Genomic DNA, 68,283 nt, shown 5'->3' on the forward strand with positions numbered 1-68,283 from the left:
ACGTTAGGTTTATGGCTATCCTACTTGACGTTAGGTTTATGGCTATCCTACTTGACGTTAGGTTTATGGCTATCCTACTTGACGTTAGGTTCATGGTTATCCTACTTGAATGCACTTGAACGTTAAAACACTAAAAACGACAACAAACAATACGGAAAACTCTTACTGGGAAATGCTTCCTGAAAGAACATATTATTGACACCCTCGGCGGATAGACAGTTTGGCACATTCATTGTTTTGCTCTCTTTAATGTTCATGTTTTATAAAATATTCAACAAAAATTCTGAATATGTTTGTAGACATAGAATTGTGGACATGTTTTATAACTCTAACTTTCTGGAAATGTTTGCTGACATAAAATGAAGGCAATCTTTATTAACTCTAACTCTGACAGGTATCATCCATTATTTACCAAACCTTTTGGAAATGTTTCATGACTTGGCATGATATGGAGGCCAACATAAAATGGAGGCCTTGTTTTATTACCAGCCAAATGGTACCATGGATAGCTGCTCTTTGTTTACAAAAAATGCATTTCAAACTCTCTAAATGTATTCACTATTCACATAATCTTCACCAAACTTTCTAGATATGTTTTTTATGTAATGGAAGTTAATTTCAATAACCATATAACACATATGGCATCCCGTTGGATCCACTTTTTAGACAGGGCGTCTATTTTATTCCTTTACTTTTTAAAATTTAGTGTACACTATACATATATCCATTGTTTGGACGTTTCATAATTCAGCAGTTATCACTAGTCTCGTACAATAAATAAGCTTCGTGTGTGCGTTCCCTCCTTTGTTGTGTTATAAGTGTATAGTGGCTGAATCCAATCCAGAATAGTTATATTTCTGATCATGAATTTATTTTTATGACCAGTATTTGTTTTAAACGCTTACAAAAATCTGACACTATCCAAATCGTATTCAATTGCAGACCTAGAAATAATGAAACGCACTGCATCTAATTTGTTAGCGGTTGAATTAAAAATATATACAATTTATCAAAAATGGCCGCATCTTATTATTATTTGACTTCTATCACTTAAATACTAGAACAACGATGGAATGTAGTTATTGCATTATACTGATGCCGGGTGGTGTACAGCGATTCGCCATTCCGCTCGATCTACCTTCCGTCCGCAAGAGATAAACCCAAAATGATGCGTTAAGTTTAATCATTGAAGCTTCCTGCAAAGCTTTGTACGTAATGTTGACATGAAAGAGGGAGTGCTTGTTGTATTATTTTCTGCGTCCCGGTGACAGCTTCTATAGTATATGAAGTCGAGTCGATATGCTTTTAGTGAACAGGGCGTTGTTTAAAAATGTTTGAATACTATCTGATCACTGGATGTCGACATGACCCATGAAAACATGGATATTATAGGTCTTCTGAAAGAATCCATTGCCTACTGTATGCATACAACAACGATTAATTAATCTTTTTTGCGAGCACTGACATAAATGCATGGTTATTAACAGATAACAGTAATGTGTGCAAACTTCATCTGACCGCACGCCCTTTTCATTGATATTTACCTATGTGTATGCGAACATAAATATAAAAAGTAGTTCTAAAATTCATATGAGTAAGGGGCGATTATCCGGGAGTTATTTAGTTCTGGGATTGTCGTTATGTTAATCAGGAAGTTTTTTTTTCTTCTTCACGATGTCCACACACTCAATTCTTGTTGAAATTTCAAATATATTGAATATATAAGTATACGTCACTTGTCAATAAACGGGTTTTCACATAGTATTTGAAAATGGTTTCGCGAGGTTGATATCATATAGGGTATTTTAATGGAGCAATACTTATACAGGTTCATTTGAAACCACTTTGATGAACAAACTATGTGTTAACTTATCCTAAATTTGGCATATTCATAAATATATGTGAAACGGGGCGTTGGCAATACAAATAATTGTCTGTCTTCGTATATGGCATAATTATATTCAGAATTTCACAACCAATTTCTAAACCGTATTTCACACCACTGTAAGGCAACAACTTAACAGCCATGAATCAATCTGGTGTAACCACATTGGAACGGTCAATTAAAATCAAGTCGGTTCAAACTGAAATTTCAGATTCAATTTCAAATGAAAAAGTACTTGTTAATTACACAATGGTTGGATGTATAACTGTCATTCAACAAACAAAGAAATGTAATGAAATTAGCTGACATTAAAACATTTGGATCATTGGAAGAATTTAGATGAAAGAATAGGATAAATACATTTTACTGTTAAACCCGTCAGTGGCCAACACATACAATTTACATTCACATTACGATAGAAAGTTCATGAGTCAATAACAAAAAACACAACTAAACATGGTCTGTAGTTGTCTTCTGGAGATTTTGTCTTTGTTGTGGTTAACATAATTAGGCTTGCCCAGCAGGTAGTTATAGTTCAAACAAACGCACAAAACTTGTAATGCGTCAGCCATGTGTTTTCTATGCGGTAAACAATGAATACAAAGTATTATAGATCACGAAAAGCCGGTTTTAGCAAAATAACAAAAGGTTAGTCACTGTGATGGTATCTGTAATTATCGGGTTATGGCCACTTAATGGAAATTCGCTAATTACATTTCCAAAAGCAGAACAGAGCCGATAAAATTAATAAGTATGGACGTTGATAATACATTTGCTGACGTAATTCTCATACACAAGAATCACGTTCTTCTCAAATTAAATATTAAAATCGTTTATTTTCTGTAATCTATCTAGGGGTAATGTAGGTACCTTTGATATCGTTGTGCATTCCACAGGGGCTTATCATGGGCGAAACTTTCCGCCAAACTTATTTTTAGCTTAGAAGGGACTTGCTTTAAACGACAAAGCATAACCGCGGAAAGTATCGTTCCGGGTTAGCCTGTACGAAGTGCACGGGCTAATCTTGGCAAACAATGTGCGCTCATGTGTTAAGCCCTCTTTTCACTCACAGGGCGCCGCTATATTGATCTACATGATATGTGATGGGAAGTGGTAGGTTTGCACTAGCCAATGGTCCCTAAATTTGGTGTTGTGAACACCAAGATCTCATGAGAAAATTGAAAGAACGAGGATGCAAAATCATGGCCATTATATTAGTTTGTAGCATTGAACTTTTCCTGAATGGTAAGTTAATGCGGAAAATATCGTTAAATGCTTGTTATGTCGTCTAAATTGTTAAAATGTTGAGGGTTTTAAAGTTATATAAGTCATCGGTGATTCTTCATATGATTTCTATGGACAATAGTATGCTAAAGTACATTCTTGTGAAAGTATACTTACTTGCAAAAATTATGCCAATTCATTACAAATGAATATGTTTACTATTTTTCATAAGACAAGCTGTTTTTTGGACCAAATTTCACCTTGAACTCTAAATCGTTAGGGAAAGAATATCGGACATTTAATTATTTCGTACACTTTTATATATGCGGGTAAACTTAACACGTTAAAATGGATGTCCAATCGCAAAAATCTTCGAAAACTCTTTCTTACATGTCTTTCTGTATACGTTACATCGGTAACGTTTTGAAAAATAAGGACAGTATGTATTTCCCCGAAAGCTCTCATCTAAAGAGAAGTGAAACACAAAATATCTGGATCACTATATATACGTGTGCATTGCCCAAGATTATATAGACTATTACGTCAATTCCTCGCCACAGAAGAGTGATACTTTCTAAAAAGAAAGGTCGGACAACTCGCTTTGAAGTCGCCAACAAATACATTCTCCATCTTCAAGTGCCAAATATGACTAACTCTACACTTCAACAATCGTTCAGCAATTTAAGGCCGTCTACGATTGGTCGGGCTTCTGTGAAGTCAGAATCTAGAAATGGTTGAATTGACCTGAATTTCTCCAATTGTTTTAGTTTGGAAGGCTATAATTCTGTTCGCAAAGCGCTGATGATGACTTCCAGTCTTATAAAAGATCTAGATCAACTTATGTAAAAAAAATACAATATACGTTCACATATGTGTAATGTATTTATGCATGACATGACTACATTGACAGGCATTTTCGCTAAAGCTATATTGCGAACGAGCATTCGTTAATATTCTTACTATTACGAATCTCTTCAAACCTTGTTTACATAGTTATCTTCGAAAATGTTTATGCTTCTCTAAACAAACCTTCATGATTGCCTACTTAGAATAATTTCTCATTTACATTATTATGAAGCGATAATGTATTCAAAGGGAATATACGTCGACGTACCAAATCAGATGTGTATCGTTTATTTAACATAACATAACATAACATAACATTTATTAGGCATAAAACAGCATATTGCAAATTTATAGCCTATACACGGTATGTGTTTGTGAGAAAGCAAAGACATGGTACATGTATTTGAGAAGTACAACACAAAACGATGAATACGAATAGTTAGGTAAAACAAAAGAGGAAAAAAAGACATGTCAAAATAATTCAAAGAATAGAATCAATAATAATACAATGATAATTGCTTTATCCAAATATATATACATTAGGCAAATCGAAACAATAATCATAGTTAATACGGTTAACTTATTACTACATCTGTTCTAATAAACATACTAAATTGAAGGCATATATTTTATATTACGTTACATTTGACCTTAGTTTTAGGGCAAACTAAACATATTTTGATAGGTTATTTAATACCTTTGTTGATTTTGATGACATTAGAATTTCGAATTTGTTCAATGTTGGCCAATGACGAAAACACGATTTTAGGTATTGTTGTCTAATTCCGTTATATAGGGGGCATTCTAATAAAAAGTGGAATTCGCTTTCTATAGCATTCATATTACAGTAAATACACTTCCTATTTTCTTTTGGTATGTTTTCATGACGATTTTTTTCTATCGCTAGATTATGTGCAGAGATTCTGAATTGTGTAAGTGATATTCTTAATTTATTGTTATTAATGCATTTTAAATATTTTTCCGTTTCAAAGTCATATTTGAAATATCGGTATGCAGCCAGTCTATTTGAGTTATTTATATTTGTGAACCAAGTCTGTTTATATATATCCAAAATTCGATTTGTTATAATTTTAAGGTCGTACTAGTTTGGGATATGCGTATTTTGTTGCATCCATATAGAAGCTAATCCTATGTGTTCGAGAAGTTCTTTAATCTGATAAGCCCAGTTCCTACCGGCATATGTATTATTACTTTCAGCATCGCTCTTAAGCAAATTACAAATAGATTTTGTCAGTAGGTTGTTGTTCGGATCAATGATTTTTAACCAGTATTTAACTAATGTCAATTGTCGTTTTACATACATTGGGTGTCTACATAATTCCCCGTAAAGTCCGTCTAGATTTGTGGATTTTCTGACTTTTAGTATCTGACGTAAGAATTTACAATGTATGCGTTCGATATCTTTTTCCTTCATGAAAGCCCCATATTTCGGCCGCGTAATTTAAATTGGACCCAACTAGACTGTCAAACAGTCTACATTTTTCGTCTATGTTTAATTCAAGTTAATTAAATACTGTAAACAAATTGTGTAATGCGAATTGTGAATGTTGAGCGATATGTTTTTGCGTACGGTTCCAGTCTCCGTTTTTGTAAAGATTCACCCCCAGATATTTAAATGAATTGACAATATATAATATTGTGTTATTTAATGAAAAATTATATCGTGTATGTCTACCTTTTTCAAAAATCATTATTTTGGTCTTTTTTGTATTAACTGTTAATTTTCACTCGCTGCAGTAATTTTTAAATCTTTAAGTAGCGATTGTAGTGCGTTAGGCGAGTGAGCGAATATGACCGCGTCATCAGCGAAAAGAAGTATGAATAATTTAGTATTCTCAAGAGTAAAAAGGTCATTCATATTATCATTAAAACTTGAAACAATATCATTTATGAAAAATAAAAATAATAACGTTGAGCTTTGGTCGCCTTGTTTTGCCCCAATATTCGACTCAAATAGTGATGTATATGTTCTTTCATCCCGGACACATGCTTTGACAGAGTTATACATGCTCCGTATGGCGTTTACGAACTTTTTGCTCATGTTTTCATTAATAAGTTTTTGGAATATAAGGGTTCGGTCTTATTTATCGAAACAATTTTCGAATCTACGAAGGCACAATATAGCTTTTTCCGTTGGCTAAGTGTTTTTTGTATAACAGATTGCAATATGAATATGCAGTCTACTGTAGACTTTCCTTTCTGAAAGCCGAATTGGTTTTGTATCAAGTTTTTATGTTTAGTTGACCAGTTTGTCAATCGATTTAGAAGTACTGTTGAATAAATCTTTGCCAGAATATTAATAAGGGTGATACCCCTATAGTTTTTTGCATCCTCTATATCCCCTCCCTTGAATATAGGTATAATAATTCCTTCACCCCAGGACTTTGGATATTCACCATTTTGATAAATTCTTTTAAAAAGTGCTAATATAAATGATGATAATTCCGTTATAGTATTTTTACATATTTCTGCGCATGTCTTGTCGATACCGCTGCTTTTGTTATTTTTTTGTTCGTGGATTGCAATTGTAACCTCTTCTAGCGAAATGACCTTATCTTAGTCTGGATCTGACCTTGAGGGATTATTTTCGCGCGTGCTATTTTCGGTATTACTCCAATTGTCAGAGTATAATTGTTTAAAGTGTTCGTAGAGTGCCGTTGTGTTTAAATTGGTTGGGTTGTTGTCTTTCTTTAAATACTGTATTTTAATTGTTTTCCAGAATTCTCGTGGCTTATGTTTACTAAGATTTGTGAGATTATTTTTTTCTGTATGCATGAACTTTTGCTTAAATCGGCGTTTAGTGCGTATATATTTATTTTTCGATTTGATAAATAATATTCGGTTATGTTCATTGGATAGGTCCTTTAGAAATGTATTCTTATGTTTATTAAATTCCGCTCTGGAAGTATAACATTCCTTGTTAAACCATGGTTTTTTATTGTAGTGAATTTTATTATTTTTTTATTATTTATTTCGTTTTTTTCAAACACCTCTATTGCACTCTGTTTTAAAATATTTATAAAGTCGTTTGCTTCCCTTGTCAATGTCGCGCTCGTTTAAAATGGACTGTTCGAGTGAACACAATTGCGCTTTGTATTGCGATAAGACATTCTTAAACGGGTCTATTTTTAAGTCGTCCCATTTTATGTTGTAATCATATGAGGCTTCGGATTTGCTGCCTTCCTCGTCGGCAGCGTGTCTTGACGCGAGACTAAAGAGTATGCCCGAATGGTCAGATAGCTCATTTGGTTGAAGTATTTTAAAGTTACTTACAAGAAAAATATCTTTTGGTTCTAAAAGTAGATAATCCACCAGGCTGCTACCCCTATGTGAGTGAAAAGTGAACTCTCCTACATTTAGGTCATCGTGTAATCGCCCGTTACCAATAATGAACGAAGTCGATTGGCAGAGCTCACTCAAGCGTTTACCATTTGTATCAATCACGTGGTCTTTGCTAGCACGTGGTGGGATGTAAACACGATTTGACAACTCTTCATCGTCAATGTACATGTCAAAATCTAGAACGTCGCATACATTTGAACATCTACTATTTAAATCTCCTGTGATAAAAACTTTGCCCAGATTTTTATATCGCTCAATGTTACATTCTAGTGTTTCGAAAAAATCTATATTATTTGTATTAAGGCTTGCATTTTTTTGAGGAATGTAGATATGGCCTATGTAAACATCAATGCCTATGTTGAAGAGGGATTTACAACATTTTATCCAAATAATACCTGCTTGATTTGTTTCTATTACTGTAATTTTGTTTTTTAAGTGATGTTTAAAATATACAGAAATACCTCCGCTATAACGTCCTCTACTTGTGTTCACACTCTTATTGCTATATAAATGATCACAAATAAATCCATCAATATCAGAGTTGATGCAGCTGTTGTTATGTAACCAAGTCTCTGATAGAAATAAAATATCACATCGCATTCAATGCCCATTGTCAAACCCTATAGAACAGACGTATGTGTATCATAATACCACAGCTTGCAGAGATCTAATTTGTCTCACCTTTGTAAAAGGTACATCAAAGCATTTATCAAATAGAGTGCGCAATCGCCAAAGCAAAGATAACCGTGTGTTACTTAGATGAAGTATCTTTCCTATGCATTATTCAATGTGTTTACCATTTCAATCTAGGTTGAATGCAAAGCTTCACAACGCAATGTCGTATTTCATCATACCCCATAATGAAAAAAGTGCGTCACGCGGACTCTAAATATGTTTTCTGAAAGCATCCTTTGTCCAATTTATGAATGCAAATACGATTAATTAACCGTTTCAGCGAGCTCTGGCATACACGCATGGACATTAACAGAATGCAGTAATATGTACAAACTTCATCTGAGCGCACGCCTTTTTCTTTGGTATTTTCTCTGTGTGTATGCATGTATATATACAAATATTAGTTAAAAAATAATGTAAGAACTGAAAAACAGCTCCATATATAAGGAATAGACGTTCGCTTTCTCTTATACTTGACTTTTAGTTTTTAACAGGCATATGCAAGCTTTATTAAAACAGTTGTTAGGTTACACAATTTAAACTTTTTGATAAACAAAATGACGGTAAAACAACACAAGGCTACCTTCTCTTAAAAAAGGTTTTACTGAATTACCATATTAAATAATTATTAATTTAAAACACATAGAAGCGATTATTTAGAAAGCGATTATGTATAAAAAAGGTTTCGTTGACGTTCCAAAAAGGATTTTGAGTTTGCATTTAGAAGACGCACTGGGCCCATTCTCAGACTTTAATGGTAAAGGCGGATGTGAACAAAGACAATACAGCTTACAGAGTGGTCATTCGTTATTTTACAAAATAAATGAGAAAACGCCAAAACGAAAGCGTGATTATTATGAACGAGTGCAGTCAGTTCGGCGAGTATTATCGGGACATTTGTATTTTCCGGACATTTTAAAATATAAGAATATCAATCGGATATTCCTTGTTGGTAAAGAAATCTAGATTTTAGCTATTCTGAGCACACAGTGCTCATAGTGAGCTTTTCGGATCGCCTTTTGTTGTTGTCGTACTTCGTCCGTCTTCAAAATTTACCTCGTTAACCCTACTATGGCAACATTGATTGTCTTATCTTCATGCATCTTGGTTAGCATAAATGCCCCAATGATATCTTTTACAATTTCGAAAATTGTTATGATTTGTTGGAAAACATGGCCGCAAGGGGACGGGGCAGTTTTCCTTATATGGCTCTGGTAAAACCTTCTAAGCACTCCAAAAGTTACATGTATTGTCCAATCTTCATGAAACGTAGTCACAACATTTGTTCGAAAGATATCTTGGATGATTTCGAAAATGATTCTGATCTGTTGAAAAACATGGTCTTATGTTGATAAACAAAACAAATGTGATTGTCGTCAAGGTGTTGGTGGTGGTGGGGAGAAGCTAAGGCACAACACTTTTTTAATTCGTCCTTTAGACAGTAATCGGCATGGATTGGCTGTCAGGTTAGTGTTATGGTTGGAACACACACTTATCACTTAAGTAACACGGGTTCTCATTAGCTTGTGAATTTGGTTGGAGGTAACCATACCTGACAGGTGGGGGTTTCCTCCACCACCCCCCCTCCGGAAACACAATACCAAATCACAATTCGAAATATTTCAGTTAAAACTCAATCAAACTACAGCTACAATTAAAAAAATCAACTTTCTTGAGTCGAGTTAGGTAATTAAGAAGAGTGCTGGGACACACTCCGGTCCACTCATAGGCCATATCCAGGCGCGATAGGGACATAACAAGTTCAAATTCACGCACTTACCCCGGGTCCACTCATAGGCCATTCTCAGGCGCGATAGGGACACAACAAGTTCAAAATACATGCACTCACCCCGGGTCCACTCATAGTCCATTCTCAGGCGCGATAGGGACAGAACATGTTCAAAATACACAAACTCGTCATAGATTGAACTTTTTATTAAAACAGACCAATTATTTAAGAGCCTTTTTAAGGGCGCTTCAATGTTTAATACATCAAGTTTCAGTATTTATGCTCAATGGCTTACTTTAATTTTATATAAAATCCTATCGGTATTTATATAAAAAAAATCGCCTTATCTTTTTTCCTCGAACAAATATAAACTGTAATAAAGTTACACTTTATGTTTTTTCCAATTTTTAAAACACTAAGTCTGAGAAACAGAACCTTCAACGTAATATGGACGGTGTTTTATGTAACCGATTTCGGATTAAGTGACGAGTGTTTGTATTAATTTTTTAACATGCAATGAACCCAGGATGCAAAAGTTCCGCTAATTGAATCGAACAATTACTAAAACCACTTTAAAGTAAAAACAAACTTAGTCCGGGAAAACAACTTTTAATTCCGGAATCTCGCCGTCTTTGATGTTACGTTACATTGTAGTCTAAATCAATGGAAACATGTCAGTCATTCTCGGAAAGGCAACTGTTTAACATGTTTAAACCCTCGTGTCACACTAACGCATTCAATTATTCACAAGTGCATTCAATTATTCACAATTGCTTTCACAACTCTGAAACCTTACGTATTGTGCATTACTAATATTATGATGAATGAAGGACAATTGTTATAATGTGTATCCTTCGAAGTCATAATATCAATGAACTATTGGCAATCTTTGGCACATGTGATATATATAGCCTTCCATTATTTCATCCGTGAACTGCCGTAAAATAATTCGGTGTAAATCCGAACGAAAATGAAATTATCTTCAACATAAAGGTTTGAACGAGATCGTTAATAATAAAATTACATTGATACTTGCAATGACCATTGCTTATCACGTTCTTATATAAATATCATACAGGCATTTTTTTCACAATCTATATATTTACTTCTTTTCGTAAATATATCATTTTGGAAAACATGTTTAGGTAAAGATATATTCAAACATTGGGTAATGTCTACCAATCGCCGAAATCTTTGATGGATAAATGATACTCTGAAGCGTCGTGTTGGTGAGTAATATTTCCGTTGACGCAACAATAGAAGTTTGCAAATTTGTCGATATTTAACGGTGTATATTTACCATCATCCATATAAATAAAGCTCTATTAAAAAGGACCAAGTTAGCTTGTTTCGACTTCTAAGCATGAGCGTTTTTTAATTGTTTTCTACGAATACTGTGACCAATTCATTTAACACTGTTTTGTATGCCACAAACAGTTCATAGTCAAATACATTTATGTTTTATTGCCATTTACACCATTAAGACCAACACCTAAGTGCATTGGCATGTTCAGTATTTGTATTATATATGAAAAGGCCACAACAAATTGATCGGACATTCGTCGGATTGCCGCTGCTTAAAATAGTACAATGGCATCGGTATGTTTCACACACATGTGTACATGGCATATAAAGTTGTTGACATATTTGTCGTCAAAGAACACTTATTTGTTGCATTTCAGCATTCAAATTTTTGATTTAAGCAGACTTTTACAAAGGTTGTTGAAAAAAACATTGGTCGGACTGAATTAAGAGGTAAGTTTCAATATCAAAACTTTGATTTCGTACAACATAAGCCTTTAATTCATACATACAAGTAGACTTTTCTACGCCTCACGCTCGCCACTAACCAAATCGACAATGGAATTAAACTTGTTTAATGTTTTATATCACTAGACTATTAATGCAATATCTATATGAGAGCATCATATTATGTTAATTCATAAAACAGATTTTTAAAGCATGGTTGTATTGAATCCATGAATATGTTTAGCTGGGCGGATATGCCTTTTGAGATACGAAGAATATAAAGTACGATTTTCTTTTTTGTGTCGATAGGCACTTTAATATAAATAGTTCATATAGCTTTTACATACGCGACGCACATTTAATTAAGCACAAACGAAGCGGATTTTTGTAATAAATCATTATTTAAAATGCATGTGTTAATTAAAAATAATATCCTCGTAGCCAAACTATTTGCAATTGACCTTTAATTAAGAAATAAGAATGTTATATGCAAATGTTACTTAAGGCACATGCATGTATGGTAAAGGTAGATTATGCCTAGTATGTTATTGTCCTCATGAGTTTATTATAATTAGAGTTGAGTTGTGTTCAGTTCAGTACTTTTTCGAACACTGCATTTTAAAAATGTCAGACTGAAATGCATTACATTCTGAAAATAATAACAGCATTAATAGCAATACGCTTTAATTAAACACAAAACCTTTGGATTACTTTAGCCGAATTTCTTTAGATATATCTACATGATAAATACTTGTGAAAATTCGCGTGTGGGCAGCCACAAAAACATGTATATATATTTTCTATTATACACCATGATTGCATCACAAAAAACGAACTAACATAAATTGGTAGTATGTTGCAGTATGCAGGGGTATATTTTGCTAAACCATGTAAAATGTAATATTATTAGGCGAGACTACCAGATAGATGTTTGACAAAAACTCACGTAAAAATGCATGCTTACGCCATGCGTTTCAAAGCTGTAAAACGAATGAAAAAGTATTAAAGATCAGAACAATTCAGGTTTAGAACATTGCGCACACAAACATAGACACTGTTATTGTAGCTGTAATTATCACGTTATGGCCTCTAAATGGAACAAAGCTAATTACATTTCCCAAAGCAGAACAGAACCGATGCAATTAATAACTATTTACGTTGATTATAACTTTAGGGTGGCGTAATCCTCTTAGTCAAGAATAACGTGTTTCGCAAATTCAATTTTAACATCGTTTATTTGCTGTTATCAGTCGCGCGGGAATGTAGGGATCTCTTAATCGTTGTTATATAACCATACAGTACTAAACAATTGTAGTCGTAACACTGGGGTGTGCTCAATTGCTTTAAGGCTCGAATGCGTCTTTACGACTTCATTCAGAGTTGGGCGTTTGTGTTTTTCATTGATTTTGTAATAATGGTAATGTGGTAATTATTGGCAAGTATGACCACACATTGATTCATTTGCGGAGAGATGTACGGGATTTCCGATCAATTCTACAGAGATAAGCATATTGGACGCAATAAATTGGCATAATTTGCAAATATCTGATACAACTGTAAATTGCAAATCAAAGTGAGAAGTACTCTGCGAATAAATGAATAACGTTCGTACAAGTCCGCGCATTTTATAGGGAACAGATTCTGAGGAATATCGGCATTCGGAATACGCATCGAAGCATTCCGACTGGTCATTAAATATGATTCTGTAGTAGATGGTGATGCAGCTATAAATAACGTTCGCGGTGATTGACTTGGAAGTGTTCAGTTAACCAGGCTGTGAGTTGACAACGGGATTTCATGACGGAATGTAACAACGAATTTGTGAGGTATATTACAGTAAATAAGTTTATGTTAAGGTTAGATACGAAATGACAAATGCTTTTAATATATTTATTTCAAATGGTTTATGACTATGCAAATACTATTATCTGTTAAAACAATTTCAACAAATAACGCAAGATAAAATGACATTTTTTAACAAGTGGTGTATTATTGCTGACATAAGTACAATTGTTATGTATACAGCGGTTTTGTAAGAAACTGAAGAACTACCATGAATGTGTAGAAATTAAAATATATATTACATATATATATATATATATATATTACACACTGTTTTTCTAAAAACACACGTAGAATAATAAACCTTGTTGTCTGGATACGTTTTTTAATCTAGCAGCAAATGATTGAAGACAACACTCGAAAGTCGTGCTGATAAATATCTCTGTAGTGTTGTTCATTCCTCAAGATTGAAAGATAGGGTATATATATATATATATATATATATATATATATATATATATATATATATATATATATATTCGATTAAATCCGATTGTAAGTGTGCATTTAATGTATTACAATCGACTGTGAATATAAAGTTAAACAATACAGACAAACGGTGGTTGTTCTTTAAACGGTTTTTAACTGTGAAACCCCCTATATAACATGCATTGTTGCAAACGTGTGATCCGCGTTATGTTAAATGGATGTGATGTCATATGCGACCATCGGAGCTGCAGATAAGCTGGTGCATTTGGGCTTTCTAATCAGGAGATGTTATTCCCGCTAATGACACCACGGCGCCTTGATTGGGTTAATAGCGGTCTGGTTATTTTATGACTAAACTGCGCATATGCGCAGGTAGGTGTGGATGTACGCTGGTCATATATGGCATACTACTCGTCTTAGCAGTATGGGTAATTCTCAGAATAAATATTGAAACCCAAATAACAAACAAACACGTACAAATTCAACTGTCCACGAATGGGTACCGAATGAAATTCCGTCTACCCGGAATATAATGGTGCGCGTGAATTTTTTATGTGTTTATTTCCGTGAAACAAACACTTGTGGGAACTTTGAGAACTTATATATAACCATTTACTGCAAAGCTATTTTGTGCCAGCATTTATGCAGATCATCCATTCGAGAAAATATCATGGTTGTTTTCGCAATAGATATGTATAAGATACCATAGTGACAATATGCAAAGAACAAATTGCTGCATGAGTACACGATGTATCATAAAGAAACCGAAATAGTTTAGTCAGTTAATGAGGCCACTGGACCATATAGGCTTCTTGTTGTCAACATTTGCCTTGTTAGATTTAGATGCTTAGGCATTACAGTGGTATTATGGTCAAGCTGTTATGCAAATGTGCGCTAAACATAGTCGCAGTAATCATTATGCCCAGTACGACATTTAATCCAGCCCATTATGCACACACCGGTCTAACTGGCCTGTGTACTAACGCGAAAGGAATTGTGGGTAGCACTTCTTTTACGAGTGAAAAGTGAAAGCGAAAGTATGTCAAGTAATCGTGCTTCTGATAATCGCTATCAGTCTTAATAGAGATTCAACTATTCACGTTGATTATAACTTTAGGGTGGCGTAATCCTCTTAGTCGAGAATGACTTGTTTCGCAAATTCAATTTAAACATCGTTTATTTGCTGTTATCAGTCGCGCGGGAATGTAGGAATCTCTTTATCGTTGTTTTATAACCATACAGTACTAAACAATTGTAGTCGTAACACTGGGTTGTGCTTCATTGCTTTAAGGCTCGAATGCGTCTTTACGACTTCATTCAGAGTTGGGCGTTTGTGTTTTTCATTGATTTTGTAATAATGGTAATGTGGTAATTATTGGCAAGTATGACCACACATTGATTCATTCGCGGAGAGATGTACGGGATTTCCGATCAATTCTACAGAGATTAGCATATTTGGCACAATAAATTGGCATTAGTTGCAAATATCTGATACAACTGTAAATTGCAAATCAAAGTGAGAAGTACTCTGCGAATAAATGATTAACGTTCATACAAGTCCGCGCATTTTATAGGGAACAGATTCTGAGGAATATCGGCATTCGGAATACGCATCGAAGCATTCCGACTGGCCAGTAAATATGTTTCTGTAGTAGATGGTGATGCAGCTATAAATTACGTTTGCGGTGATTGACTTGGAAGTGTTCAGTTAACCAGGCTGTGAGTTGACAACGGGATTTCATGACGGAATGTAACAACGAATTTGTGAGGTATTTAACAGTAAATAAGTTTATGTTAAGGTTAGATACGAAATGACACATGCTTTTAATATATTTATTTCAAATGATTTATGACTAAGCAAATACTATTATCTATTAATTCAATTTCAACAAATAACGCAAGATAAAATGACATTTTTTAACAAGAAGATGTATTATTGCTGACATAAGTACAATTGTTATGTATACAGTGTTTTTTTTAAGAAACTGTAGAACTACCACGAATGTGTAGAAAATTAAATTTATATTTAATATATATTACATATTTTTTTTCTAAAAAAAACTTAAATGAAATGCCGAAATGTGCGCTCTTTAAATAAAGATCATATGGTTGTTTAATTTGTGGTTTATATTTTATTCTAGAATAGCATACACTGTATTTGTGATAAAAGTTTGTGTAATGTAATACAAACATGAATATATGAATGAGTTTTGATGTATAATAGCGTCATGAACAATATTATCTGAAATCATTTTAATTTAAGAAGAAAACCATTAAAACAAGCACACACAATTCGTTTAGACATTTTGTATTTTTCAAGCCCTCTATATTAAAAGAAACTTGTTATATCATTTACGAGTGACTTAGTAAATGATAATGACTTCAAATGCATCTGCAATGAATCGTTTGATTTAAAATAATAATAAAATAATCCATACTTGTTGACAATAATGTTTCATTCAAAAACGTTTTACATGCTGAGGGAATGATATTTTGTTTATAAAACCATATAATTGTGCATTATCATTTTATAATAACTATGTTACCATTTAGCGTGATCTTTGCCACGTATAACTAAGATACTCTTTGTGAACACATGCTTTTTAAGAAATAGAGAATTGTACAATGAATGATACAAACGCTTCTTTTCCACATTTATAACGCGTTTTTTAAATCAAATTTGCGACACAATGTAATGCTTACTAATTTTAATTGATGAATACGAGATTAACTTATTAAAGGAAATTGTATCAAATAACAAAAACGCATCTTTTACAAATTTGCGATGGGATTTTATGCTTGTTCCACAAATTTTAATTGGGGAATAGTTTGTATCAGTTGCAATTGACAAATGGTCGAATTTTAAAACACGCCATCTATTGTTTTAATATTGCTTAAAGAGTACTTTTTTTTAAGGCGTTAACAAGTTGTTTTTCACTGATACGACCGACCCTTATTGTTTGTGCCGACCCATATTTGTTTAATTCCTGGTTGTGTTTCTGACCAGTTGTGTGAAAAGTGATCAAATACACAAAAATTACCTGGCAATTTGAAAAAAAGTTTGCTTCATTTTAACATTTATTTTATTTTATATTTAATAAATACACAAAGCTTATTAAAAAGAGTATTGACATATTTCCGCATTGTATTGCTTAAACGGGTTTAATTTGTGAAATCATAATATAGTTTTAAACGGGTTTAATTTGTGAAATCATAATATAGTTTTAAATGGGTTTAATTTGTGAAATCATAATATAGTTTTTAAACGGGTTTAATTTGTGAAATTATAATATAGTTTTAAACGGGTTAAATTTGTGGAATCATAATATAGTTTTAAACGGGTTTAATTTGTGAAATCATAATACAGTTAGCAACGGGTTTAATTTGTGAAATCATAATATAGTTTTAAACGGGTTTAATTTGTGAAATCATAATTTAGTTTTAGACGGGTTTAATTTTTGAAATCATAATATAGTTTTAAACGGGTTTAATTTGTGAAATCATAATATAGTTTTAAACGGGTTTAATTTATGAAATTATAATATAGTTTTAAACGGGTTTAATTTGTGAAATCATAATATAGTTTTAAACGGGTTTAATTTGTGAAATCATAATATAGTTTTAAACGGGTTTAATTTGTGAAATCATAATATAGTTTTAAACGGGTTTAATTTGTGAAATCATAATATAGTTTTAAACGGGTTTAATTTGTGAAATCATAATATAGTTTTAAACGGGTTTAATTTGTGAAATCATAATATAGTTTTAAACGGGTTTAATTTGTGAAATCATAATATAGTTTTAAACGGGTTTAATTTGTGAAATCATAATATAGTTTTAAACGGGTTTAATTTGTGAAATCATAATATAGTTTTAAACGGGTTTAATTTGTGAAATCATAATATAGTTTTAGAAATTAAAGGTTTATCTTAACAAAATATCTTTTAAGCGATGTTTGGTGAAACAAAAAGCAACTTTTTTGCTTCGCTTAATATACTAAATATACTTTATACCATTAATATAAAATGAAGATCATCCGATATGTTCGATGAAAGAAAAGAGCGTTCGTGTATTGTGCTATTGGCTTCAAATTAAGCAAATGACGAAAAGTAAGCTGATGTTTTTTTAGCGCGTGTTGTGGTATTGTTGACATATGTAGAAGTACGTTTACTTAGTATTATGTTCTACGATAGGGTTGAAAAACAAACATAATGGGTTGAAAGTTTTTCGTCATATAAGTTTTATTTGTATGTCTAATACTACTTCAAAATCATTTCGAAATATGCATGTGTGCACATTATCGTGCTATTTGTTTCATGTCTATGTCCAGCCTTACGGAGATTTGTGATGGCCTTTTTTCAAGTCGTTATGCTAATGCTCTCTTTTGAAATTTAATTCAGTTTTACTGACGACATTGTGAAAAGGTGTCGTAAGAAAACAGATTGTAGTATAATGTCACTAAGGTTGTCAAATAAGAAGATCACACGATTCATACATATTATACAAAAAACAGGGTTGTAATTCCGATTTGTTGAAATAGCTAGATTTGCGTATGCATGTATGAATGTATTCAACTCTAAGATTACTATCATTTTGATGCAAGTAAAACAGTAACGTTCAATGGAACATAAATTAGCGCAACTTATGTTTGATGTTTTATAAAAGTTGTATATTTACCATTTCCTTTCCGCATGGTTTAAACAGTTATTACACTCGAGGAGGTGTTTGTTCTAGACATACATTGGAGTGTTATTTTAAACAACATACGTTAATTGAGCCTTTTTAAATACGAAATTAGTGAGCATTTTTTCCCTATTAAAGCAGGCATGTATACTTAATAGGTAAAATAATAAAACGGTTAAGACACAAGTGTTACAAACTATAAACACGCAATATTATCTATTTCCTTTTTATTAGTAAGAGTTTACATGATAAAATAGAACACATTAATTTACAATATGCTTTACCAGTGTATAATTTCGAAAACATTTCATCAGTCTGTAATTCTAATATAGAATTTCAAATTAACGATCAGTTTTTCTTAGAAACACTTTTGATGGACATTAGAGGCTCTACACATATTCATTTAATAAAAAGAAATGCCAAATTAATATAAAACAGGAGTTAATTAAACAAATTGAAGTTATCGAGAATAATTTGAATCAGGATAATGAAATGTTATTGATAAATCTCCAAAATGAACTACAATTAATAAGAGAAGAAACAATTAAAGGAAATGTAATTCGTTCCAGAGCTAAATGGATAGAAAATGGAGAAAAACAAACATTTTTTTTGCAATTTAGAAAAGTACAATTATACTAACAAAACGATACCATTCTTAGAAACGCCCGATGGCAATATTATAAATGAACAATCAACAATTCTAAAAGAAGCAGAATTATTTTATAAGAACTTACACACTGATGCAACAGAAATAAAAGATATTGACATTGAAGGCTTTTTAGATAATGCTTATACTAATACGTTAAGTCCTGAACAATCTTTATTTTTGGAAGGTCTTCTTTTATTTCTAGAAGTTTCTAACACATTAAAAAATATGAAAAATGACAAAAGTCCCGGTTCTGAATGATTTACTTCTATTTTTCTCAAAGTATTTTGGGGGAAACTGGGTCATTTTGTAGTAAGAGCCTTGAACTGTTCGTTTACAAATGGAGAACTGTCTATTACACAAAACCAAGGAATTATCACGTGTATTCCGAAAAAAACCCAGACCAAATCATTAAAAAAAAATTGAATACCAATCACTTTGTTAAATATTGTTTATAAATTAGCATCTGGTACTATTGCTGCAAGACTAAAGACAGTTTTAGATCATCTGATAAACAAAGATCAAATATGGTTTGTAAAGGGTAGATTTATAGGAGAAAAATTCGTCTCGTATATGATATTATGAATTTTACTGAAAAACATAATATACCTGGGCTATTAATTATGATAGACTTTTATTTATAAAACGCTTACTTTGTTGAGTTTGGTCCCAGTTTCATTAAATGGATATCGCGTTTTTATCATAATACTTCTACTGCTGTGCAGTTGAATGGTTTTCTTTCCGAATTCTTTAACATAGGTCGTGGCTGTAAACAGGGGGATCCAATAAGTCCATACCTATTTATTTTATGTGCTGAAATTTTATCAATTAAATAAGAAATAACAGGAATATCAAAGGTATCTGTATCAATGGCATAGAATATAAAATTTCACAATTCGCATATGATACAACACTACTGCTAGATGGAAGTGAGGACACCGTTAATAAAACCATCGATATCCTTTATCACTTCTCTCAATTTTCAGGTTTGAAAATTAATTTCGAGAAAACCCATGTTATTTGGATAGGTTCCTTAAAATATAGCACCCTTTCGATAAAAACGAAATGGAAGTTGGATTGGGGAAACAATAATTTTAAACTACTGGGTATACAGTTCACAATGACTTGGTAAAAATGGTGTCGTTAAATTTTAATGATAAAATACAAAGCATTGCGAATTGCATCAAATTATGGAACAGAAGAGCGCTAACGCCAATTGGTAGAATAACAGTTGTCAAATCTCTTTTATTACCGCTGCTAACAAATTTATTTTCAACATTACCAACACCAAATCAATAAATATTATATAAAATAAATAGCATGTTTTACGAATTTGTTTGGCAAGGTCAGCCAAGAGTGAAAAGTAAGACTTTTACAAGAAATTATTGAACGAATTGATGAATCTAACGAAACCGACCTTATATTATTTTCTGATTTTTATAAAGCCTTCGACAGTCTTGATCATGAATTTATGTTTAAATGCCTGCGCCATTTCGGTTTTAGCGAACACACTTTACAGTGGGTTAAGTTATTCTATAAAGATGCAACATCGCGTGTTACAAATAATGGACATTTTTCGGAGTTTTTCTGTATAAAAAGAGGGGTGAGGCAAGGATGTCCTTTATCGCCGTGCCTTTTTATTATCTGCATTGAATTAATGTCAATAGACATAGAACTTAACACAGAAGTAAAAGGAATAAAAATTAATAATGTAGAACTAAAACAGTCACTTTTTGCTGATGACGCTTCTTTCATACTAAACGGTTCTCGTATATCGTTTGAAACATTAATAAAAGTCATAGAAGAATTTGCAGAAATATCCGGACTTACATTAAACAGACAGAAATGTTAAATACTTAAAATAGGGGCATTCAAAAATAACCCAATCGAGTTTTGCAAACAATTCATTTGGAACTCTAAACACGCCTCAACTTTAGGGATAGAATTTAGTAACGAACCAACAGAAATAATGTCATTAAATTTTCCTGAAAAAATTCATGCTTTTGAAACTTGTTTGAATAAATAGAAACAGTGGAAACTATCATTAATTGGAAAAATCACAGTTTTTAAAAAACTTTGCAATACCCAAGCTTGTATATCCATTAACAGTTTTACCAAATCCATCCCAAGAAATCATTTAAAAAATAAATACACTATGTTTCAAATTTCTGTGGGATGAAAAACCTGATAAAATTGCCAGAAAGCAGATCATACAAGATTATGCCGATGGTGGTTTAAAAATGTAAGACATTGACCTATTCTTAACATCCCTTAAAGCCAGTTGGGTGAAAAGATTTATATTTCAACCCGACTCAAAACTGATTAGAATATATACCAATATGCTAAACAACTATGGAGGAATGTTAATTTTCAAATCAAATTACCATGAAAAAGATGTTAGAGACCTTAACATCAAATCCGAATTCTTAAAAAACATCCTCTGTGGATGGCTCAGTGTCTCATTAAAAAAAAATGAAATCCCAATACAAAAGCCAATTATCTGGATTAATACCTTTATAAAAAACGAAAATAAAACTTTTTTTATTAAAACATGGTTCGAAAGAGGTATTCAATATATTGAACATATATATGATTTTAGAAAGAGAGAATTTTACAGTTTCCAAGATATAGTAATTCTTTATGAAATAGATAAAGCAGATTTTATAAAATACCATCAAATTGTCAAAAGCATACCCGTCGATTGGAAAAACAACCTAAAAGTAAACGATATCATTTATACCACCCCGGAATACATGCTTAACAAAATAACAGAACAAACAAAAGCTTGCAAACTAGTTTATAAATCTCTTTTACTAAAACACAAACCTGAAAAGTTCAAACAATTTGACAAATGGAAAGACACGCTTAATTATCCAGAAATTAATCCAAGAACTATCTTCAGTCAATCAGTTAAATTAACTATTGACACCAAACTTAGAAATTTCCAATATAAATATCTCATGCACATTTTACCAAACAACACTTACCTACATAAATGCAATCTCGTTCCGTCAACCTTATGCGATTTTTGTAATATGTACTCAGAAACGAATATTCATGTATTCTGGTAATGTCACCTCATTCAAAAATTTTGGATGGATATCAAAAACTTTATTGACAACAAATCAAACAGGTTAGAAAACATTGAACTAAATTTTGCAAAAATATCATTCTGTAATTTCACCATAGCTGACTCCAAAAATGCACACGTTATAAACTCCGTAATATTATTGGCTAAATACTTTATCTTTAAATGCAAACAGGAAAAAGCAACACCGCAAATAGATGCTTTTGTATCTTTTTTTAATAATCGAATTAAACTCGATGAATTAATAGCGACAACACAAAATAAATTACATATATTTTATACTCACTGGACATTTGTAACATAGGTACACCAACCCAAAAGCAACATACACTTTCCTTTTTTTAATTTTTAGTCTTTTTTTTCTATCCATATATTTATGTAACTTTGTGATTCTATTCCATGTTGGTGAAACTTAAAACATATTTATTCACACCAACCATAGTCTTCACTGATGCTTTGTATCATAATTATATCGAGAAAAATGTGAAACAAATATATAAAAAAATAAGTATTTCATACATTATATGTTCTGCAATTATGTAATAAAAATATTACAATGGAAATAAAAAAATGGAATAACAAAAAAAGAGTGAAAAGTCAAGTACTTATTAAAGATTATGACAATGGGGGTTTAAGAATGGTTAATGTCTTTTCGTATGATAAAAAGTAAAAAATTCTATGGTTAAACAGACTTATTACATGTTATAGTAGTACATGCTATGGATTCGCACTTAAAAATATACTTGTATTAGAAAAAATAGTTAACTTCGGAAAAAGTTATATTGAGTTATGTGTAAGACAGATGTTTAATCCTTTTTGGAAAGACGTATTAGAATCTTTTGCAGATTTTATCGACAATTTTCCAACAGACAATATCACGAAATTTCAAGAACTTTCATTATACTTTAACCATAAGTTGTCAATTGGACACGGACATTTTTATGTTCCTAGTTGGTATAATAACGAAATACGATTTGTTCAAGATATCATGAAATACAATGGAACATTTTTAACTAGAATGGAATTTGAACAAAAACTAGGCGCTAGTGTGAACTTTTTACAATTTAAAGGAATACTACAAGCAATTAAAAAATACTTGCTTAAACTTGATAAAATCTCAACAATAAATAATGATTATTGTTTCCCAATCATCCCGGGATATATTTAGCCTATATTATTGCACACCAAAAAACTCTCTTATATATAACACATTAATACACACCAATGAAATTCCAACAGGCCAAGTAAGTAAAATGGAACAGCATTTTCAGTATTGAAAGCTCAGAATGGAAAAGCCTTTATGCATGGGTATTTAAAACCACAAAAGATTCATGCAACCAATGGTTCCAAGTGAGACTGACTCACAACATACTAGCCACAAATAATTTGTAAAAAAAATAAAAATAAGTGACTCAGACAAATGTACTTTCTGTAAAACAGAAACAGAGACTCTTGTCCATTTATTTTGGAGTTGTAATGTCATAAAAATGTTTCTACATCACATCACATCTGCTATTAAAAACATTTATAACAATTTTAGTTTTGATTGTGAAACATTTATACTGGGATCAGTTGGTAACCATTCTGAAAAGTATAACGTTTTATGTCTCGAAATAAAACGCTTAATTTATAACTGTGGACGTAAAATGGTAACCCCTACAATTAATGGTCTCCGAAGTAGCTGCAAAATAGCATCTGCAGTTATACAAAACACGCATTTAGCCAATAGTTATAAAAGTTCGTGTGAATTGGTCGAATCTCTTTGTAATACTAATTTACCTTCATAATTATTAGTATGTTTGTGTTGTATTTTTTTATAGAATTGGCTTACATTATTGTATTATGACTGATTGTACTTTAATTCAATTTATTACTACTCCAGTGATGTTTGTATTTAACTGTTCAATGCATATTGGCGAATAAATAAATTTATGGAAAACAAAGTTTGTTTGCAGCGATTATTTAACAGTAAGCAAAGCATGGTACATATCCGAATTATGAACACATTCTCTTTCATCGGATATCAATGTGGCTAAAACTAATATATTGCATTACTGTACTCCTCATATGGTCAGCAATCTATGTTGTACTGGCCAGTCGATAAAATGTTTAACGCCCTACTGCTCAAGCATTTTACGATCATCGTGCGATGAAAATTACACAAAATTGTATAACTTCGACGGTGAATACAATGTTGCCTTTGCGTTGTTTTTTTTTTCGATGTATGCTGATCCACTAATATTAATATTGAGCTTAATCAGGAGCTGTCATAATATATTATTTCGATATTAAAGGCAAGACATGATTTACAGGACATAATACCGTTGCGTTAGGCTCTACGTGTACATAAATCCAAATATGATAACCCTATACGTGATTATTTTGAATAAGGAGTTGTTATTGACATAAAAAAGTATTGCCCAAAACTAGTAGAGCATATAGTTGAACGTATAACCGACCCCAGATAAAAAGTCACCCATATCGCGAACATTTACACATGCTGCATTTGAATTTTGAGTGCATATAATTGATATCAATAATATTAAAATAATATGACTGTGTTATAGCCGGTGACTGAATTCGGGGATTCGAAATGAGAATGATATTCTTGAAATGGTGAAAATTATTTTTAATAACATTAATTTGCCGACTTATTGTACGCATGCGAAAGTAAAAGACAATCTGAAGATAACCGTGTCATGCATTTATATCGAAACTGAAGTGATTAATTGCAAAGACGAATCAGATGATCAGATTTCATTAAATATGGTATGTTAAAAAAAGAGATATTGTGAAAAGATAATAATTAAAATGTTAATATTATTATTTATGGTTTCAAGTAAACCGTTTTAAAAAGTGTGATAAAGAAAACAGGTAGCACAACATGGTTCGACGGTGAATATGTGAGCGCCATGAAAACAACAAAAACCGATATGCTATTAATAAAACAAAACGATGATCAATTGAATGGGCTTATAATGTTTTAAAGTTAGTAAAATGAAATATGCACACGAAATACAATATGAAAGTGATCATATTTAAATGCCATGAATTTGATGCCAGAGATAGTAAATTGTGTGATATACAAGCGGGTTTTAGTTAAAACTACATCACGATAATTGTTTTGCGATGATATAGCTTAAATGTCTGGCGCAGACTGAAGTAGAATGCTCAACAATTTTATTTGTTAAACTGTTCGGTAAAAGTGTGGGACTTAAATTTAGTATACATACCACAGAAATAGTGTTTTTAACAATTGGATGAACATCATGATAGGCGGAAAAATCGATCAATTGTAATGACAAGTTAAATATCATTGTTTAAGATTGCTCAAGGTTATTTAAGCGTATTTATTCTTTTTTCGTTCTATAGGAAACAAGTTTAATAAATATTGTTTGATAATTACGTCTGTCCCGTGGTGTTATCTGGATCAGACATATTGGACAAAAAACGCTGAGTCATGTCTTTGAAACATTTAGTTGGCGCATTGTAATTTTTTTAATTGACTGTAAACTGCAGTTCTAGATTCATTAGTCAGCTACCGTATGCATGTTTTCTTAACAATTTAAAAAGAACTGGGAAAGGAAACTTTTCATAAATAGGCATATTTATAGGATCTGAAACGAGTTGTCTTGCCATACCATATTTTATTAAAGTTTCAAGTTCAGGAATTGTGTTAACGAATTTCCTGGACGAGTTTAATAAAATATGGTATGATATGACAACGAGTGTCAGATCTATTTTATCACATGCCCTTAAATGAGCAAATAAAATAAATATTTACGCAAACATAATGATATCCGGAATGCTGTTTACATTTCGTGACGTCATTTGACGTTGCAACGTCATTTCAGCAAAATAACAAAAGGCGATTGGTAAATAAACGAAAACAAAGCCAATGAAAACGCTTTAAAATCTTGTTTTACACATGTGTAATATAAAAAATATGAAATGGTTGTATTACATGGGGAACAGGGTATAGAATCTGATAAAAGGAAATGTTCTGATATGTTTTAATAGTGTGCGTTACTATGATACAAATCGTCGATATGCATCATGGGTTTCAAATTCAAGAATATATTTGGGCTGTGCGGATATGTTTTGTTTAAAGAAATTCGTTTCTTAGCAAAAATCCAGTTTTGGCGGAAAGTGTCGTCCCTTATTGGTTTGTGTGGACTGCACATGCTAATCTGGGACGGCACTTTCCGCATATGCATTAAACAACCTTTTGACAAAGCAAGGTCCATTGAAATTCAAACGAATTTGATATGTATTGAAGCGACATTGAGTGTTTGTCTCAGTATATTCAGACCTTATGGCCTTAGTACGAACAATACAATGTACTAGAGAGACTTGCTTCTCGTATTATATTTTGTTGTTTTATTCTAATTTGTGCTATAATTATATTGTTGAAAAACAATAACAACGGTTTATATATCTGGCAAATATTGGAAATAGTCATGCAATAGTTTCAAATTTATGTAATACAATTATATTTTATATTTTATGTTTTCCCTACTTAAAATACCTTTAAAACGACTGGTTTCACTATTGTTTATGTTCTGTTGATTGAATTCAAGTTTACTTTTTAATACCTTAATACCAGTTTGGGAAAATTAGTCAGAGAGTAGGATGCTCTCTAGGAATCAGAATAGCCTGATTTGAATCATCCCGCTCAGAGCCATGGAGTTTTCTGAAATAATTTATGAATGTACAATTATCATGTACATATGACTGTTATTACGCATATATTGCGCTGATATAATTATGTTCATAATTGCATTGATTTCAGAATTATGTAAACTATAACAGGCATTATATTGACTTTGTTAAGATCAAAAACTAACTTTTTGCCAATTATAATAGTATAGGTGTATTGTACATTAGTGTGCCTGACTCCTTTTACCACACACAAATTCTACTAATACTACTTAGCGTCAAATGTTATCGTCATATTAAAATATGTTTTCTAATGCACTATGATGTATGACAATTTCCTGTTGGAAGAACATGTTTCATCATAAGGTCAATTTAAACACGTTGTTAGCTAATAGTCTTCGTTGATATACTGAACGCTTAAATGGTTCTTGATTGACAAGCACCGCTTTATATAAATATTTACTTTCACACTTTTCACATTTAAATGGCGTTTTTGCATAAACATAATAATTTGAATGGAACATTTTCATTGTAACGCTATATGTCCTTCGCTAAATACTCTTCAATAATTGCTCTCCTTTTTATTTCAGAATGACAAACTTGACTCTGTCGACAGAAGTCATGACGGGGTACAACTGTTCGGCGCTTTACCGTCCGTCATCTAACGAATCATTGCTCTGTACAGACTCGACTCTGACGGCCGATGGTACTGGAGAATCCCTTGCATCTGCAGAGATGTACCTTGTCCCAATTATAGCAGGGTTTGGCATTGTAGGAAATACTCTGGCGTTTATTGTCTTCAGGCATAAGTCAATCCGAGAGAACTCCTCCAGTTTCTTTTTGGCGGTCAGAAGTTTGTCAGATATCGGTTTCCTAGTTACGCTTCTGATTATTTGGACGTCATCCGTGTTTGGACTTTATTTAAGCAGGATCCTTCTAGTTTGCAAGACGCTTATTTTTCTGTCTTATGTGTTCGGATGCTTGTCCGTTTGGCTGGTAGTATTGGTAACAGCGGAAAACTATATTCGAATATGCAAACCGGCTTTGGTCAAAATTGTTTGTAAAACTAGAAATGCTAAACTGATATGTCTGCTCTTAGTTATATCCATTTTAATCAGTTACAGTTTTCCGTTTTGGACTATGACCGATGATTGCACGCCATTACACATTCATTATGAATTCGTTACGGTAATGGTGTATATCGATTCAGTGTTTACGTTATTCCTGCCATCGATTGTCATATTAATTTTAATGGCGCAAATTGCAGTGTCCCTAATCAATTCTAATAATCGTCGTAGGCGATTGGGAAAATTTCCAATAGCCGGAAAAATGAACATTTTCACAAAAGTGACTCAAATGCTTTTTGCTGTGACCTTGGTATTTGTCATCCTGAATATTCCATCTCATGTGGTCCGACTTCGTCTGGTGATTGCGAGCTTTTTCAAGAACAGCCTTGCAATCAGGACATCAGACGCCATCGCACAGTCCATCGCAACTATGCTTTACTACGCCTCCATGGCCATAAATGTGATAATTTACTTAACGTTTGGGAGTCGCTTTCGTCAAGCCTTGGTTCGTATCATTCGAGGTGAGGAATTCCGCACTAATCGCCTGTGCCACGAACGAGAGAGAATGACACGCATGTCGATGTCGATGCAAACGATTCCCACACAGTGTTCAACAAATAACAATTTGCTCAATATTGAAACAAGTATGAAAAGAGCTCATAGTGCTGAAATCTAATAATTTGTGTAGAATTCAATGATTGCAATTTCTGCGATGTCATATCTGATTTTATTTTAACTCTCGAATTTACCAGCGCGAAAAATCTATCCAACTCATTTTACTTTCGTGTTATTGTATTACTACATTTTAGTATCAATTTTTAATAAATTTCAATTCTGAGTGTTATTCATAAATGCTCACATCGAAAGATTTGATAAGTTTTATTTTATTTAAACTTCTTAAATAAACTTATGAAAAAATCGTGTCTGCAGAATAACATATTTGAGTTTGCGACATCAAAACTTACTTTAAAATAATCTACGCTTGAAAAGGACATCGACTTCAAACGACGAAATTTACATCTTGTTTGAAAACTCCCACGTATTGTTTAACTATTGCAAATGTTAAATATAATATTTGTTTTGAATTATTAAAAATTTCACTATTAAAATGCAAACACTATTGTATATTTGCTATATACACCTACACCTAAGTAATAAGTTCAGTTAAACGCTTTATATGGCTGTAAGTATGTGTGGACTAATGCATAACAAATAACTGTCATTCATGTTTTAGCTTAGTGATCTCGATGAATGCTTTCACGAGTTGCTTTCTAGAATAGAAGAATTGGACTGGGAACCAAACACAAAACATGAGTTTTAGCATCATATTTAAAAAGAATCGTATTGAAATGTAAAAGCTCCGATACCAATTTACGTAATTGCGCACACAATGTGATAAAATATACTCTTAAAGACAGAACGTTGTCAATAATGAAAACGCAATTAGATGAATTACTGATTGCGTATTGGTTTAAATCAATTAATTCAACTGTTATCTTTATATCATTGTCTTTTTTTATATCTTTATTTTATATTGCTCATTGTCGATGGGTTAATAAGCGTAAGTTAACGTTTGACGTTTTTACTTTGATAATTATACTACTCATTGTTATTTGAAACCCACAAATCCGAACACATCAAAGGAGGAAACTAAATAAAAACTAAAAGACAAACAACATTGTTTTGCTATGGTGATCGTCTGCACACGTTTTGAATATTGCCAATGTCGGCAGTAGCCGCGTGCATATGAATATGTTCGCACTTAAGCAACGAAGCCTAAATCATTACTTGGAACTATAAGAGGATAAGTGCACCCACCCTTTGTGAACAAGTCAAACCTGTGGTTTTCATATTTTGGAACGTAGCCTTTGCCCAGTGGTTATACATATGAATTGGAAATAAGTATTGCACAGAGGGAGATAATTGGCTAGCTGCAACCCATTAAAGAAGCATGTCTTGGATTGTGTTACTCAAGAAGTCGTAGAGTTTATTGCATAACAATTTAAGAAACACGTATAAAGATGCTTTTGACATATTGACGAGTTGCTTTGTGCTAACTAGACAGAAGGTATTGATTATCTCATTCAAATTAAAACGTTTTCAGTAAAACTGGACAATTACAAGTCTTCGTTTTGCGGTGCGGTATTGAAGGACGCAATTACATAAATGTATTTACCTATTGCATTGATGTTAGATTTATGCTACTTCAATGCTGCTTTTCTTAATATAAACTTTTAACACTTTTCTTTTAAAATGTACGTTATATTGTTGAAAACGTAATTTTATGTACACAAAAAACGGATGTGTCATGTTGCTTCATGCAATATAACAAAACGAAATGTAAGGTAGGGAGAGGAATAGTGGCTGACCTTTTTAGTTAGCTTTTAAAAATCAATATAATTATGTTATGATTTTTTCAAATCAATGAATTTGTGATCGTATTATCTCAAAGACATTTGCATCATCAGTTATTAAAGAGAAAAAGTATGCAGCAATTAATTAAAATTGTGATTAAAAAAAAGAGTATATATAAATATATGATAGCACTTTTATAAAATCAAAGAGTATATATAAATATATGATAGTATTGAAAACTCAAAAACATAACCATGTAATAAAACCTCCGTTAGACCTCTTTATTGGACATATGACCTATTGCCTTTACATAACAGTACAGCGCTTAAAACGAACCGTAAAATATAAAATTAAAATATAGTAGCTGCCGCCTAACATATTAATCTTGTTCAAGCAAATGCGTACTTTTACGAGATGAATCCTTATCTCAAATAATTTCAATTCAATCTGAAACAACGGACTTTACAATAAAAACAAATTGAAAGTATTAGCATTTTTGTGATATATGTGTTCCCGTATCCTATAAGCACAATCATAGTACATGTATTCGTATAATTGTGAAAAAACATATCTAACATATTTCTAATCTTCATATAAAACCGCAGGTATGGTATCACCTCATGATCATAAATCTCCAATTAGATAAGAAGAAACAATTGTTTTAGCGATTTGTATAGAGTACGGCGAAAAGTACTTTTTGAAGCAAATGATTGCGTTCATTAGAATCTCAGAGCTGAATACGAACTAAGCACGATTATATATATATATATATATATATATATATATATATATATATATATATATATATATATATATATATATATATATATTGCAAGCTTGAGAAAAAGTATTTCAATGGTATATTATTAATATATGTGCACGAGGTCAATAATTAATGTAACAGACACAAGTTTTGTAAAATGATAAATTGGACATTTTATGTATGCCTGTTTGTTTGTAGTCTAACGTTTAGGCTGATGCCACTTCAAAAGGCTGGTGTCTTATTTGGGATTTTGGACAATCTTTGTACTGCACCATTTACAATATCAGACAGCCCACAGGCTGTTCTTGTGAGATATTGGTGACTTCACGAAAGCCGATGAGAGTCCCGGCGAGGATCCTTTGACAGGAAACAATAGAATACAAAGAATGCAAGGCCACAATTAAAATATTGTTGGTTTGCCCTTTACCGACCCTAAATTTTACAGGTGGGTAGGTAGGTAGGAAAATTATTTTATTTTATTTGAGAAATTATATTTTTAATACACTAATTGTCTATGAAAATTTAAAACACTTTTATTAAAGCACTTTTCACAGGCCTGTTGAAGTTTTTACAGGCCTCAAGTTTAAGTGTTTGACCGGTTAGTGCATAGTCTCAGCATGGAAAAGTAAATTCATAAAAGGGCAAACTGAACATTATTATAAAGCATTCTTTCTTCTTGAATGCTCTGAGCTTTTATGAGTACATACGTACAGCTCAGAGGGTCAATAGCTGGGAGTTGTATTATTGCAACTAACATAAGCATGAAAACTTGATTTGGGGAAATAAATTAAGGGTGTTAGTTTCAGTTTGTGGATATACTAACGCTTTAAACATATATACTTGAGTGTTGTCGATGTATTTAGCTAATAGACATTAATAAATTAAATAAGTTTATCTTTACATATCCATTTCACTAACATGCCATTACAGTAAACTGTTCACCGTGGCAAACATAATAAAGCAGAATATGCACATGGATCTGATTAAACACAGATCCACTTGCATATAAATCAAATCATGTTTGTCTTTTATTTTGCATTTTCGACAAAAAAAATCCTGTAACTGTTAGATGTATTTTTCTTTGCGAGTAGACTGCATTCCAATTTTCAAACACTGCATCACTTGTTCTGTGACATTCAGTTCATACATTTGCAAAAAAAAGAGAGTTTTATTTGTATCGTAAACCTATGCTCCATCGTAGAATGACACGCTCTTTTCATTAATCGATACTAATTATATGATGTCCGTCGTAAATTCGATAGTTATTTGTTCTCGCTGAGAATCGTTATTTCTTTTAATTGTCCGCCATCTTGGATCACGTTAACAACATGTGTACAACGAACGTAAACTCGTATATGTCCGACTACTTTCGCGAACCAATGGTTAAGTATGATGTCGTTCGGCCATTTTCACGGAACACCGCCGATCGCGATGCTGGTTATAGACGCTTGCATTACAGTCTATTCTGGGGCGTATGAAATTCCAACCATCGGAGCGACCTAGATCGGTCAGGGGCGATAATAATAGACAGGGATATAAATACGCGCATGAATAAATATTGCTTTCGGCTCTTTTATCATCGTCGAAAAAAACGAAAATAAAAAAATACGTTTTCAGAAATCGCAATAAAATTTTTTGGTTCGGGGGGAAAAAAGTGGGTCGGTCGGTAAAGGGCAAACAAACTCAAATTTAATTTAGGCCCAATGTTCTTATATTTAATCGATAAGCTCAAATCTATACGAAAGAAAGATAATACATTGAGCACAGATGCTTTTATGACATAGTTCAATGAAGTCAAAATTGTATATTTTTAACGAGTTCGTGTCAAATATAGATAAAGGTTTCTCTCAAATTCGTTATATAAAACAAGAACGTATTAAGGTCTCCATGGTCTTTAATTGCTGATTTTGTCTATTCTTGGCAACAAATATAGCGTTACATAACATATGTATGAGTACTTTCTACATTAAATTGCACACAAACTTAAAACTGTATGTCATATATTATTGATTTGGTCAACACTGATTAAATAGTAATAATACAAACCACGTCAGTCTTCTATATGTGTTTACATTCCATAAGCAGGAATGTATTCTTTTAATATTGCGATCACGTGTACATAAATCATGTATAACATCCGTTTATTGTTTTGAGAAAAACAGGAGATAAATTCTCGTCGTCATAATATTATTTAACAGTCCTTGATATTTTGAACTTACTATCTTTCAGATGCCATGTAAACCGAAAATACTCTATTTCAGTTTAAGGTTAACACAATACATTATCATTTTTCTACCTGTTTGCATTAAAGTATTACCGGTGTTTTTTCATATATAAGATATTCTGGGTGAAGAGAAAAACAATAAAGATAAGTTACAGATAAGTAACAAAACAGTAGTTTTTTAATGAATAAAAATATCCTCTCATTATAATTCACAAAAGACTAATTAACTGACATGTGTATCAATGCTGATAACCTTATTCGTTTACATTTTTTTTAATACATCTTTAAACATGGAGGTAATTAATAGTCATCTTGAATAATACATATTTTTACAATGTAATTAGACGCAGTGTGATAGCAATAGTTTAATACGGCATCACTTCTGCATTTCAACCATCCTAATGCAAATGTATTCGTTACTTAAAAGACTGGTGTATCTTTAAATTATTAGAAGATTCCAAAATGGTGTGTGCACGACTGAATTCACAAGTATGCATGCAAGGGATCATAGCATTGACCGACCGAGAATTGTGATAATCTAATAATTATATAATTTCATGTTATCATTATCGTATAATCACATTCTCTTTATAACAAAATCCTAGTTTTCTTTGAAACTATTTGCTTTAGCTCTATTGAAGCAAACGTTGTGGGCTCTGGATTCCGTTACAAAGCTAGTGATTTTGTGTACTTGCGGAACGCCACCACGACGAGGATGGATGAAACCTGGAATCCTCCGGTCGTTCTGAGGGAACTGCGCAACTGTAACCGTTTTTTATAATTTTCTGCTGTCTTTAAATGGCGTGATCATCATCATTATATTGTAAAGTAACGCGTCTCAGATTTAAACTGGCAAACATCGTTAACATTTAACTTTACCAAATTGAATTTCGGTACGTCTCTTTATTTTGTTTCCCTATAGTGAGAGGTTAAAGTTAGGAGCTTAAAGCCGCCACAATTTGGAAAATTACCGGAAGTAATCTGATATATAATTAAGCGGTTAATACATAAATAATTGAATATACATTTTAAACCAGGCGCAAAGCAATTTATGCTGAATCTCGCTTTTGCGGTTGTTAAAAATTTCACTACGCCTCAAGTGGAATGAGGTGCCAGTGATATTTGCATCGGTTATGTTGCAAACATATCAAATAATGAAATTAAGGCGCTCGGGACATGTTTGTTAATTTAAAATTCAACTTCACACAAGTTCATTATAAGCGGTGTAAATAATAAAGCATACAGCAATAAAGCAACCCTTTTAATAATGCTTAAAGATATGTGATCGCAAGTGTTAAGTAAAGCTTAACATGGAGCCAACTTCTCAAATCGTTCTCACATATTTGTAAGAATCACAGAGTTGCAATCAATCTAATGATCGTCCGCACATATTTGTAAGAATCACTGAGTTGCAATCAACCCAATGATCGTCCTCACATATTTGTAAGAATCACAGAGTTGCAATCAACATAATGATCGTCCTCACATATTTGTAAGAATCACAGAGTTGCAATCAACCTTATGATCGTCCTCACATATTTGTAAGAATCACAGAGTTGCAAAAAACCCAATGATCACCTCACATATTTGAAAGAATCACAGAGTTGCAATCAACCTAATGATCGTCCTCACATATTTGTAAGAATCACAGAGTTGCAATCAAGCTAATGATCGTCCTCACATATTTGTAAGAATCACAGAGTTGCAATCAACCTAATGATCGTCCTCACATGTTTGCAAGAATCACAGAGTTGCAATCAAATTAATGATCGTCCTAACATATTTGTAAGAATCACAGAGTTGAAATCATAGAGAATACTTGGTTAGTGTTGAATACAGAGAAGTTTATGTTGCGAGGCTTAGAACGCCGGAAGCGCGAGCCTCGGCGAGCGCTTTCGGTGTTCGAGCCGAGCAACATAAACTTCTCTGTATTCAACGCTAATCCTAGTATTCTATTTATCACATTTGAATTTTTCAACGTGGCATTTAACATAAATAGATCTAATAACATTAACAATAATTTTAATTCAGTCATAAAAGAGCTTAAAATCTAACAAATGTAGCCATGCGTAGTGATATACATGTATTTGTTTTGGTACGCAAAATAGTCTTTAAAAAAATCACATACAAACTGTAAAACAAGTAAAAATATCACCATATGCCTACATTCAATTTTACGCAGTATGCGAATTTTAACACATTACGACCGCGAAAAGATTTTACTTTACTATACTTCATTTTATTTTCGAAAGAAAATGATCAAAATCAAATATGGCGGCGATTGCTCCTGACAAAATGCTGTCGATGTCAACATACATGTACACCATTGACGACCTAGTTCTGGCTACCATAACTTTAAATGTCGCTTTTTATGATTTTTAACTGGCGCGACTTTGTACAGGTCTGTCAATACTAAATAAACTGTACGCTGAAGTTTCTTTAGCTATCGAAGACCTTGACAATTTTGACGAGTAAACAGACAATTGCAGCGACTGACACTTTATTTGACAAAATATACAGGGTAATACGTTTTCCGACTTCGGACGACGAATTTAAGGACGCGCTGAACGTGTTCTTTCATATAATGTTATGTGTGTGCCGTGTGTGATCCGATGCATCAATGGCGCCCATGTTAAAATCATTTCCCCGAGAACAGGGAACGACAAAAGTACAAACAAAAATCAAAACATGTAAGAACTAGTATCTTACCTTTAATTATCCTTTAAAATCCATCTAATAATCCATTTAACTCAATAATTGACGATTTTGCATCGAGGGTCTTTAATAATTATTTTAGCATAGTTAAATAAAGACCCGTATGTCATTCTATCACTTTATTCAAATGAGTTTATGAACTCGATAAACTTTCTTCTTCGTCACACGCTTCGTCATGTACTCTACATTACTGCTGTTCAAATGAACCGGAGCAGTTTATCTAATAATAGCCGTTGGTAAACTCGGTTGCAATTGCAGATTTCTGCATACAAACATACTTATGAGTAAACTTGCACAATGTTTTATTTATCTATGGTAAATGCCCTTATTGAACGAGAAAATAATTTAATATATAAATACACAAAGAATGGAAAACATTCCAGTACACAACAGATAAATGAATAGAAAATACCCGTGTACAAAATGGGACGTTCCCAATTCCAGTATGGTGCTATTTTTACCATCTTATACTTTACACGGCTCTATGCCTAACGTGAATAAAATAGGAAAGCAAACATAGCAGATTATTCCTGAACTGTGCGATATGTGTATGGCTTGTTGTACATTCTTAATATTTAAGTTAAATGTCAAAAGTATATGCTTTGGTAATAAACAATGCACATTACAAGAAATAAGGAAAATGTGATCAATTGACAATTCAGATATGTCGACATACAGTACATGTAGAAAACATGTGAAATAAGTCGCGTTATAATAAATCGTAAAAAAAATGGGGAAAATGACGCAATAAGTATGTCATTTTATGACGCCATCAATCAGCTGATTTATTATACGGATGGCGAAAAATCATGTCATATGACTAGATTTAAAGGTTAAAGGTCGTATAATTTTGAAGCTTAAGTTTTGTCGACTTTGTTTCTTATGAAAAATCATTCAGTGGTAAAGTAAATAAATAAAAAAAAATAACAAAACAAAAATCGTGTACTTTTATATTTTATTTCAACATTTCTTTTGGTGAATATGTCATATATATATTTTTCTGCAAACTATGCACATTTTCTTCTTATGGGTTACCTTAAATTTCGATCAATGAACCAAACAATATCGACTTAATTTTAGCGCATATCGCATGACGTCATTTAAAAAGTAGTCCGTGCACGCGACAGGTATATTCCACAGTGTTGAATACAAGCAAGTATATTCCACAACGTGTTATACCGTCAATGTCGCGGTGAAAATGGGATAAAACCTAATGATCGTCCTCACATATTTGTAAGAATCACAGAGTTGCAATCAACCTAATGATATTCCTCATTTATTTGTAAGAATCACATAGTTTCAATCAACCAAATGATCGTCCTCACATATTTGTAAGAATCACAGAGTTGCAATCAACCCAATGATCACATCACATATTTGTAAGAATCAAAGATTTTCAATCAACCTAATGATCGTCCTCACATATTTGTAAGAATCACAGAGTTGCAATCAACATGATGATCGTCCTCACATATTTGTAAGAATCACAGAGTTGCAATCAACCCAATGATCACCTCACATATTTGTAAGAATCACAGAGTTGCAATCAACCTAATGATTGTCCTCACATATTTGTAAGAATCACAGAGTTGCAATCAACCTAATGATCGTCCTCAGATATTTGTAAGAATCACAGAGTTGCACTCAACCTAATGATTGTCCTCACATAGTTGTAAGAATCACAGAGTTGCAATCAACTCAATGATCGTCCTCACAAATTTAAAAGAATCAAAGAGTTGCAATCAACCTAATGATCGTCCTCACATATTTGTAAGAATCACAGAGTTGCAATCAACCTCATGATCGTCCTCACATATTTGTAAGAATCACAGAGTTGCAATCAAGCTAATGATCGTCCTCACATATTTGTAAGAATCACAGAGTTGCAATCAACCTAATGTTCGTCCTCATATATTCGTAAGAATCACAGAGTTGCAATCAACCTAATGATCGTCCTTACATATTTGTAAGAATCACAGAGTTGCAATCAACCTAATGATCGTCCTCACATATTTGTAAGAATCACAGAGATGCAATCAACCTAATGATCGTCCTCACATATTTGTAACAATCACAGAGTTGCAATCAACCAAATGATCGTCCTCACATATTTGAAAGAATCACAGAGTTGCAATCAACCTTATGATCGTCCTCGCATATTTGTAAGAATCACAGAGTTGCAATCAACCTAATGATCGTCCTCACATATTCATAAGAATCACACAGTTGCAATCAACCTAATGATCGTCCTCACATATTTGTAAGAATCACAGAGTTGCAATCAACCTATTGATAGTCCTCACATATTTGTAAGAATCACAGAGTTGCAATCAACCTAATGATCGTCCTCACATATTTGTAAGAATCACAGAGTTGCAATCAACCTAATGATCGTCCTCACATATTTGTAAGAATCACAAAGTTACAATCAACCTAATGATCGTCCTCACATATTTGTAAGAATCAGAGAGTTGCAATCAACCTAATGATCGTCCTCACATATTTGTAAGAATCACAGAGTTGCAATCAACCTTATGATCGTCCTCACATATGTGTAATAATCACAGAGTTGCAATTAACCAAATGATCATCCTCAAATATTTGTAAGAATCACAGAGTTGCAATCAACCTTATGATTAAACGCATACTATTCCATAGTTTGACGGAATAACAAATATAAGAGTAACGTGTACAGGGTAATTCGTAGAGTTTGAAGCAAATATTGTCATAGCCTGATTGTGGTAGACCTAGGTATTCAATTCAAAATAAATTTTGACGGCGCCTTACAGACTTAGTTGAATACTTAGCAAAATACTCTAGCCAAAAACATGGTAAACATACAATAATAACATTGGAACAACTCTGCAATCTATCGGTAAATAGTGTGTGCCTTACCCATACAGTTGGGTACACGAATGCAAAATATCTGTATAAAGGCTTGCTCTTCAATATAGTGTTGATATTAAAAACACGTTTGCTTTATAAATTTTGAGTCTGAAGTGCCTGGAAAGTCTTTCAAATATTATATGTTTACAGAAATCACCTTTCTCGTTGTTCTATGTAATTGTTGTTTTTAATGAAGGGTAACACAATCGATACAAGCAACGAGTTTAAAAACGAGTTCAATACATACGGACCAGCGTATAATCAGGCGAAAAAGCAATTTGTCATTTAGACATTTTGTTTGCTACGATATAAAAATATCAACCTTTTTATTTATGATGCCCAAAGTGTGGTCAAGCAATGCATTAGTTTGATTATACTTCACTTTTATTTACAATGCTAAATTCCGATAGGCCATCGTGACCTAGAAATACTGTCAGACCCAGCTGGAAGAATGTACTGTCCAAAAATAGTGTCGCCCGCTACTATAGCAATCACGTGCGGAATGACGCCACTTTTGATGTTCGCGCACTTTTTATAAATGGAGACGACGTTATCTGAATTTCATTGTTGTGGTGAGGTCACGTTGGAAGAAAATAATTTGAAGTTAAAACTATGTTACTGTTAGACTTAGAAAACCCTTTAAGAGACATACGTGCTACTCTGTTTAATCATTATTTTTTATTTTCTGTGATCAGAAATTGACTGTGTTAACCAGTGTACTTTTATTACTGTTATAACAATATTAATGGTTGTTCATAGATAAAATTCAATACAATTATTCATGGTTCATATAAATTGTTCATGTTTGAATAGTTTTTTCGGTATAATACAATAAATATTACATGCATGACAGGGTGACAGGGCGAATCGCCTCGGTTGACAGTATTTCCTCAAGTTGACAAAGTTACTGTCAGCCATGAAATATTTATATAATGTTCTTCAATACATCGATCAACAGTTATGGTACGTTATACATGTACTAATACATATATTGAAGACCATGATATTCATTTGCAATAATGGTCCCAGTAATTTAAAACATTATGTACACAAAAAGTCTTATATTCATAGCTTGAAGCTTGAAGCTCGTAGCGTCTTTCATATTTACATGTTTATTTAATTTGGAAATTCAACATAGAAAATGTCTGTTTAGTTGCTTTGTCCATAACTTAAATGCAATTAACCAGTGTTATTTACAATAACAAAACATACGTGTAAAGTCTTATGACCGTCAGTGCAAAACAAGAGGAGTTAAAACCAAATTCGACACACACTAAGCCATAAATAGTTTAGGAGTAAAAAATGTATAATTTATAGGATGTTTATTGAAAATGATCAGCATTTGAACAAAATGAAAGTTTTAATTGAAACTTTAGAACTCAATGTTGTAGAAGCAACACAGAAAAACATATCAAACTTTGAGGCTAGATAAATTAAAATAAATAACAATCTCATCGAACAATAGACACCATTGCGTAGGCTTTGGGGAAGAGCAACAAAACATGTCAATAGTTACACATATCAATATAACCAATATTCTGTCTCATAACTAGGTATCTGTAAATTAGAGTGAAAGCAATAAATGTCTGTAAGTCTGAAAATATAATTCGAAAAACGCGAAATATTATTTACCAATCCATAAAAAATGTGTTAATTAAAAAAAGTATTGTTGTGTGCAAGGCTCATGGTTTTTTTTACGTGGCAATGTCAGTTATTTTATGTGTCTCAATATAAACTTGTCAAGCAACGTTTGAGTATAATACTACTACTAATCTATGTTATGTTAAAATGATATTATGTTGTTGCAGCATCAATATTCATCTAATATATTTTGAATATTAAAAACACGTGGCTATTGATATAGGCAGACAATAACGGTCAAGATTTATTAAATTTAAGCTTGACCAAAAACAGAAACTATTCATTGTTTAGTTGATGAGGGCATAGAAGATTTTACGTGTGAGCTTATAGGATTATTGTTTATCAAAAAACAACTTAAAAGTGCAGTTTAAATGATTTCTAGTAATTTGGATAAACAATACATCTTAAACAAAGCAGCCATAGATTCAGACGATACACTGCAAATATATATGCATTTGCTCGTTCCTGATACATGCAATGTTAACTGGATTCCTAACAAGTGGTTCTTTAGCGGAATACAGGACTTAATCCTAGCATTATGCAATGCTAATGTGATTCCTAACAAGTGATTCTTAAGCGGAATACAGAACTTAATCAAAGCATTACTGCGATGTCTGTGTCTTTTATGCCCATCTCATGATTGATAACTTGATGGCACTTGCACTATTTCGATTCTCATTATGTGATGTTCAAAGGTGAATGCGCAGATTGCATGGCATTGTCTTTATTTATGATGTATACTGTATCGTTAATGGATATATACCACAAACATTTTGTTGCAAATCGAAAACACCTTCCAACATCAATCTACAACCTTTACAAACCTTTCAGCTTAATGAAAATTCGACCAAAACTTAGGTCAATGATAACACGCTATGTTAAATACAGATGCTTTTAAGCTTTATAAAAAGACTTAGATTGTTGGCACGTATTGCGTTTTAATGTGATGCTGTAAATTGCTAAACTGTTTAGATGATTGACTTTTCCCGTAAAACCATTGATGATAAAACACCTGTCTGCTGCAATAAGTGACTTATCTGCTGCAATCAATGTTCAAGTCTACAGATTCCCCATCGGAGTTTACTTCATACATTTAGAATATTGCTAAAATGCAATTAAGTCCATGTGATATCTCGCCAATAATCTGCCGCTTACCTTTAGATAAATACACTGAAGAACCGTTTTAAAGGCTAAATGTGATACCGCTATGGGAACGATGTTAATCGATTGGAGTGAATCGCAACTAAGTTTATGTTAGTAAACATGTTTCATTAAACTCGTGCACATAAAGGAAACAATTAAAGGGTTGACTTTATGCGAAAGTAGTTTAGAACTGTCGGGTCAATGTTGTCAAGTTATAGTTCAAAAGATAATAACAAAAAATAGTATTTAAAATGACATACTGTACAATGAAAGTCCCCAGTGTTTAAATTTAAAGTGGGTATGCACGATTTTGTCAAATAGTTATGAAATTAAATAAAATCTATTATACATTTATTTCAATATAAATTTCAATATAAATAAAAATAAAAGTTAAGAAGAAAATACCTGTACAGTAGAATTCGCCAGCATGTGTATCATGCATGTACGATGTGAATCTAAACTTAGTTGTACGGATCATTTTATTTTACTGCAACGATATCTAGTCATACGAAACACGAACACTTACTCCAATCATAATAAAAAGACAATGGCTTCGGTAATTATAGCCAAATATGTACAAAATATCTTCTTCTCAATCGCCTCGGGGTGCTAATTTGTCTTTGCTGCATTTTACTAAATTCGTCTTCAATGTATAATTTTTCATGCAAATTTTGTGTTATTGTAACATATTTTTATCAATATATTACACTTTTTACACATATAAAAATCGTGCATTACTACTTAAAGTAAATATGTGAAGAACATTTGTTTAATAACTTTATCAGTTTTTATTTAGCTAGTGCATATGTTTAAAATAAGCTATAAATATCCAGAAACAACTAAATTTATGTACATCCCGGTTGAAAACAGGTCAGGGATTTTAATTTAATGTTCGATTTCCTTATTTGCATAAAAGCTCGCATACACTTATGAAATATGTCTGGCGAAATTATTTTCATGACGTCCCCGGTCGATGTTGTTTGAAATTTAATGAAAAAATTTCAACACATAATATTCAATGCATATATCGAAACTTAATTGAACCAGATGCAAGTTTCAAAAAGACATGTCATTTTATTCTCATGAAGATAAGGCAAACACTTTAATAGAGATTATCGGGTAATGAATGTTAAAAGCTGCATTTTAAGATAATTTCAATAACATATCAGTGTATACGAACTGTCAGCAAAACGAGTTTAGTGAAAAACAACATATTGTATCAACACATCTTAACCAAACCGTTAGGAATACACATATTCGTTTATGGATTTAATGCCTAAACACTCGGTGCCATTCGTTGTATATATTCTAAATATGTAATGTATATGTAAGAGCCATACTTTTCATTTTCCTTTACGTTTGTGATTTCTTATGAATGTGGCCTTTGTTATCTAATGCATGTTCATGTTTAACATTTAACGAATGTCGTCCAATCAACATATTAAAGATCAGACATATACACTGAAGCATTAAAATGAAAACCACAAAAATACGGTTTTGTGGCGGATAATAAAAAAGCCATGAATTTCACATCGCGCAAATTCAAATAACGATATTTGCTGAAATGGCAGCGACATACTTGGATCATAACCACGAAGACACGCCGAGCTAAAAACCTTAACAAACATAATATTTTGAGATCGTGATATGCCATTCCTGGTTCAAGTATTTTCAGATTGCATTTATTATGGGCAAATATTATGTGATTCCAAAAGACTCGATTCCTCTACCACCTACATACAATCAACAACTTTAGAATGCGTAAACAGACTCTTACGTAAATATTTTATTATTAATTGTTTTAAATAATACAACGCCTTTTGTTGTTTGATTTATTTGATCATAAGGGGAATACGGTGACATAGAAGCCTTTGGTTTTACTTTTGTTTTCTGTTACCAATCGAACCGTAGTGACGTATGATATCCATATGTAGTAGTTCTATTTGAATATTAGTGTTGTACCTCATTGTATTTAGGGAAGGGACACAAATGTTGTCGTTTGTATGCTATATGATAAGGGTACATTTAAAGGCTAAGCTTACACACATACGATCATAAATATTTTCAAAAGAAATGTACCAAAGAAATCGTTTGACAAAGGAACTTCATTACAATCGTTGATATTCACAACCCATACTTGTAGATACAGCATTTTAACAACCGCGAGACTTAAGATGGAAATTGGACCAATGATAATTTAACACAAATCTGATTATTGCTGCTAATTTAATAGAAATTGAAAACCAAAAATATATCACTTCGTCACTTTCAAAAATATAATTCTCAAAAACGTTCAACGTAAAATAGTAAAAATGAAATAAGGCACATATATCACAAAATCGAGTGACTAATACCTTGTATATGCCCCTATAACTCAATGACAACAACATGTACACATCTCTTTCTTAATGAAGCCACGTAGGTTAAAATAAATCAGTGCGGGTTGTTTCGCCACTCTTTTACAAGGGCCTGTCTGTCCTAATTCACGCAGCCTGAGACTTTTCTAACGCAATACTATTCAAGCTTAAATACCTCAAGTATGATTGAAGGTTTTGATTTAAAATTGTACATGTGATCATTGGACTTCATCCGAGTCTATCTCACGACACAGTCGTTCATCCTTGACGATCGTACGCTTAAGCACGTGGGGTAGGTGGCCTGAAACATGCTAATTGCGCGGTTGCGCTCCTGAGTATTTATACGAGCAATATTGTGTTTTGAATTAAAAAAATTGTTTTCCTGGTGTAAAAACCAACCTAAAACGATGCAATAAAAATATATCTTGAATTATATCGCGTTTTACCATGTTTAAGTACAAAAAAACGAAACCGTACCTTCGTGCAAAAGCGTCATATCGTCACGGTTGAATGATTTTATCGTGCGTTTGCATAAACTGTAGTCATCTGATCACAACTAACATTTTAAAGTTAAATTATTGACTCAATACGGAGATGTCAAGTTTGAAAGGTGTTGCGTTAGAAAAGTCTCCAAGTGTAGTCCCCGTAAAATAGTTAGTCTTGTTTTAACTTATACAACATTATTTCATTCACAATATACAATTGTACTCATGCACATGTGTTAAGAAACGTATATGTCACATTGGGTTAACAATGTTCGCACATGGTATTAAACGTACCGTACCGCAACTTTTGAGCAACTGCACAAGTAGTTCCTTTAAAGATTTTTAAAAATAACTTTTTCATTGATGTTTATAAATGTATTACGTTTATTAATAAATTAAAATTGCTTTCTTTAACAATACTTGCGTAAGACGGTAGTGGTGGCATCTTTGATGAGTTAAATTGCATATTATATTATTATTTTTTTATAATAAAAATACGACATTAACTCGACGCGTTTTCTTACTCAGAATGCAATTCTTGATAAAATTAATACTTATAAACACGTTTTTCTCTCGAACAATCTGTGTTTGTTATTGGTTGACAAAAATCACTTAAAGCCGTCCAAAGTCCCCACTGATTTGTATCGCGTTAGATAAATGTTTAAATTACGTTTTCGCTTATAGCCCCACTCCCCGAAGTTTGATAGTTAAATGGTCGCGAGTAAAACAAACAAATGCGCTAAAAATCAAAACGTCCCAAACTGTTTATTACCACTAAGGTACTGATTCCTTTATTTGTTTGTTGACAAGTTATTTATTACTGTCGAACTTTTGGCATATTGTTGTAACTAGTCGCCAGCGCAAGTTGGCAGTATATCGCACGCAAACCGTAAAATCGTACGAGTTTTTTCACGAAAAAAAGCATAATCAAAAGTGTTTCTCATCTAAACATTTTCCCGAAAATGTAATCGGTTGTCTGGTCGTTTCGGAAGGTTAACTGGTTAATCGGTTCAAGTCTTGCATCCCGAATCAATATATTACAAATTGATTTTATCTAGGCGTTGCTGCTTGAATATAAGGCAAACCGTCTTTCAATCAATATTGGTCATATTTAATACAACTAAGTTTACAACTAAAATAAATTAAAGTATTGGCACTGTTGAGTTTTGTGTTTTCCCATATCCAATAAACATATATTATTTGCCAACCGGTGAAATTAAATCTACATACAATTGTCTCATGTTCATATACAGAAGGTGTGGAATCATCTCAATGATCATAAATGCCCAATTAGATTTGAACACATTTTGTATAAGCGATTTGTTAAGAGCACAGCCAAAAGTACATTTTGAAGCATACTATATGATGTAACTCATTAGAAACTCAAAGCAAAATATTAAGAAGGGAAGTTTTAAACACGCTAAGATTTTGCCGAAGTAATATTCCGACGTTGTTTCAGAATTAAACATTTTGAAAGATTCAAACAGTGTTTCAATTTTATAAGCAATATTCCACGATGTCTGGCATTAACAGTAACATATTAAAGTGTGTTAACGTTATTATTTGGACAATTTTCTGTCTGCCATGTTGTATGTTTTCTTACGTCTAGGCTATTGACACTTTAAAAGGCTGGTGATTAATTAAAGAGTTTCGAGTATCTTTATACGTCACCATTTATAAAAGAAGACAGTCTACAGTTCGTGTGCTAGTTTTTTATATTTTGGTGACTGCAGGAAAGCCAGTGACACAACATGTCCCCGAGAAGACCAGTTGTCGAGAAATACAAGAAACACTTTGCTCGTATGTTTAATCAATACGATCAGTAACAACGGACATATACGTTTAATGTGTCGACAGAGCATTGCGTGTTGACAATTGTGTGAAAGCTGCAATACAATTCCATTACATTTTTTTGTATTGTCGTTCTCGGTGTTGCAGGCCATGGAAATGTTGTTTTTTATTGAGACATAGTATGCATCCGTTAATTCATCGCGTTTCGACCACTTGTTCTTCCATAATTCATTATACAAATACGGCAATGTTAATTGCGGACAGCGCATTTCCAAAGAAAACGTTTAATACATTCATAAAACCCTACTGGACTGAGGAACTTTCCGCTCTACATGCACGGGCGAAGAGTGCAAGAGATATCTGGTGTCGTGAAGGACGACAGCGGGGTAACTCATCGGTATTGTACCGTGAATACAAGTCTCAGAAGGCTGAATTTAGACGGGAACACAGAGACTGTCTTACATGCAACATCTCGACCGCATGCTAGAAACAGCGGCAAAGTTGGATACCGCGAACTTCTGAAAAATAGTGAATGGCAGGAAAAGAGGTAATAGATCAAACATCGCCGACGGACTAGTGTTCAATGGAACTGTGTATAGAAGTCGAGAGGACATTGTGCAACAGTGGGGTCAATATTTTGCAGATCTTTACACTCCGAGAAATATTCCGCAGTTCGGCGATAACTGGAAACAGACTGTGACTATCGAAATTGAAGAGTCATTTACAAATATGGTCCTTGACTCCACAGCAATTGTACACCCAGCATCAGTTTGTCCTGCATACGAACGTTGGTAAAAGGTAAAGCTTGTGTGCCCGATAGGATTATGCACGTACACGAGTTATTCGGTGCCGATATCTTAGCGAAGCCATTTTCTCTCATGTATACACAGATGTTGCAAATCGGGCATATTCCCAATAAAATGAAGGAAGGAGAAATACTCACCTTACATAAAGAAGGTAAAAAAGAAAAGATGAACCACATAGTTACAGGGCAAAAACATTAACATCAAGTTTATTTAAGCTCTATGAAATGATACTAGACCGCTGAAAGAATAATGTACTAAATCAATTAAACAAACTGCAAGGGGGCTTCCAAGACCAGCTGGGCTGCATAATGACGAGTTTTTCGCTCCGCGAATGCTTACACTACGCTCGAGAAAACTCATCCGCAATATTTTTGTGTTACCTGGACGCTCGACAAGCTTTCGACAGAGATTGGCACGAGGGTCTGTTCCACAAATTGCTAGCGTTAAATAATGACCCATTAGCGCCATCGGTCGATAACAACACGCGCGGCAGCTTTCAGAGATATGTACGGTAACACCAAAAGTCGGGTATGCTACCAGGGATTGCACTCATGTGAAATTCCGGTACTCCAGAGTACTCGACAGGGCGGTAAGAGCTCGCCGCTCTTCGACGGACTTATAACGGAACTTATGAATAGTAAAAATGGTGTGTGCCTGTACGATCAAAATGTGTGTGCCCCGACAGTCGCCGACGATATGGTGCTTGTGTCTTTTTCAAAGCATGGACTTGAAAATATGCTAAACATTTGTTTCGAATATTCGAAGAAATCCAGATTCTTGTACAACCACAGTAAATGCGCTGTTGTTGTTTTTCATGAGCAGGGACATAAGCACCAACATTAATTCAAACTGGGTCCTGATCCGATTCCTATCGCAGAAAAATACACGGATCTTGGGATTATCTGCGACAGTGCACTGGAAACAAAGGGATCTATCCAGGAAGCAAGTAAAAAACTACGTGGGACATATTTCAACATATGTGGTACTGGTATTAGCAGCGAAATTGTTAGTGCAAAATCATTGATGACGATATATACGACAGCCGTCCTTCCGAAGGCAATGTACGGTTGTGAACTCTAGAATAACTGTGCAGCAAGTGATGTAGCTCGGGTAGATTCTGCACATAAATTTTGTATAAAACACATGCAGGGTTTGCACAAAAGTATCTCTACAGACTACTGTATTTGTGTATTACATGCATCCCCGATTGCAACATACATGGACTGCTCGAAGTTAAAATTCCTAGACCAGCTATGCAGATTATCGCCAAAGTACCTGATGAAATATCTATTTCACAACAGGTTTCTCAGATATATGAATCTGAAAAAGTGTAGGTTTTATGGCAGACGTGTACATGCTCCTTGGAAAATACGGTCTCCTTCAGTATCTCAATGAATACATCGAATCTGGACTATTCTCAACAAAGTTTGCATGGAAAATAATAATAGACAAAACAGTGAGTTTGCAGGCGAAATTCGATGTGGCTCAGCGACTTTTGTGCAGTGACGAGTACAACCTTCTAGAAAATGTGATTAGACCAGGCAATTGCTCGCCACTGTGAGATATAGCCAGGGCAGATCCAAATCTTCTGACTACCTGTCAAACAATTCTAAATAGCATAGGATTATTGACGTCACGCCCATTTTCTCAAAAGTGTAGCCTGAGCAACTTTATCGTTGATAATATAACTGTAAATTCAATGTGTTTCTGTACCACTAATGACGGACAGCGAACGCGGCTGTGGGAACGTGTTTTTAACCGTATCGGTATATTCCGATTTACGGCATTTATGTCAATTAGCGCCTTTGGGCAAACTGCATCTTTGCTGAAACTCAGCTCAAAAAATGAAAATGAGCGATTCTCAAACTTTTCTATCACGATGGCTGCTTTTCAGCTTTTGAAAGTTGAAGTGTATTAAATTACACATTTTCACTATCTTTACATTTCTCATGAAACGATTTTTGAAAGATGCGTATGTATCTAACAATTGTATCACGCTCGCCATTAGGCTATTCTCATAATCAGTTGAGGTTATCCTTACACTTATGTAAACTACTTTTAACTAAATTTACTCTTGAATTTCGATTTGGTCAAAACCTCAGTGAATAGTCAGGAGTAAAAACGAATCGCTCATACATGTCACTGAATTTTATCAATATGTGGACAATTGCTGTCGCACTGTTTATTGCTTATATAACTTTATGGTGATATTGGCAATTGCAAAAATGTATATTTTATTATGTATGTATTTATTACTTCAATTATAAGAATGTTAATTCTTAAAATGTACCTATTCATTACTTCAATATATTTTATCTGGTTGCTATAAACAATTTATATACGATATGCTGTGAAACTGTACTTTATTCCGATTGCTTGCTGTATATATGTTCTGCTCTCCTACCCTGGGGGAAATAAATGTATATATACAAGAGCATTATATTATAAGTGAGTTGAAGCGTTTAGCAATTACATCAGTATTATTTTTGCGAAGGTGTGAATTTCCTTTACACAGTATACTTTGGGAATCGATCAATCCTCAAACAGAGACAACATCTTTGGCAAAAGAACGTGTTCGTCTGAATAAATTTAATTGTAAAAATAACATATTATGAATTGAGTTTTACATTTAATTCGGTATATGCGAGTTTCCTCCAACTAAATCTGCAATATAAATGGCAAATACCAGGTGACATTTTGGACACCGTTTGAGAAAAGCCTTTGACACAAGTGCGTCATAGATGTTTTCAACCGTTTGATAGCCAAACACATTAAAAAAGCAGTATATTTTAAAAAGGGATTTTCCACAGAATCCCTTTTAAAATGGCCTTTTTCAAGGATATTTCCTACAAATAAACCCTTTTTTTTGTAACTTTTTATAACAAAGTATACAAATGTTATGCTGGCAGTACAACCCTACAACAGAAAATGTTACGCTGGCGGTACAAACTCCCAATGGTTCATTATAACATCAACAAATAATTAACTTAAATGTTATGCTGGAGGTACAAACTCCCAAAGGTTCATCACATGCATTCCACTTTAAAATTAAACAAACAATTGTACGCTGGCGGTACAAACTCTCTAACTATTTATGCTGGCGGTACAAACTCCCAAAGGTTCATTCTATACACTGGCGGTACAACCATCCCAAATGCTTTAAAAAAATGTTATGCTGGTGGTACAAACTCAGGTTCATAATCCTTCAACAGAAAAATTAACTGAAAATGTTACGCTGGCGGTACAAATTCTCAGAGTATCATAATCACAATTGAATACACCTGCGGTACAAACTCTCAGAATCAATGACAGATAATTCTTGAAAATGTTACGCCGGCCGTACAAACTATACAATGACAAAATGTTACGCCGGCGGTACAAACTATGCATAATCACAGACAGATATTTCTTAATGTTACGCCAGCGGTACAAACTCCCTAAGGTTCATAATCACACAGACAGATAATTCTAAATGTTACGCCGGCGGTACAAATTCCCTTAGGTTCATAATCACACAGACAGATAATTCTTTGAAAATGTTACGCCAGCGGTACAAACTCCCTAAGGTTCATAATCAAACAGACAGATAATTCTTTAAAAATGTTACGCCGGCGGTACAAACTCCCTAAGGTTCATTATCACACAGACAGATATTTGAAAATGTTACTCTACAATGACAAAATGTTACGCCGGCGGTACAAACTATGCATTATCACAGACAGATATCTCTTTGAAAATGTTACGCTGGCGGTACAAACTCCCTAAGGTTCATAATCACACAGACAGATAATTCTTTGAAAATGTTACGCCGGCGGTACAAACTCCCTAAAGTTCATTATAACATAGACAGATAAATTCTTTGAAAATGTTACGCCAGCGGTACACACTTCCAGATATGCATAATCACACAGAAAAAATCACACTGAAAAAAATGGAAGGTAGACTTTTAAATGTATAATTTTTAATTTATTTTTTAATTAAAAAACATGTAATAATAAATACAAACACACACAAGGGTAAACCATTATGTTCGCAATCCACCAGTCAGTAGGTCAGAAAATTTATGAAATAGTGTGAATGATTCAATATTTTTTTATGACTAACAAAAATTAATAATTTTTTTTTATAAAAAATACATAACATTTTTTTAACATGTGAAGTCATTTTAAAAATGAAATATTTCAATAAAACAATCTTTACATCAATTATAACCATTCAAAGTTCTTTAACAGTTGCAATTGCTGCAATTTGTATTTTCATTACTAAACAATTCTGCCACAAGTTTAGTTATGTATTGTATAAACAAAACTTTATTGTTTCTCCTGACATACAAACATATTATAGAACATAAAACAAGAGATGTGTTTGTCAGAAACACACTGTCCCCTTACTGCGCTGCGTTGATACATGTTTTTTTTACCTTTGACCTTGAAGGATGACCTTGACCTTTCACCACTCAAAATGTGCAGCTCCATGAGATACACATGCATGCCAAATATCAAGTTGCTATGTGAAGGGGCATAGAAGTTATGAGCATTTTTTGAAACCTAAACGCGAAACCTAAACGCAGTGTGACAGAAAGACGGACAGTCCGATCACTATATGCCCTCCTTCGGAGACATAACAATTAAACATTAGCAATCACAAATTCACAAAATCTATTTTAACAAGGGCTGTTTGTAAAGCATGCATGCCCCCCATATGGGCTGTCAGTTGAAGTGGCAGCCAAATTGTGAATTAGTTTTTGTCACTGTGACCTTAACCTAGTAACCTGAAAATCGATAGGGGTCATCTGCTAGTCATGATAAATGTTCCTATGAAGTTTCATGATCCTAGGCCTAATAATTCTTGAGTTATCATCAGGAAACCATTTTACTGTTTCGAGTCACTGTGACCTTGACCTAGTGACCTGAACATTATTAGGGGTTATCTGCCAGTCATGATCAATGAACCTATGAATTTTCATGATCCTAGGTTTAAGCATTCTTGAGTTATCGTCCGGAAACCATTTTACTGTTTCGAGTCACCCTGACCTTGACCTTGTGACCTGAAATTAATAGGGTCATCTGCGATTCATGATCAATGTACCTATGAAGTTTCATGATCCTAGGCATAAGAGTTCTTGAGTAATCATCCGGAAACCATTTTACTATTTCGGGTCAACATTACCTTGACCTTTGACCTAGTGACCTGAAAATCAATAGCGGTCATCTGTGAGTCATGATCAATGTACCTTTGAAGTTTCATGATCCTTGGCATAAGCCTTCTTGAGTTATCATCCGGAAACCATTTTACTATTTCGGGTCACCGTGACCTTGACCTTTGACCTAGTGACCTCAAAATCAATAGGGGTCATCTGTGTGTCATGATCAATGTACCTATGAAGTTTCATGATCCTAGGCCTAAGTGTTCTTGAGTTATCATCTGGAAACCATCTGGTGGACAGACGGACATACGGACGGACCGACATGAGCAAAACAATATACCCCCTCTTCTTCGAAGGGGAACATAATAAAGCATTTTTATGTGAAGACAAGTTCATACAAAGCATTTCTAAACCGAAATCGAAAATTGGTAGAAAAATGCACATGAACAAATGTACAGTTACAATAGCTTATAAAGGACATCTCACTCAATACTTTCGGGGGATTATAAAGACAACTGGCGAAATAAGGAACATTTGACTGGATACAAATTGTTAAACACTACACCTCAATAATAGTGTCTTATTTGCCCACCAGAGACGTATATTTGCTAAAACAAATTCAATTGACTGATCCAATTTCACCATAAAATGAAACTCTGGGTTGGAATAAACCCATGTGTTCTAATAAAGATTGACGCAGAAGTTCTTGCAATAACCTTAAAATAAACAAAATATATCCTTCAAAAAGGCAGCAGAACACATACAAAATGAGCAACAAGATGTGCATATACTGCATAAATGAAGTATACAGGTCCATCAAGATTTTTATCCACAGATGTTTCTTCCTTTCTTCATCTGAAATCATGACCAGTCGTGATCTGCACAGTGTTGTGTCTAAAATAAAACAAACCACATATCAATGCCAAACAAAAACAAGAGCTTTCTCCATCAGACATATGCCCCCAAAAAACGCTTTTTCAAAACCTAAAGGCAGAGTTTGAAACCTAAAAGCGGACCCTAAGTTTAATGTCAAGGTCAAAGGGGTCAAAATTTGTGTGCGTATGGAAAGGCCTTGTCCATATACAAATGCATACCAATTATAAAGGTTACATCTGAAGCGACATACAAATTATGAGCATTTTTCGAAACCTTTAAGTGATATTATGGGCATTTTTCACTGTTGAATTGAGCTGAAAAGAATTAACAGGTCAAACGAGTTACTTAAAATGAGGTTACTGACCAATTATCTGCAACTCATCTTGCTACCAGTTGTTATTAAAAATATATTTTATATTTGATATCTTACGGGACTCACCCAGTCCTGTAAGCCATCCGTAAAACAAAATTGTGTCTTTGTGTCGTATGAACGAATCTGCACTAAAACTAAATTTAGGTACACATCGTACAAGCATGACCAGTTGTCAAACGAAAGTACAGTTTATATTCAATTTAATTCAAATGCATTATTTTTCTCTTTCAGGGATATTGTTTTAGTATGTTGATGCTGCATTAACAAATCTAAGTATATATGAAGTGAAAACACCAAAAATAAACAATGGTTGCGATAGACACCTATTAACTGTTAGATGCCCATAATATCACGTTAACGCAAGTGTGACGGACAGACATATGGACGGACGGACAGTGCGATCACTATATGCCGTCCTGTAACGTACTGAAAATCAAGCTGTAGAATAATTTATTTTTATTTTAAATGCCTTATAGGCTACTCAACAATACTTCAAATAAAATGCATTTTAAAACCTTGAAAAGCTGAAAACGTGAGAATAAAAGAAATGTTAACAAAACATATAAAGGCTTAATTAATGCTTTAATATCTGTAGAACACTAGTTGCAGTATCGAGTTAATTTTGCGAGAAAATATCATTCAAGTTGTGTTCCTTCAAGGCATGGGAATTCCATTTTTAAATAAATGGATGAAAGTTAACCTTAACCTTGTCTTCCACTAGATTAAGGCAACAGGAAGAGCGACACATGATTGAAAATATTTGTGCCAAGTTTAATAAAATTCACTCAATACATGACTAAGTTATGCTCTGGACACAAACAGGATGCAACATTGTACCATATAAAGACATTTGACCTATAATAGTGACATTGACCTTGGAGGTAGGGAACTGGTATTTAAGCATACACAGTCTAATGATGAGGATCTTTTGTACCAAGTTTAATGAATTTCGCTTTATAAATGACAAACTTATGCTCCTTGGGACAGATGGACGGTCGTGATTCCCATATCCCATTTACTCCAGGACTCTGGGGGTTACTGGTTCGAGCCCTGATGGGGGCTACTTTTTTTCCTTTTTTTAAAATTTTATTCTTGATTTTTTACTTGACCTTTTTAGATCCAGTGTTTACATTTATCAATATAAAGCACTTAAAGGCAAACTACAAAACATGCCAAAATCTGTGCAAAGGCCCCTTTACTATAAATCAGTTTTAATACTATTATTACTTATTTTTATAAAAACCATCATATGTTCAAAGAAAAAAAAGAGCAATACACAAACCATATATAAATCTTCTCTTCCTTTTGCCAAACCCTTTCCCACCAGAAGTGTTATCATCTGAAATGTTTTAATGGAATATTTTCATATGGATTACACTCAAAATTACACAATAATTTTCTACAGATGGGTTTGAGAAGGATAAGTAGAAACAAATTTTTTATGAAATAATGTTCATAATTATTTAATTGTCACATTTTTACTGTAAAACACATACTTAAACTTAAGATTGTTCTTCCTGATCCTGTCAAATTCAAACTAAATACATAACAAATGAATTTCAACTCTATAACGAATGTAAAAAGATAACTTTAATGATATTTTCAAGATTTATGATAATAATAAATATCATATATATTTACTCTTCTTTTTGGCAACCCTGAGGTCAGAAGCTTCGTCTCCAGTTTTCCGCTTTTTTATCTGTACCTAGAATTATACAAATTACACCTCAATATTGTATTTTATTATTATACATGTATCTCATACTGTTTTCAAATTACATATTGTAAGGGTCCATCAGCCCATGTTTGAAAGCAAATATCCAAGCTCTTGGCATTGTGGTTTCAAGGAAGGAGTTTTTACAATATACATATAGGAAAACATATTTGCCTTCAGGGTTGGGCCAATTTTGACCTTTAAAGGCATAATTTGAACAATATTGGTAGAGGTGTTCCAGACGATGTTTAATGCCAAATATCAAAGCTTTAGTTTTAATATTTCAGAGTTTTTTAAAGTTTTTTAAACTTTTCACTATATACATTTAAGGAAAAAACATTTGTCCCCCGGTATGGGGCAATTTCGACCCAAGAGGCATAATTTTAACATTCTTGTTTACTGTTTAGGTTCTTCATATGATGTTTCATGCCAAATATTAGAGCTCTAAGCTCTAGATGTTACTATATACATATAAGGAAAACTATCCGTTTCCATGGTAATATGAGTTATGCAAAGAACATTCCTGCCAAGTTTCATTAAGATTAGCCGAGTGGTTGATTAAGATTTACAAACTCAACATGTATATTCTAAGAGTATATACCATATGCTAGAAATGCAATATGGATGATTATCAAATCAGTTGGGGGGGAAATTTATACTCTGAAATGTGAAGAATGGGGCTGAATATCTCCCAATATTTAGGCAAAAATGAGCACTGTTACATATCTGACACACGACAAGGACCAATACCAGTCACAATAGCTCACCCTGAGCACGGTGAGCTCAGGTTAGCTAACAATATATGACCTCATTGTAGAAAAAGCTCACCAATGGCTGTCTGTTTTCCTTTTCAATCAGTTCACGAACTTCAGGAACCATTCCTTGTCCTGGTGGAAAGGCCTGCCTTATAGGTTGTCTCGGTAGCAGTGTTAAAGGAAATACTCCAGAATCTAAACTGTCCATGTTGGAATTGAGCGATTCGTAAAAGTCTAGCCACTTTTGTGTACTATCCTGCTTTTTGAAAATTAGTTTCAGAGCTTTAATTTGTTTAACATTTTTATCTATTTCAATTTTACTAAAATTTGGCTTCAATATTTCTGGCTTTCCACTTGGCGCTTTATTCAAAAAGTTCCCATTTAGGGCTGACCACGGCTGTGATTGTACCCCTTTATAAAACACTTTTACACCACCGTCCACAGAAACAAATTTAAAGTGCAAAGGTTGGGTGATGTGGTCAACTTTGTTTAAATCATCCTCAATCCATGACTTAATATCAAATAATTGTGCGATACGCTCTGCATTTTTCAAAACGTTTAAGAAGTCATCAAAATATTCAGCATCTTTAGTATTTAATAGCCTGGAAACCTCACTAAATTTTGCATCAATGTCTTCATGCGTGTGGCCAACAATAAGGAAGGACATATGAACCTGAAATATAATATATAATTATCAAATCCGTTAAATCAAATACCTTCAGTCAATAAAGTTGACAATGGCTGAACAAGATAAATGCCTTTCCCAAGTTTTATCATAATTTGATTTTAAAAAATGCATAAACTACAAGATGGAATAATACTAAGAAAAACTATTCTTTTAATAATCAAATATAAATAATTTATATGTTTAGGCTACAAAAATGTTACCTGAAATAAAAGCCAAAAAGATGCAATTCTATAATTTTGAAAACAAACATTGCAGGATTCAAAACTATCATGTTTTTAGTGATATATATGATACACAGTAGTTGGCAACAATAACATATCTAGTCACATAGTGCACTTTTAAAGTTAATTAGTTATAGTAACTATCCTTTCCCTGATAGATACATGCTTTTACGATCCCTATCGATTCCCTGAATAGACGTGTTTCCGCGACGTTATCGATTTCCTGGTAAACAAGGTCTATTTGTAAAACATGCATGCCCCCCTATATGGGCTATAAGTTGTAGTAGCAGCCATTGTGTGAATACGTTTTCTTCGAAGGGGGGCATAAAAAGCATTTCTACTAAATCATGCTACAGAGGTTGAATAATTGTAAGTAGTGCACATGAATATTCAAATAATCAAGTTAATGAAAATGAAATTATTTGAATACTCATCCTTAAGAAAGACTGTAGTAAAACAGACACTGTGATCTTTGAAATCAACACTCACCTCATGGAAAACCTGTTCTGCCACTAACAATTCCAGAAATGCAAATACATAACGGTTCTTATTTTCCCTCCAACAGTTGTCTGCTTGGATAAACAAATTTGGAGGCAGGAAGTTGTTCTGGAATAAAAACATCCACAAAATTATTGCACAATAATGTTGTTCTCTAGAGTAAACAACAAGTAAAACTACAACATAGGGAAAACAATAAAAGTAAGATGGTCAGTGTTTATATCACATGATCATACACAAATATAGCTAGTCTGGCGAAAATGTGTTATACTAATGCTTTTTGTACGACTCGTATTCTGATGTAATCTATCCTATTAACCAACCTAAGCAAGAATTTATGAATCATGATCCTCTATACAAATTCATAAAACCAGGGGTCTCACTCTGGTTTGGGGGAACACCAGGGCGAAATCAGGCATCATTTTCCATAGGAGAATTTCAACCAAAACATAAGAAACTATAAAATATTTGTTTTAATCACTTAATTTGTCCTTTTTACTACAATCTATTAACAGTTAATACTTATCTATCAATTCTATTTAGTTTGAAACATCTTGAACTTGACAATTCTGGGTCTAGGGCATTCAATTGTCTTGCATTTTTGCGGCATTTTTATCTGAAATGGGGGAACTATATTCTTTATGCTGGGGAAATATGGCCTTATTTAAACCCCAAAAACCAGAGATCGAGACCCCTGAAAATACTGACTGTACTATCACCATCTTTACCAAAAAAGCCATCATGTGGTATTTCACAAGTGTCAAGGGCTTTGGTTATTTTCAGAAATGTAGGTGCTTGAATGGCTTGCTTACAATTTTTTGTCGTCCAAGTATAATTATGTAAGATAACATGTACACAAACATTACTCACATGTACACAAACATTACTCACATTTGCCCTCGCTTGACGTAGTAGCTCTTTAAGTATGATGTTGATTGTCAAGTTGGGATCATGAGGATATTCATTAATGTCCACATAGGCATGAAACCCTCCATGCCCGTGACTTAGCACTCCAGTGACATGAGTATGCAGAAGATCCACTGCATGCAGATTCTGTAATTTTTCACATAACAGTTACAAAATCTTGCACAATACATCATTTAAATTTGGAAATCAAAAACGAACAAAATACTGAATCTTGTTTGTGTATTACGTATCCTAAAACTTAACAAGCATATCTGATTAATTGTTATCACCTGCCAAATAAAAAGCCTTTAGTTTCAATCAAACTCATAATTCTTGAGCTGAACTTAACAAAATTTGCTAGCGTACCACCACAATACGATACTAAGTAACAACTTTTCACTATTTTTGTTTTTTTAAGCGCCGCAAGTGTCCTAGAGACAACTTTAAATATAAATTAATAAATTTTGCATCAATGGTTGAATGGCAAGATATGTATTTTAGGAACTCATTAAATAAATGCTTTTTAATGTAAATATAGAATATTATGTAACTGTCGGATAGAGATCAAGTTTATCCTGCGAGGATGAGAAACATGTAGTGCTAGACTTTCAGAGTGCTACAAAAATTTTGAGCCGAGCATGATAAACTTGATATCTTTCCAACACTCACATGATATTCTATTTATCCCATTATTTTGTGGTGTTTATCGTTCAAAAAAGAGTAAAAATACTTAAATCTAAAAAAATAACGCTGGTGTCCCAATTTTGCTTGAAGTATTTGTTTACTTCAAACCTAATCATTTGCTATGACATCACATTGAAATATATATTGTTCCAAAAATAAAGATTGGAAACCATATTCTAAAAATATTTATAGTTCACAGCTCATATTCATACGATCACTTGTTATACTATTGGTTTTCGTTAGGTAATAGGATAAACATTTATTTCAGAAAAAAATATACCATACAAACTGTTTATATGCCCCTTTTATGGGTAACATTCTGTAAAGACAATTGCAAGCTTAAGACACACAGAGTAAGACACACAGGTGTGAGCTAAAATAGATTACCACCTAAGGCACAAAACCTCCTTTATCCTACCTTTGGGTTCCTCCCAGCAAAATGTGGCAAATTGGTCTTTGCTGTAAAAAATAGAGAATAGATTTATGCAATAAAAATTTAAAAAAACAACTGTTTGTATATTTGTTATATAAAAAATTAAATCACATATTATGTAAAGCATTCCTTTTTGGTACCATTGTATCCTGTGTGCAACTGTGGATGTAGTAAAAAAGTCTGGACAGGAAATTAAATTAATTACAGTATTTCATGCTTTTCAGTGAAAGAGCGTAAAAAAAACAAGAGAACAACAACATGATTTACTAATGACAAATCATAATACTATATATTTCAAAGTGTAAGATCGTAATATATATTTCATGGGTTGTAACAGAAACTCGTTATTTTCACTTGTGAAAATATTGTTTCGGTGACCACTCATGAAATATAATGCAATCTTACACGGAATCCAACAAATGTCCTCTATGACATAGATATATATATATATAATTATGGAAAAATTTAACATGTATATATGCATGGAGAAAGAAATGCAAATTTAAAACTCTTTATGGCCTATAGTTAAAGGCTTTTTCTTCAAAATAATGGGAATTATTTTTTATAATGACATAATACAAAATGAAAGATTTTGTTCTGTTACAGTTTACACATTCAACAAAAAATTCATTCATTGTAATGTTTAGAAATCTTTATTATGGTGACCTATTTTTAGAAATCAGGTCAGGACAAATAATTGTTTTTGCCATTGTAACAAGGCCCCATCAAAGGCAGAACACTGGAACTTGGGAATATAGTTTTATGACTAGTTAGGATTTTCAAACTGCTCCTGTCAAAATTAAAGTGTATGGACACTTTAAATACCAACCTTGATCCATACCATCGATAATTATGGACATGTGCTGGCTTGGATTGCGTTGTGCCTGGTCTTTTTTGTTGTAATAGTACTTCCTTTCTAACCTGGATATCATTAAATAAGAGCTTTGAAGTTGCAAATAGTTAATAGTTTTAAGTGCATCTGTTTCTTTTGACATCAAACATTTAATAGGCAAAATTAAATTAAATTTGAAAGATGTATATCATTTCTTTGTTTACCATCATTAATGGGCAGTATGCAGGAAACACAAATATGCAGGATATACAATGTAGCACCTTTCTACCTATTTCACTTTGAATGTTTAAAAACATTTATGAAACTACATATTTATTTTCAATAAGTTTGGTGAATTTGGGATATCAATACATATGTAGGATTTATGGGGCTTAAATGTCTTTTCAATTTAAGATAAAAGTCAATGAGCTTGATTAACTGAATAACTTTTACTAATTACCAGTGGTTATATAAAATAAGCCTTAGGGAAAGATATAGAGCAAAATTGGAGGATGCTGCACCCTGCAAGAAAATGTCAATGTCAGTCCAAAATTTTCACCATGAACCTTTTTATAATTTTCAATCTAGCAGCACCCAGTAAATTTTTCTGGTCATTAATCTTTCCCCTAATAATACACAGTCTGATTTGCATTCTGAACTTTAGAAATGCTTCTTACCATGTTTGTAAGGGAGTTATTCATTAAAGATTTGGTTACAAAAATAAATGAAAAATAAAAGAAATGAAAATACATAAATTACATTTGACGAATATTATGCTCTTCTTTCTTTTTCTTGTAGAAAGCACGCATCTCGAAAGAGGTGGTTTTGCTCATTAGCCTTTCTAATGTCACACAAGTTGTACATTTGCTGAAGCTGTTGGTCTGAAACATATATCGATCACTGCTTATGTTACACAGCTCCAGATAACTGATTCATTTTTGTTGTTGTTTAGAACCCATTTCGAAAATAAATTCCTGAAAATAAATTACCAATGCCTTTTTGGAGTATCCTTTCTGATGCATCACAATGAAGGTTTTAAGTCTTAAAAAAGTCCATGAAAATTGTCGTTTTACACTGTAACAGTTTAACCCTTTGCATGCTGGGAAATTTGTCGTCTGCTAAAATGTCGTCTGCTGAATTTCTAACATTCGCATTTTCGTCGATTTTTTTCAAAGAATACTATCAGAATAGCAAACAGTTTGGATCCTGATGAGACGCCACGTTGTGTGGCGTCTCATCTGGATCCAAACTGTTTGCAAAGGCCTTAAAAATTTGGTTCCCTCATTGTAAGGGTTAACAGATGAGAAAGAATTAAGAAAGGCCAGGCTCTTTCAAGATACAGAGGCAATGAAATGGTGTTTTCACCAGGACTGGCATTCCAGAAAGTTTTTAGAGAAAATCTTAAATTCTACTTTTTCTAGTAAATTTTTTGAAGCAATATCCTTTCTATGTATGCGTATTCGCCTATTGTACATGTGTGCCTCATTCTAAAACATATTTAATGTAATATAGTTAAGTTTTTGATTGTGTAGCATATTTTTTCATTTTTAAATTTTAACCAGATGTGTTTGTAAAACACTATATCCCCCATATATTTGACCTTTGTCGTTGACCTCGAGAGAATCTGATTCAACTGTATATTATTATATCTAGTAACTGACAAAAAAAAGGTTACATGTTTATTGGTGTTAGACCTTGTAACAAATGCTGCAGACATTCAAAGGATATACTCAACACAAGATTCATTATGTGACAGCTGTAATAAAAAAACATATAGCTATAGATTCTAATTTTACGATGCCAAATTACATGTATTACAACTAACGCAGGTACATGTACATGACTTTGTAGTTTAAAAACGTCATATCAGCATAAAATTGTTTGTAATCCACAAAAAACACATTATTTTACCTTTTTCGTTTTAACAAACTGGAAGCTGTCAATCCATTTCTTGTAGAACTGGCTTTTGCTCACTGGATTTTCCACATCCATTTTGTATTGTTCATAAATATAACTTTTCACTGTTCCATATGGCATCACAATCTCGTTTCGGTGAGGCATTCTTTCGCCATGAAATCTGAAGTAATCCTCCAGCCAAGCAATCAAAAGTAGAGTGCTCTTGTCCCAGTTACGTGGGGATTTCCCAGTTGGAGCTTCCTTGTTATTCATGCACATATCAGCAACTGTAGTTAATGTATTCTTGTTAACTCTCAATGCAGCCAAAAATGCTTTTGTACATAATTGTACTTCTTGTTTTTTAGACTGTACTGAAAAGTACCTGTATTTTCCGACTTTTTCAGATTTTTCATATGATGCTTTCAGCAGTGTTATCCTAGTCAATTTTGGATTATGCCAGAATTTTTCACGAATATCACGGACAAAATTAATATTCAACTGCATAATACACCGTTTTCCACAATAGCAGGGTGTGTTAAGTGCTGGTTTAATACTAAGAAACTTCAATGCTTTTAATTTCATTCTTCCTTCTGACTTTACCTCACCTGAAAACAAATGTTAAAACCAAGGCATAACAAATGGTTATTTTCTAGTTTAGTTTAAACCTATTTATTTTAGCTCGATTGCATAGAAAGTAATTCCTACTTATTTGAAATGCTCTCGAGTCCGTTTCCTGGGCCTAGAACCAGTACTTGGTGTCTATATGGGAGATCGAAAGAACGCTCCCACAGCGGGGATCGAACCCGTGACCTCCCTGTCGCTAGGCGGACACCATATCCATTACACCACGGCGACCTCATTTATTTTCTAGCATTAAGACTGGTGTTTTAGAATGTAAACAGAAAGGCTAAGAATTTTTTTTAAGTTCCTTAAATTAGTTTTAGCAATAACGTTGTAATGTGTGGGTTTATGGCACATTTTTGTCTAAATCTGAAACATATTTTAATTCGTTTTTTGATTGGGATAGTATTAATTATTGAATTTTAAGGGACTAGGGCAACACAAATCATCAAAATCAAAAGTTAAAACAACTACTTAAGCGATGCCAAATTCTGACCCATTACTATTTCAAAAGCCTTAGATGTCGAATTCAACACTGACAATGGGAAAAAAACAATGTAAAGTGAGCATACATTTTCCCCTTCTATGCAATAGTTACTGAGAAACAGCTCCAGACTGGAAAAAAATTGACAAAATTCACTATTAAACAAAGGCACATGCTAAAATTTCAAAAAAGCCTGACAAAATTTCCCTCAAAGTTGTACTGTACTTACTTTGAATGTACTTGTGTTCTGTTTTCTTTTTCGGCTTAGCTAAAACCTGTTCGATGTCATGTTCAGAATCTGTAGAAGACAAAAACATTAAGCTTTCATCGCTATCCCAAATGTCTAAATATTCCTCATCACGCTGTACTTGTTCGCTATCTGTCATAGCACAGTCAGCAGATCCTGTAATGTCTTGTAATGTGGTCATAGAACAATTCACTGGGTCCCCAGAATCGGAGTCTGACCACCTTACTTGTACCAGTTCTTCATCGCTACTCCAGTTTACCTGGATTAGCTCTGGCTGCATGAATACAACCGCACATAAACACTGAAATAAAAACAAAATTTAATTTTAACTGTTTCCACCATAAATTATTTGTGAACAGTCTTCACAGTAATATATTTTAACCACTAGCCCGAATTATGATGCTTTATTGGAAACAGACAAAAAATCCAATAGCCCGACTATATAAATTATTAATTTCTAGTAGCCCGATTAACATTTAACCAGTCCTGGGCTGTCGGGCTTATAGTTAGCGTGAAGACTGTTTGTGAAGTTACAAGAATAAATACTGTGCACAACCTGTTAGGAATATAATTATATAAAATCACAATTTCAATTGCCCATCCTTACAAGTTACTGGGTATCCGGACAAAACCCCTCCCAGACATAAACCCTTCTTTCAGCCTAACAAGGCGAAAACTGTATGATAATAAAAACCAATGGTCGGGCAACCAAATCTTTCATTGAACAACCATTTTAAAAGTAAGTAGTTGACCGAAAGCCAACTGTAAATAAAATGCCATTTGGCAAATTTTAATCTTGAATTAAAATGTTCAATTTATGACGCAAGTTTATTCTGTTTACAAGTTGTCACTATACCTTTCTAAAAATAGATCACTGAGCGATGTTAACTTTAAACTTTTTTATGATTGGTTGATTTGCTAACTCGAGCGCATGGGTTTTCGAAAAATAGTTCATACTTGTTTTTGTAAGCGTTGAACACACAGCAATCAGGGCTTGACACTAACTTTTTTACCTACTGACCCAAAGGACCACCAGCTTTTATATATTACTGGTCCTCCAAGATTTTAAGTGGTCCGACAATATCTATGTTATTTTACCTACATTTCAATTAACTTTCCGGACTATCCACAATGTATTGTGAATTTATAAAAAGAAAACTATACTATCTACTGAACTATCTCTCGTCCTTTTCATAATTGCTGTACTTCAAGCTTCTCTTCATTAGTTTAAGGGTTTTTAGGCGGAGGTAGCAGGTTCAATCACCCCGGAATGAAATTCCACATCGTGAAAATTTGTTATCTTGAAAATACGCACATTTATTCTCCGGCAATATCAAAACATTATTCGGCGCTCTCCATTGTAAATTTGCACGGTAAACAAAGTATATTCTGATGGTACTAAGATCAATAAAATGCTAATTATTGCTCCTTTTTCAAAATAATAAATACCATTTTGTTAATTTCTCAATCAAAACGCTTCGAATTTTATGTTAATTTGTGTATCGATCACGGCGAAGTCCAGAGACATTTGCGGAATGCAAATCGATTTTTTGATCCGACAACAGGTTTTTGTCATTCGGGCATCTAGAAAAATTGGAATTTCCAATATGTTGCTATTTTTCATCCCAGTCTCGAGTAGGCCCAAAAAATAATGATGAAATTATCGGTTTATTATGAACAAATAAAGTTGTTTATTAATCATTAATGAAAACAGCTTTCCACCAGTATTTCACATTGAGCCGGCCAGGATTTTTAACTGGTCCGACGGATCAACCAAATTTCTAGTTTCACTGATCCTCCCTATTTTTTACTGACCCCGGGTCAACGGACCACTGTTAGTGTTGAGCCCTGGCGTTAAAATAATTGAACTGCAGAATGCAATCGCAGATTGCAGAAATGAACTGTGCGCCAATTTAAAGACTATAAAATGTGCGACTTCAATCAAAGGCCATGAGAAAAACAATGACTCAAATTGTAAACTACAATGTAACATCCTCTAAGATAATTTAAAGGGATGGTAAACTACAGTCATTTGTATACACACTTGAAGTTTCCACTACCAAATGACAAAAATGGCAATAAATTAGCCTACTCTTACTAGAAAACAGCCATGTGTGCTCTTAAAAGAACAAAAAGTACCAGTACATCATTGATTTTGTGTTAACGTAAACGGTGTCCATGTACATACTGTACAAATGTATTTTTCAAAGTGAATGGCTATGTGTCGCTAAATGCGTGTTACTGGGGATTTCAAGTCTGTAATTGGATGGTTTATTATGTGTTTTACTGTCAACTGTCCGACTTTTCACGGATTCACCCTACAAGTAGTCGAGTAATAAACATTGGACACTTGATGAGCATTTCCATTAAAAACAAGGGACAAAATTGTCACAAAACCAGGTTTTCATTGTGAAAAAAAAATCTGATAAAGGGAGAAAACTCAAACTGAACTTTTGAAATGACCAAAAAAAATTAACCCCCTTTGTAAGTTTTTTTTTTTTTTTAATCTATTTTTAGTCGTGGCGACCTTGACATTGGAGATATTGACGTGATTCTTTCGTGGGACACACCGTCCCATGATGGTGAACAAATGTGCCAAATGATTTTAAAATCTCACAATGAATGACATAGTTATGGCCAGGACAAGCTCATTTATGGCCATTTTTGACCTTTGAACTCAAAGTGTGACCTTGACCTTGTAGATATCGACGTAATTATTTCGCGCGACACACCGTCCAATGATGGTGAACAAATGTGCCAAATGATTTTAAAATCTGACGATGAACGACATAGTTATGGCTCGGACAAGCTCATTTATGGCCATTTTTGACCTTTGAACTCAAAGTGTGACCTTGACCTTGGAGATATCGACGTAATTATTTCGCGCGACACACCGTCCAATGATGGTGAACAAATGTGCCAAATGATTTTAAAATCTGACAATGAACGACATAGTTATGGCCCGGACAAGCTTTTTCCGCCAGCCCGCCAGCCAGCCAGCCAGCCCGCCAGCCAGCCAGCCCGCCCGCATTCGCCAATCTAATAACCAGTTTTTTCCTTCGGAAAACCTGGTTAAAAACCTGTGGATTTCCTGTTCTAAAATTATAAAGTCGGACACATGTAAATTTCATCGGAATTGAGTGAGTTATTACGTCTGACTTACGTACTGTCCGAATTTACGTACTAAACCAGTAACCTAGTTTACCTTATCTCAACGAACAGAAGACGTTTCCTTCGCTAAATCGACATTAACCTTACTTTCATCGTAAAAGAAGTTAAACAAATAGTCAGCACTTCTTTAAAATACATTATAAACACAAGTATTTTATATAAACACATGTCAACACTTTTCTTCGTATAAAAACACCCGCCATTTTGTAGCAAATAATTTCATTGGTTGACAGGAATCTCAACAATCAGCCAGTTTTTCTAATAACATAATCGCGTTTCAAAAACTAATTCTACAAATCATTTTGTAAAATAAATCGGTGACAGATATTTCTTAAAAATAACATGAATAATATTATTGTGCTAAATATTACTGAAATATACACATTGCTTTTTTGCAACAGGTTACATTCAACTAAATATTAATTGTGATTCCAACAAACTGCACACGGCTGCTTTACATCGCAACTTCTGGACTTATTTATAAACGCTGCAATAATCAGGCAACAAAGTTAGTTTGTTTACACTAACACCAAAAGAAAATATGGAAGAAGGTCGGCGCTACTGTTGGGTTACTTGTTATGCCATACGCACGCTATTTCATACCGAAACAATGATACTGCACAGTACTCCGTGGCAAAAAATCTAATCATAACATGCAACACACTGTCATGTGTAAACTTATTTAGAAGCTTGTAAAATCATTTGTTTATAAATATTATTGAGTTAAACGAATAAAAATATCAAACACGTTAGTTTGTTTTTTGTTGCTGTTTTTTCTGCTTTGAAATGGCCCCAAAAATGTTTTGGATTGTTAATACCATTGTCCATAGCGATTTAATGAACGAGTCTACATAAAAAGCGTTTAACAGCGGGTTGTTTCTCATTAACCATCGATTCAAACGTTAACGGAATAATAAACAAACATAATTTTAACAATCTTTATTACAATTAATTGTGCATCGATCATCAGCACGTACGTGGTTTATACAAACGGCATCGATAATAGATCGTTATTAACGTTATTAGCAAGAAGTTTAATTTTGCCGAACGAAACGTATTTGCAAACTATTTCATCACTTAATCTTTTTTTTGTATTTCTGTTTTGTTTTAAAATCATTTTTGGGAGGGTGAGATTTGTATAAATTGCTAATCTCCTACTGGCAGCACGTGTATCTATGTAAATGCTTAGAACTCGGAAAAAGAACGATTACTAGTATCTCGGTTTACATACTGTATATCAGGAACCCAATAAACTGGCCTGGCAGGGCCTAAAATTTATCAAGTTTGAAATTTAATCTCTGATTTTTACAGACTTTACAATATCTTAATTTTATGTACGAATACACATAGACATATAATCCAATTTTCAAAGTTTCACGAGCTACATATATTTAACAACGAATAGAATTTTAAAAATCTTGAATGAAATAATTCAATCAACAGTGATAGGATTCGGTTCAAATTTCAATCGAAAAGATCGCATCTTTTATTATAATTTCTCCAAAAATTCCGGGACAAGCAGCAATGGTCATTTTATACGACTAGGCATATACTACTTCTCTATTGATTATGGTGATAAAAGTGATTTGTTACTATTGTTAATATTGTTTCTACTGAGTAATTACACTACCACTTCCACCACCACCACCGCCACTACTACTACTACTACTACCACCACTACTACTAC

General features: G+C 33.2%; 3 protein-coding genes and 1 long non-coding RNA gene across 5 annotated transcripts; 1 reads left to right on the plus strand and 3 right to left on the minus strand.

The window, feature by feature from the left end:
* The first annotated feature begins 15,392 nt into the window (after nucleotides 1-15,392).
* Nucleotides 15,393-28,731, plus strand: LOC127872709 (FMRFamide peptide receptor frpr-18-like). The gene is made up of 2 exons (XM_052416045.1): nucleotides 15,393-15,511; nucleotides 27,409-28,731. Exons 1-2 carry the CDS (start codon nucleotides 15,483-15,485, stop codon nucleotides 28,559-28,561), a joined length of 1,182 nt encoding a protein of 393 aa, XP_052272005.1. The 5' UTR covers nucleotides 15,393-15,482; the 3' UTR covers nucleotides 28,562-28,731.
* A 23,532-nt stretch (nucleotides 28,732-52,263) lies between these two features.
* LOC127872712 (uncharacterized) lies at nucleotides 52,264-56,325 on the minus strand. 2 transcript variants are annotated; one of them, XM_052416053.1, is made up of 4 exons: nucleotides 55,989-56,325; nucleotides 55,088-55,145; nucleotides 54,729-54,785; nucleotides 52,264-53,091 (listed from the first exon to the last, which is right to left on the minus strand). In XM_052416053.1, the coding sequence occupies exons 1-4, from the start codon at nucleotides 56,121-56,123 to the stop codon at nucleotides 52,817-52,819; spliced, it is 525 nt and encodes a 174-aa protein (XP_052272013.1). In that variant the 5' UTR covers nucleotides 56,124-56,325; the 3' UTR covers nucleotides 52,264-52,816. The 2 variants fall into 2 exon arrangements, with proteins under 2 accessions (XP_052272013.1, XP_052272012.1); XM_052416052.1 differs by having other exon boundaries at nucleotides 55,088-55,151; nucleotides 55,989-56,320.
* Nucleotides 56,167-62,608, minus strand: LOC127875011 (uncharacterized). The gene is made up of 8 exons (XM_052419739.1): nucleotides 62,089-62,608; nucleotides 60,937-61,058; nucleotides 60,175-60,266; nucleotides 59,331-59,371; nucleotides 58,214-58,375; nucleotides 57,314-57,430; nucleotides 56,453-56,588; nucleotides 56,167-56,171 (listed from the first exon to the last, which is right to left on the minus strand). Exons 1-8 carry the CDS (start codon nucleotides 62,575-62,577, stop codon nucleotides 56,167-56,169), a joined length of 1,164 nt encoding a protein of 387 aa, XP_052275699.1. The 5' UTR covers nucleotides 62,578-62,608.
* A 3,252-nt stretch (nucleotides 62,609-65,860) lies between these two features.
* On the minus strand, nucleotides 65,861-66,501 carry LOC127872716 (uncharacterized). The gene is made up of 2 exons (XR_008045740.1): nucleotides 66,257-66,501; nucleotides 65,861-66,094 (listed from the first exon to the last, which is right to left on the minus strand). It is a non-coding gene; the product is annotated as an uncharacterized LOC127872716 (long non-coding RNA).
* Nucleotides 66,502-68,283: the final 1,782 nt, after the last annotated feature.

This window comes from Dreissena polymorpha, chromosome 3, assembly GCF_020536995.1.
Source record: "Dreissena polymorpha isolate Duluth1 chromosome 3, UMN_Dpol_1.0, whole genome shotgun sequence".
In the NCBI taxonomy this organism is placed as follows: Eukaryota; Metazoa; Mollusca; class Bivalvia; order Myida; family Dreissenidae; genus Dreissena; species Dreissena polymorpha.

Coding starts and splice junctions, on each gene's coding strand:
- LOC127872709 (XM_052416045.1), top strand. CDS start 15,483: ATGACGGAATGTAACAACGAATTTGTGAG. Junction 15,512..27,408: donor TGTAACAACGAATTTGTGAG/GTATTTAACAGT, acceptor TTTTTATTTCAG/AATGACAAACTTGACTCTGT.
- LOC127872712 (XM_052416052.1), bottom strand. CDS start 56,123: ATGGACAGTTTAGATTCTGGAGTATTTCCTTTAACACTGCTACCGAGA. Junction 54,786..55,087: donor CAGGGTTGCCAAAAAGAAGA/GTAAATATATAT, acceptor AAAACATTTCAG/ATGATAACACTTCTGGTGGG. Junction 53,092..54,728: donor GAAGAGAAGATTTATATATG/GTTTGTGTATTG, acceptor GTTTTATTTTAG/ACACAACACTGTGCAGATCA.
- LOC127875011 (XM_052419739.1), bottom strand. CDS start 62,577: ATGCAGTTGAATATTAATTTTGTCCGTGATATTCGTGAAAAATTCTGG. Junction 60,267..60,936: donor GAGCATAATATTCGTCAAAT/GTAATTTATGTA, acceptor AATGATATCCAG/GTTAGAAAGGAAGTACTATT. Junction 57,431..58,213: donor TACGTCAAGCGAGGGCAAAT/GTGAGTAATGTT, acceptor TTTTTATTCCAG/AACAACTTCCTGCCTCCAAA.